This window comes from Pyrus communis, chromosome 8 (genome assembly GCF_963583255.1).
Source record: "Pyrus communis chromosome 8, drPyrComm1.1, whole genome shotgun sequence".
In the NCBI taxonomy this organism is placed as follows: Eukaryota; Viridiplantae; Streptophyta; class Magnoliopsida; order Rosales; family Rosaceae; genus Pyrus; species Pyrus communis.
Window position 1 is genome coordinate 645,709 of NC_084810.1, and position 63,202 is coordinate 708,910.

The following is a 63,202-nucleotide window of genomic DNA, read 5'->3' on the forward strand; positions in this document are numbered from 1 at the left end:
AACTGCTCTTATCTTTTGTTAAGTTTCACCATCTCTCACTAGTTGGACAAATCCGAAGAACTATAACAAAAGTGATTAAAAAAAACATTAATAAAAGAAATGAAAATTACATATGGGCTCGTGGGCTTGAAGAACAATAAAACCAAACAAAGCCCAAAAACCCTTGACAACTGAATAGGAAATGCCCCATTTATACATAAAAACCTAAACACAACACCATGTTCGGCTTTCCCTGCAAACAAACCCTACAACCCTCCGCCTCTCTGCCTCAAGAGCATCAAAGGAGCAGCCGTAATGGTAATCTCTCCCTCCAAACCTTAACGCCGCCGTCTCCATTTCCTCCTCCTCCATCCTCTCTCTCTCTCTCTCTCTAACTCTCTCTCCTCCTCATGTCTGTATTCGCAGGGTATCGATTTGGTCGCCGGTGGCAAGAGCAAGAAGACCAAACGGACAGCCCCAAAGTCCGACGATATCTACCTCAAGCTCCTCGTCAAGGTCCTCCCTCGAATCCAAATGTTTCTGGGTTTTTGTTACTGATTGCGTTCATGTTTCCGAATTGTTTTTTTTTTTTGTGGGTTTTATTTTGTCGGATCTTTGTTTTCAGCTGTATCGGTTTCTGGTGAGGAGGACCGGCAGCAAGTTCAATGCCGTGATTCTGAAGAGGTTGTTCATGAGCAAGGTGAACAAGGCCCCTCTGTCCCTTTCCCGATTGATTAAGTACATGGCCGGAAAGGAGGGTAAGATTGCTGTGGTGGTCGGGACTGTGACCGACGACATTCGGGTTTACGAAGTTCCTTGTTTGAAAGTGACCGCTCTCAGGTTCACCGAGACCGCCAGGGCTCGGATTGAGAAGGCCGGCGGCGAGTGCTTGACTTTCGACCAGCTGGCTCTCAGAGCTCCTCTTGGCCAGAACACGGTATGTTGATTTTTTAGTTGCATTTGATTTTCCATACATGTGAATTGCAATCTCTAGGAGTTTGTGTTGGTTGTTGAAATGACTTGAGAATTCGTGATTCGGTTTATCTTGGTTTCTAGTGTTTTAGTTGGAATTGAATGCTTGATTAAGCTCTTTTGCGTATAAGCGTGCACGAAAAACTTGCCTAGAAGTAGAATCTATTGGAAAGTAGCATAATCTTGTAGTCTTTTAGTCAAAAGCAATTTGAAATCGTGTTAGTGCCAGCATCGAACAATGGGTATATGTTTCAAACCTGTAGTAAATGTATGTTTCTGGGTTCAGAAATGGGTGCGTTTGTGTTTTGGGCCGTGCCCTTATTAGTAAGGGATATGTTATGATGGCAACCATATTGTGGTAGATAGTTTACCGGAGCTTTGATTAGTGGTCGTCGGTAGTGGACTGTTTCATGGTGATGAGAATCATGAAATACGTGCCCCCGTGTGTAGGAAGCATATGGTAGTGAAGTGAATAGAATGTGCAAGAGAGTGGTGTGTATAATTTTGAGCCATGAGCAGTACTTTTGGTTTAATTATATGCTTGTGGAATTTGCGAATTTGTTCCAATGTATTCTAACATTGCAAATCTGCAAGAGTATTTTGTTTTGTAAAACGAGACTCGTTCCCTTAGGCCGTTCCATGTTCTAATAGATCTGTTCCTATTGATACTTTTTGGTTCAAAGGAGTTTGTGAATAATAGAGTTACGTTGATTGATAAATGTTAATCTTTTTCGGCAGATTCTTCTTAGAGGACCTAAGAATGCTCGTGAAGCTGTGAAGCATTTTGGACCTGCTCCTGGTGTTCCACACAGCCACACCAAACCCTATGTGCGATCAAAGGGCAGGAAGTTCGAGAAGGCCAGAGGAAAAAGAAACAGCAAGGGTTTCCGTGTTTAAACATGAGTTATCTCCTTATTCTCAGTCGTGTTTTCTTCACTTTTTGTGTTTGATGAACTCTTATGCTATCGATAGCTTACCTTCATCTATATTTCGTTATGTCCACGACTTTTTTAGCTTTGAGAGGAAGATATTTAGATGTTTGAAGGAGATGTTTCGATTTTGTTGAATTCGATTTTGGTTCTCAACCGTGCTCGATTACTATTTTTCGTATGGCAACTACCATATTCGAAATTACAGATAAAACAATGCTGGAATGCAGTCTTGGTTCTTCATTGTTTCTCTTCTTAAAAAGCAGAGAACAAATGAGGAAGCAGGCTCAGATTCAGCGGGGAAATTTTTTCTGTAATCTTCTACAAATCTAACCAAAAGAAAACTAATGAAAAGAGCTTTTCGTTAGTGAACAGTATTGTGGATTTTTTGTTAAAACTCTCATTATACAATGCCTATTAAGGCCGTGTTGACATGAAAAAAATAACCTCCGGTGCGAAGTATATCCTACCTTGCCCCCTATCATCGACAATGACGATGAATTTCTTTTCATTGGATCCCTAGATTGGCTCCGTCTTGATCAGGCTGTGTTTCTGGCACATTGAAAAATCTCTTTGTAATTGCTATGAATGACGAGAGGGTAAGGTAGGTGCCCTAGCAGTCCGATTAGCGTAACAGAAAAATAAGGACAGAAGCATAATTGAATACAGACCAAGCTCTTTATTTTCATTTTTACATGATGGGGATGATTATTACAGAAACAGCAAACCCGAAGGACGAAATTATTCGAGATAAGGAGCACAACACCATAAGGTCGCACCATATTTCAGACATCATCACGCCTAACCTGTAATTGCATAGAAGTAACCGCAAAGCGAAACAAACTGCAGGAAGCCGGCTCGCTGATCTAGCTAACAGAAATCAGAACTTCTTTATGAAGTCATACACATGCTGACTGACTTCGTCGGGCTTCTCCTGGGCAATGAAGTGAGCTGCATTTTCCATCACAACCACCTCTTGCAAAAATGGCACATCCCTTTTGAAGCCACCTTTATGTATGTAGGCCTGGACGCCTGGGATATTATAGGTGATGTCCAGCTCGCCCACGATAAACTTAACCGGTACCTTGATTTGTAGCCCTGTCCATGGTCCGGTAAGCTCCCAGGTTCTGCAACAACGAAGAAAATACGAAATTATTTCCAGTCTAAGATCATGCTTTTGATAAATCAAAGAGAATTCAAAGGGGTATGTGGTATGTACATACAAGTTCAAAGCTCGATAGTAATTCAATCCTCCAGTAAATCCCGACTTGCTGAACTTGCTGACAATATAGCTAAGATCCTCTTCTGTCAGCCAAGCGGGCAAGGTTACTGGAGCAGCCCAATATTTTACTCCTTGGTCCTTAGGTATGCATGGAGGTTTTGGACTGCGGCTGGAAAGAAAACGTTTCATGACCGCTGCAGTACCAATGCTATCAAAATCTTTTTCGATCTCTCCGGGTTCCTATAACACAAACAACAAATTTTCAACAAAATCAGGAAGAAACAAACTTTGGCATGTTCAGTCCGTCACATTAACAGGGATTACAAATTAGTCCCGATGGGTCAGATTAATTGATCTGCAACTGTCTTTAGCCGACAGATTTTCAGCATTGAAAATACTCCAAAACATGAATATATGAATTGGCTATAATAATGCAATATTCTAATTTAAAGTAATCTAAACCACAGGAAAAGGGATTTAAACTCGTTTCCATTGGGAGCACATTCGCCAATGTCTGCAAACCAAGATCATATATCAAAACAATAGCAATCAGTAATTCTGATTGCCTACGCAATACTAACTACAGTAAACTGCATATAACATCAAAATTACACTATAAAGGGTGACCCCAAGTCAACGAGTCTCCCTGCCTTGCGAAGGTCAGGAGGAACGTCTATCATGCACAGCCCTACCCTTGCTTTGCACTGCAAAAAGGCTGTTTCCACGACTCGAACATGTGACCTTTATGAGCCTCCAAAAGTTATACTATACAGGAAAATGCGGGGATTTGACTATCTCCGTATGAAATCAAACAATTTTAGAACTTTACTATGTTTAAGCCCTCACATTAATGGAATATGAACATGGAAAAAGATAACCAAAAACAGCAAAACTAGCAAAACTTCATCTTTTCGTATATGAAATAAAGGCAATTGGAATGTGACCAAATAAATATTATCTGCTAAATCGCAAAAAGATTTGTTGCTTGGCATTCCGGTCGGAGGTATTCCCTCCCCTGTAAGTGACAGGTATTAGTTTTGACTTTCGTGAGCTGGATAACTGACGGATTGTGTAACTTAGTCCAAATCCTTCGCCTTGGTGTGTAAATATATAGTTGAATAAAATAATTCGCAAAAGATTTAAAAATTTCAGATCAGATCGAAGCAGAAACTAAAAATGAATGGAGTTTGATTACCTGAAACCTGCAAATGTAATAATCATCGCCAAACAATGCCCTGAGACCATCGACGGGCTTCCTCTTTGGATTCCTGGGACTGAAAGCCACGCTCATGTTGACCAAGGCTTTCACCCGGTCGGGCCGGAACAGGCAGAACCACCAGGCCATGACGGCGCCCCAGTCGTGGGCAACCAGGAATACTTGGTCAATACCCAGATGGTCAAGCAGCCCGATGAGGTCTCCGACTATGTGCATGGCCGTGTAGGACGTCGGGGACGGCGGCGCGTCGGTGTCACCAAAGCCTCGGAGGTCGGGGGCTATGCAGCGGTAGCCCAAGGAGGAGAGGGAGAGAAGCTGGTGGCGCCAGGAGTACCAGAGCTCCGGGAATCCGTGAAGGAAGAGCACCGGTGGGCCTGCTCCGATTGAAGCTACGTGCATGTTTATGCCGTTTGTGCGCACCGTCGTGTGCTCGATTTTCTCCATTGACTCTGGGTGTGTGGCGGCTCTCTGTTCTGTTGGTCTACAAAGATCTACAAATATATGCTTATATAGCAGTCGTACGACGTTTTGCTTCGTTTTATGAGAGGGACGGGTATTTACATTTTGTCACTTACCCTTCCATTTCAGAAAGCGAATCAAAACGTCGCACGTTTGTTAATAAATTGGTGTTCACACTTTTTTTAAGAAAATTAATAAAAAAGATTCGAAAACTTTAAGTTTTAAAGATAAGAACAAAATAAAGAATAAAATGAATAGCATCAGAATTGATTTTTTAATGTAAAAATATGATTTTTTTGTTAAAGTTAACAGTACTGTGAACTTTTCGTTAAAACTCTTTTCTTTTTATCTTTTATAAACATTTATTAACTTTTATTCATATTTTTTATCATTATGTCTAACAAGTTAGGAATGAGCATAATAAAGTAAGGATAGTTTTGTTCACACATCTTTTTTTTACTTTCCATACGTACTTTTTAATTTTTATTCATTGCTGCAAAGATTAAGTATGGTAATTGCACATAGAACAAACAACATCTATTTCTCGATGAAGTTCTGCACAATTTGGTTAATTTAGAAATAAGCTTGAACTTACTTTGAAGTCTTTGATTTTCTTCAAAAATAATGTTATTCTTACCATATTATTATATCATAATTTCTATACCATTTTATGTGACAACTTACTTGAACATGTTACATCTTTAGTTTTAGTTTTATTATTACTATAATTAACACACTTATTCTTTTTTTAAAAAAATAATAATTAGAACATCCTAATTAGAATTGATTAGGTCTGACCCTTCGTTTTCCACTCCATCTCCTTTCTCCCTCTCACCCCAATCTCCTCCCTCCTTCCTCTTCAGCCTCCTGCAACCTCCATTTTTTTGTCAAAATTTATTTGGTTTCTAACTGATCGTATTTGTTTTCCTTTTTATTGTCATAAAATAAGGGTTAGCTAATCGTTTTATTGAACAATGACTTTATAAGCATCTTTAAAAATTTGATGAAGGAGTCAAAAGGAACAAGTTTTCTATCAGATTTAAGGTTATGGGGTCACTGTTCTTGAAAAATACTCAAATTTATGCTGCAGTTGCTCGCCAATTATTGAAATTAATTATGCTTTTTTTTTTTTTTTAACTTTCGCAATTAGCCCTTTATTTGTTTGTTTTTTTTTTTTTTAATGTTCTTTCTATTTGTTCTGGAAAAGAGGAGGAAGGAGGATGAAGAAGCACAAGACAATTAGAGGAACTTTAAGGAGTGAGGACGAGATTGGGATGACGAAAAGAGTATTTGAGGACGACTAGATGAGGGATGCAAGAATATGAAAATTGACGTGTTTTAATTCAATCTAATATCTGTTTCCGAACAAAAACTAATTAAGATTAATAAAATTTATATGGAAATCCAAGTATTCTATAATTAAGTGAGGTGACATGTCTAACTCAGCTGCCACGTAATGTGGTATAAGATTGTGGTCTAATAATGTGGTAAGAATAGCATTATTGTTTCTTCAATCTATTATGTCCGACGGTCAGGGATGAGCACAATAAATTTGGAGAGTGCTGTTCACACACTTTGTTTACCTTCCACATATTTTTTATTTTTGTTCATTGATCTTCTTAATTCATTATATCTGACGGTCAGGAATGAGCACAATAAATGAGGGGTAGTGTTGTTCACAACATCCATTTTCACCTTCCACCTATATTTGTTAATCTTTGTTCATTGATCTTTTTCAACTCTTTATGTCCGTCAGTCAGGGATGAGCACAATAAATTGGGGTAGTGTTGTTCACAACACCCATTTTTAACCTTCCATACACATTTGTTAATTTTTGTTTATTGATCTTCTTCAATTCATTATGTGCGAAGGTTAGAAGTAAATAACGATGTGTGAAAGGTAAAAACTGGTGTATGGATAGCACTACCTTAAATTGTTTCCTTTCATCTTCTTTAATTTTAGTTTGAAAAACTTTTGGTACACTTCATAATGTGTCTTATTGTGCACTTCATTTTCAATTTTTATTTTTAATATAATCGATATTCTATACTAATTTATACTAAAACAGTAACATCCCATATCGTCCAGGGGAGTGGATCATGTAAGTCTTATATATATATTCTCATCTCTACCTAGCACGAGGCCTTTTGTGAGCTCACTGGTTTCGGGTTCCATCGGAACTCCGAAGTTAAGCGAGTTTGCGCGAGAGCAATCCCAGGATGGGTGACCCACTGAGAAGTTCTCGTGTGAGTTCCCAAAAACAAAACTGTGAGAGCGTGGTCGGGGCCCAAAGTGAACAACATAGTGCTACGATGGAGTCGAGCCCGAGTTGTGGTGGGGGCCAAGGCGGGGATGTGACAAAAACAAATTGATAAAGTTTTGTAATTAGACAATCAGGAGGTTATATTACATGTTGTTATGCGTTTTAATTTAATCACATAATATAATGAGTGGTTAGTGCTTTAACAGCTCGATTACATGTAAATTCTTCTCCAAATCAAAGGACCGTTGATTCCAAAGAAATCCATTAGCGAACATTGGTACATTGTACGCATGATTGGTTAGCTTCTTGAATTTATGTGCTAAACATGTAGTGGTTAGTTGTCTTGTGCATTTGTCCCTTCATTCATTTTCAATTGAAATGTTTGAGTTGTGGAATCAAATTTACAGTATCATGTGGTTAGTTCAGCAAACATTAACACACCCTGTTCCGGAAAGTCCACTTGGACTCCAAATCGAGTTGTGCTGGCCGACACCAAGAAGGTGACGAAGACATAAAGTATAGTGATGGGGGAAAATGTGAATAAATTTAAATCTAAAAGTGCCAAAATACGAGAGTGCACTGTGAGCGGAAATGAACACATTTCACACGTGATGTCAGAGCATAAGTAAAGTACAGTAGAGGGGATTGAGAATCATATCATCGAAGGTAATCTCCAATACCAAGATTTGCCATGAATCCTCATCGATAAGAAAGCTTAGCTAAAAAAAAAACCTGGAGGGTGGAAACAAAGCAAGGGTGAGTGGCCCTGGAAATAAAATTTTAATAAAAACCTTCTAAATTGTTATAACCCCTTGCTGTGACACTTGTTTCCAAAAAAAAAAAATCATACCACGTATCAATGTAAAATCAAAAGTATATCAACAGTAAATCCATAAATATACAACGACACAGCATCTCATGAGCAATATAAATAATCATGTGCTCAATAAATCAATGCTAGCACATAAGTCGGAGTCACCTATAGTGACTTATACGACTCATCCATATCTCATCAATCAATGCTAGCACATAAGTCGGAGTCACCTATAGTGACCTGTATGACTCATCCATATCTCATCAATCAATGCTAGCACATAAGTCGGAGTTGCCTAATGCAATCTGTACGACTTATAGGCAATCTGTACGATAGTGTTGGAGTTGTCTATCATTGCAACCTGTACAACAGTGTCGGAGTTGCCTATATAGCTCATCTACCTAATATAGTCAGTATGACAGGCTGGGTGTAAATAAATACGCTCAAGTGCTACGATCACGTGAAGGCTGTGCGAAGTATCGCAAGTCACTTACAAGTCGGAACCACCTAATGTGGTATATACGACAGGCTGACATCTACCTTAGATCCAAGGTGAGCGTGTGGTGCGGAAGGTGAACGATCACGTGAAGGCTAGGCCCTGTCCTCGGGCGAAGCACTAACACCGAGGTGCAGGATAATGAGCACTAAATGCATATAAAGATAACCATACACACTGCAATCACTATCATCAACATGTACTCACCTGAAACTTACTTGGGTGTCCGTAGCGTCATTTGGCATAACCACTTTAACGTCCCAAAAATTCTTAATCTAAACTAAACCTGGTAATAGGCCAAAATAAAATCATGGTTAATCTCTACGCTGTTAACCATCATAACTTCTTTCCTTAAAGAAATCAAGTACCATGTTAAATTTGGATTGTTTTATGGCTGCATCTAACTGTCTTGTTAGACTGCCTACGTACCCTCAAACGGGATCAAACCATTCGTAGTTCAACTTAGTACTTCAAAGCATTCACAGTAATTATATGCCGATAATATGCATATAGATATACCATAATGCAATCTAAAACTCAACCATATCATAGTATTGTAATATATATATAAAACACATGGCGTAAAATGCATAGAACAATTTAAAAGCATTTGTGGAATTATTAGTCATATCTATTTACGATAAAAGGAAAAGACCCACTCACCTAAGGTCCGCCACTTGATTATTACAGCAACTGAGGATCCGACCGTTGGATGGCCATTAAATTTTAATACATTATAGTACGTAATATTTGAGGATATTAGAAACTTACGGATTGGGAATCTGACGTACAGATCTTCCCAAATTGGATTTGTAAGTTCGTAAAATAAAACGTTGACCACCACTTGAATTGACAATTGGAGGAGATCTAACCATTGGATCGTAATGAAATTTTAGTATGATGTCTTAGAAGCACAATGTAGATCTTTAGAAGTTACAGATCAGAAATCTGAAATGCGGATCTTCCGGATTGAGTTACGTAGTGTTGTGGACCCTATCGTCGATCTTTGACCGACGATTGACTTTTGGTCAATGGGTCCCAAATCATTCTAGAACGTCCTTGGGGATATGTTTTGTGTAAGTTACGTGTTTTATCGATAAGAACTCTGAGATGTGATTTGATAATTGTTATAGGCGACGATGGTTCGTGATGTCTCGATTTTTGTGCTACGGAGTCGTAGCACCAGCCCGAGCCCCCACCACATCCTGTGCCGGGATGTGATAGACATTGGTACATTGCACGCATGATAAGTCAGCTTCCTGAATTTATGTGCTAAACATAAAGTGGTTACGCGTTTTAATTTAATCACATAATATAATATAATGTGTGGTTAGTGCTTTAACAACTTGATTACATGTAAATTATTCTCCAAATCGAAGGACCGTTGATTCCAAAGAAGTCCATCAGCAAACATTGGTACATTGTACGCATGATAAGTTAGCCTCCTGAATTTATGTGCTAAACATGTAGTGGTTAGTTGTTTTGTGCCCTTGTCCCTTCATTCATTTTCAATTGAAATGTCTGAGTTGTGGAATCAAATATAAATTTCTATATATGACAGTTTTCTTGTTAAGAAAGTTAAAGTTCACGGTAAACTAATTGGAAGTGTATGGAATAGTCTGACTTCTCACAGGAATATCCATGTGTTTATAATTTTGAGAGTTTTAACAAAACACTATCAGTACTGTTCACTTTTAAAGAAAATGACATTTTTACTCTAAAAAGTCACTCTTGGTACTATTCACTTATAACACATTTTTATCCTTTTGATTAAAACTCAAAGTTTTCAAGTCATTTTCATTAGTTTTCCTTATAATTTTTTGTGTATATAAATATAATTGTTTAAGCCTAACACGTTAATAAAAACACATTTGTTGACATGGAAACAAGTGGGATGTTAGCCACAATAAATGGAGAAACATGCTTTGATTCAGTGATACCATGACGATAGTGAAAGTTTGACCATAAGTCAATAGCCAATATCAAAGTAATCCAACTCTTCCTAATACAATATTATTTTATGTTTGTTGGTAGTTTGCATGGTAGAGAAATGTTAAGGACACTTTCTTAAAAATGAGACTTTCAATGGATTCTCTGTCACCTCATGATTTTCGTATAATGTTTTATAATACTGACACGAGAATTGACGTTAAACTGAAAGATAACAAGAAATCCATTAAAAGTCTCACTTTTGAGAGAATCCCTTTAAGCCATCTCTAATAGAAAGGAAAGTCCAAAAGCCAAAATATGGTATCAGTCCAAAAATTTATCTTCAACCGATAGTTGGACTATAATTCTATGAAGCCTACTGCCATCTTTTACGGAGAAGGCAAATGTAGCCCCCTTCTTAGCCTTTTTTTTTTTTTTTTTGGCTCAGCACCTCAATTGTAATAATTGATTCAAATTCAACAGTTAGATTTGAAAATATTTAAGGATGGTTTAACTAAATTAGCTAATAAATTTATAATATAAACTAAAAATTAATAAATTATTGAGAGGGCTATGTTTAACTCTTTTGTTTTGAGATAGCATATGACTATGGTATGATACTGTTCAACTAAAAATAAGTTTTTTTAGGCTATAATTGTGGACAGGGCTATATTAGCCATTTTAGTTGGAGATGACCTACTAGACCATTATATTAGCCCTTTCAAATTCAAAGACTAGATTTAAAAACATCTAAACGTAGTTTAATTAAATTAACCAATAACTTTAAATGATAAAGTTTAATTAAATTAACCAATAACTTTAAAGGATAAACTTAAAATTAATAAATTATTGAGAAGGTTAAGTTTAGCCTATTAAATTGAAGATTGTATAAAGTATGACATGATGCTGTTTATTTAAAAATAATTTATTACAAACTATAATTTTGAACGAGGTTATTTTTAACCCTTTCAGCTAGAAATGGCCTTAGCATTTTTCTTGCATGGCATGCATGAAGTGAAAAGGACAGCATTGACAATCGTCACCAACATTAATAAAGAGAGTGAAAACGTTGTTCATCTGGGGAAGCAGGATGACAGGGTTTGGCCAATTGTGCATGGTACGGTACCAAACACTGATTCACTGAACTGAATGCAGTCAATATTTATATTGTTAGGAGACAGTTACGAAAAATTAGTTGTAACGGAGCAAATTTAATTAACGCATTCAGATGAGTTATGCAGAAGGAAAAATTAGGTTCATGATTTATGAACATACAGTATATGGGCCCAACTCACATATTGGGCCGGTTTCAGTCTTGAAATCTTATGGGGCAATGTTGGGGGAGTGTATTTCGGCCCGAATCCATCTAACGAGCTTAGGCATCCCATCTGCACGTCTGCATTTGTCGACGCAGGCCTATTGGTTTGCTTATGTCCTTAGTTGAAGGGTTGAGGTGGTGTGACTATAAAGAACTTTTACAGTGAGTCGAAAATTTTGAGTTTGATTAGTTTGATTCTTATAAATTGGGTCATGCCTCGCCCCCAAGTATAGTGACAGGTCCCATGTTTTTCTCCGAATTTCATCACTTTGAGGCTCAAGTTCCTGCTCATCCATTTTCATTCCGAAGGCGAACATTTCCTTAAGTGATTGTAATTATTATGGTGTACATTCAATAGTTCTTAACCAACCCTTTCTCGCCGATCTGAATTATAATTTCACGGTAAGTCAGAAAAATTGACTTCCAATATAATTGAGTTTAGTTATTCAGTGTAATAGATGGGTCTCACGAGATTAAGTTGTAAAATAGTGCTCCGAAAACTACTTAACTCACGTCTCTATAACTATGCTAAATAGATCAAGGTTAGGTTGCATAATTGTTAGCATCAAACTCACTTAAATAACTGTGGAAGACATAAGTGATAAATTTTGGCCCTATGGATAGATTCTGAAAAAGCCCCACATTAAAAGCTTGACCAGACCTTGAACTCACTGGCGGAGCTAGGTTAAGGGCTGCCATGGGCTACAGCCCAGGTAGCTTCTTGAGAAAAATAAACTTTTACATGTAATTTTGATTGATTTTCGAATGTAGCCCACCATATATTTAGTTACTAATTCGAATTCTTGAGGTTTAACTATATAAAATTATATAATACAATTTACAAATCAATTTTTTTTTCTTAAATCATTTTTCTCATTGCTTATTGTACATGTACAAGTTTGGATTTGTTTAATTTTAACACATATTTGTTTAATTACAAAAATTTTTGGCTCACCTTGTGAATTTTTTTAAATCTAGCTGATATTATGAAAAATACGGTATTAAATTTCTTTATTTATAAAGATTAAAATTTTTAAACTAGCCCACCCAGTAAAAATTTTCTAGCTCCGCAATTGCTTGAACTAACAAAATAGTTTACTGTGACCACCAAATTCAAACGTAGTATTACTAATTCACTTGGTACGATGGTTAAGATTGAATAAAACTCCACGTAAAACTGTGACAGTCAGCATTAAAAACTCCTCTTGCCATTAGACAATACATATCGTATTGTAGCTAAGTTTTGGCATTGAGTATCAAAATGTAGAGCTCGTTCATCCAATCTTAGTGGCGGCATTAGAATATGCATGCCACTTGTGCCGCCCACAGCTTAAATTCAACATGGTAGCAACTAGCAAAACCAAGTGCTTAAAAGCAAATATTAACTGAATCCGCTTACTGAAAACTAATAAGTTGCACCGCGGAAGCTTCATTTGGTTGGTGGGGGCAGGAGTTGTGAAATATTATGTTCTTTGTTGCCATCATGCACAAATTTGGTTTATCTGCGGAATTCACTGTCCATATTTCAAGGATTAGAAAATTCGGACCGTTTAAGAGAGAAAAAGAGAGATTCATATCCTTAATTTGTGTTAGGTGGATCTGCGAAATGAGTTAATGGGGATTGTCAGATTCAATTTGAGTGGTATGAATTTCCTGCTCTTTGAACTTCAGGCAGTGAAATTCGAAGAGGATCTCTATCGATCATGCACGGGTCTCCTCTTTATTTCCTAGCCATGTCATCTAATTGTTTGATGATAATATATACATATGTATATATAATCTTATGGATTAGATAGAATATGATGATTCAAGTTGATGATGAAAGGCTACTATATATATATATATTATATTCCTGATCCACTACCGTACTACTGCCATATTGTAAGATAATTCCCACCCATTTACGTTGATGAAACTTTATTTTAGAAATATCTAATAGTTTAGAAAAATTTAAGTATGACAATCTAATCTGTTAAATTGTTGAGATATTTTGATCACAAAGTAACAAACATGATGTGTTCTTGAGTACCTTTAGACGCAGTATATGTGCAACTTGATTTCAGTGCACACAGTTCACCTTTTATGAGAATGACCTGACCAATTCGTTGGTGAAGTTGTCCATACGGAAGATTCTCTTTATTAAAATACCCCTATGATTTTATTGAACATATGTTTCTACTTGTTCTCATGCATGCATCTTTTATGTGATACACATGATGTGTATGATATGTTGCATGACAAATGAGTCAAGAAAACTAATCGGAATATATTGGATATTTCAAAACTTGGGAAAAGTTCATACACATCGAGACATGCATGCAAGAGAAATAACTTTACCAACGGCAGCTAGCTTTCGTCGGCTTTTTCATGTTTGGTTGATTCGTCTTTCCGTCGGCTTTTTCATGTTGTCTCGGTTTTAGCAACAGCAGCTGTATCTTTCGTCGCCGCATTGTGCTCAAGTAATACATGCAGGGGTTGATTTAACCAACTAATCACCAATTAAAAACTTGGACAATCTGCGATAGATACGTGGATCAAATAATTAAAAACATTCATTTTTCTATTTGTATTTGAGGTTTAAAGTTCAATTATCTTGCATATAAAAATCGGATGAAAACGCATATCTTAAAAGAATGATGTGATAACCATGATACTTATCAATTTGTTCTTTTTATATCAACGACAAAATAATATTTAGTTTGACACTCTTTGAGTGATAGTTAAAAAAAATGATGCATGTGGTTAAATAACATAATCTATAGAGTGTTGGGTTTCCATTCATGCATTTCGGGTTCGAAAATTTTTCTTTAAATTATTGTAATAGTTTGAAACCCTCATACTTCCTCTTAATAATAATAAATTAAAAAAAAAGTTAAAAATTGATTCTAAATATAACATTTTTACAGTAATATAAAATGTAAGTAAATCACAATTGAATGGCAAAAGTATTGTTCATCGATAACTCATCCTGCTTTGTAAGAAAATTTTTCAATGTGTCAGAAGCATAGTTCAGTATATTAAGTGTTACAATATAATTAGTTTGAATTTTTTATTCATTTTAATTTTCAACCAATTATATTACTACATTTAGTGTACAACTCGTGTTCTCGACACTTTGAAAAATCTAAGCTTGCAGAGGAATAATAAAGCACGCCATACATATATGCATGCCCAGTTGCTGAGGCTCATAAAAACAACCCGCCAAACTCAAACCTAATCAGTCATCACTACCAATTGCAGAGCAACCAACCCTTCTCCTTTAAATTCAAACAGATCTTTTGAAACTAACCCACTCCATGGATATGGACACCCACAAACCTACCCACTACGCTTTGAACGGCAAGATCATGCTCTGCTCAGTCGTCATTCTCTTCGTCGTAGTCTTCACCGTCGCTTGCTTCCACAGCTACGTCCGCTGCTTCTTCCACCGCAGTCGCCACCAACGACATCGTCGCAACCACCGCTCTCTCACCTCCCTCCTTGAGACCACTCTCTCTTCTATTACCAATCCAAAGGCCTTGGACTCCTCTGTTCTTAAAACCCTACCTACCTTTACTTACTCTGCCTCCACCGGCACCAAAAAAGCCGTCGTAACACCGCTGGAGTGCGCAGTGTGCTTATCGGAGTTCGAAGACCAAGAGCAAGGCCGTCTACTGCCCAAGTGCGACCATGCCTTCCATATCGACTGTATCGACACTTGGTTTCAGTCGCAGTCCAATTGTCCACTCTGCAGGGCGCCGGTACAACCCGATATTCCGGTTCCGAAGCGAGAGATTTCGCCAGAAATCTCGATAACAGTGAATGAACCCTCCGGTTCGGAGCAAGAGAGGAGTAAGGGTAACATGGGTTTTTCAAGATGCGCGTCGTCGACGAGTATATGGCCGGAGGAATGTGGAAGGAAGCCATTCACGGAGGTGGTGGGGGTATCTGTTCTCGTGGATGAGGTGCCTAATCGTATCTGTTTCGGTTCACCCAAAAACAATTACAGCGAGCAAAAATCTTCGGGTTCGGGCACCCAGATTCTGTCGTTAAAGAGGATTTGGAGCATATAGACACATACCAATCTGATCCATTTGGATTTTGTTAGTGCAGTGGGGAATATAATAAATTGGCGCTTTTGTTTTTCATTGGCAGCGTCTTGGTACACACCTTGTGGTTGTATTTGTATTTGTATAATATGTTTGTATAAGTATATACATTAACTCATGTAGTCATGTTCTAAAATATGTTCTCTTAGATATATATTTTTATTTATTTTATTTTGGAAGGTGTCACACAATATTCAATTTTTTTTTGCTTTGATTTTACATGTTAACGATGGGCCCATTTAGGCCCACTCAAGGACGTAAGTCCAAAGAAAGGTTTAGGAGCCCAATGCCCCAAGAGTTGATAGAGGGTCGGCCCCAGGGGGCTCAGGCCAACCAAGGCAATTGAAGGATTATCCGACCAAGAAGAGCACATGGGTATGCTAACAGTTTTACGACACAAGCCTCCAAGAACCGAAGTACTCGAGTACTACCTGGACTACTCAATGACATGCAGGCAGAGGCTTAAGATGGGACGTAAAGGAAGTCGGCACAGTGCTTGGCAAGGCAAGGCAAAGTAACCGAGGTCCAAGAAGGACGCTCAGGCCAGGCTGAGTAGGTGAAAAGCTGATAGTTAGTTAGTACAGGTAGTTGGCAAATTAAATATTGTTTTGATAGGTCTCAAGGGGGAAAGGCCAATATAAAGGGGTACAGACCTCCATTGTGGGGGTCGGACGAATCAAAGTGAATAAGGTGTATGTATTAAGCCAAGCGTTATTTAATCTAGAAATCAATATATTGAGACTAACACAGTGGATGTAACTCAGTTTTGAGAGGTGAATCACTTACATCTTTAAGTCCATTTGAATTTAGCCCATCTTATTAGCTCATCTTATGTTATTTAATTAAATTTGTCAACCTTACAATTTTGAGCGTTAATAATACAAGATATTTATCTTATAATGTTTTTGTCATTATTAACAAATGATAATGTTAGTAGACCAATTTTTAGACCAAATTGTAAATTATGTGATGCGTTATCAATATGAAATAAGTACGTTAATCAACACTTAAATAATAATCGAATAATCAACAACTACATCATATAGTTTGCAAAATACTGTTTAAATAGATGGTCTAGTTATCATTACCCTATTAACAATTACACTTGATATGTGCTTTTGGAAGAGCGTATATCAATTTGTCAGGTGTCAAGTTGTTTTATCTAAGTTTTTCTTCGACTTCTTGCAATCGAACACGCTCTAATAACATGTCAAATATTCAAAGAAACGGGCCATTGCCCCCCCTTAACCACACTAATAATATCTCAACTTAACCACCTATTTCAAGGTGTTGAACTTTATGACAAAAAAGTTTTATTTTCTCAATTTCCTAATGTGACGTGGGATTTGTATGACACAAAACGACATAGCCCAAGCATTCCTAGGGCTACAAACCACTAAGGAAATTTGTAAAGCCATCACAACTCAAGCCAAACCTTACAAACCCAATTTCTAAGTTGCCTATATGCAGCACAAGCTACGTAACCATAGAATTGAGTGTTAAATTTGAAAGAACAAAATCTACTTTAAGTCTCAGTCGTTCAAATCAACGTCCAATACGCGTTTAAAAAATTTGTGGAAATGAGTGAAGGTTCCTCATAAATCGCAGCATTGAGAGGCCCTCCTCCAAAAAAGCTGACCACCATTCCAGTTCCTCCTCATATTTATACACTCATTCTCCTCGTTTTCTAATCAGTTAATCCCCTTCCATTGATTTAACAACAAATATAAGAACAAGAACAAGAAAAGAAAAGGAAAATGAAGCCAATTGCAGCAGCATTTTTCTTCCTCTCAACATTATGTGCCGCAAGATTTCTCGTCGTCGCTGGTAACGGTCAAGCTCAAGGTGAAAGTCAAGGCAGCAACACCGCCGCTGCCGCAGGTGAGGTGAACATGAAGCTTCTTGAACAAGCGTGCCAGCATTCACCCCGTAAGGACTTATGCATCGAAACCTTGGAGAAGGACCCGAACAGCAAGGGCGCGGACCTCACCGGCCTCGCCTTCGTTGCCATCCGGCTGGCTGCCGCAATGGCCTCCGACGTGGACGAGCACATGCGGTCGTTGCTCATCCACAACGCTACCACTTTGGACCCCACGATTCAGCAGGCGTTGGCAGACTGCATTGAGCACTACTCCGATGCCAACGAGCAGCTCGACGATTGCGTCGAGGCCATCTCGACGAATAACTTAGAGGAAGTGGAACTGTGGGTCAACGTGGCGATTTCCGACGCCGATTTATGCGACAGCTCGCTCAGGGGAGAGAAATCCGTGATCCAAACCAAGAACGAAGCGTTCCGCCTGTCGTGCAATAATATTTTGTCCATCATCAAGGTCTTGCCTGCCCACAAGTGATTTTCTTGAATCCTCCATTGTACGGATTTAATTAGTGGCTAGTTAAATAGGATCTAATTTTTATGTAATTAATAAATGATAATTACTAAAATGTGCCAACTTTGTGATTGACTAACAACTTGTCGATAACAATTGTTGGTTTTATACATCAGGCTTGCGATTTTATGAACCGTAGTTGTTTGTGAGATTTGAACTCAACACCTAGTTAATTGCTATTGGATTAAATAATCATGTGCAAAATACTTAGCTATGTATTACCCTCTATTAGTTTTTGCCAAATGCCAGCCAAACCCAGAGCAATCTCTGCCGTTACAATATGGCATAGCTACATCAACAAGTTGACGTGATTACATTGATCATATAGTTATATAACACGTATGACTACGAGTATTTCAATTAGGAGATTTTCAAAGTTAAATTTTTCATGGATTCTCTACCATCTCACAGTTTAAGGTTAATTCTCGTGTTAACATTACAAAATATTTTGCCAAAAACATGAGGTGACCGAGAGACTAAAGTCCATAAATAGTTCCAATTTTGGAGAGATTTTTCAGTGTGACCGTCACACGAGATAGTACACCACGTGTCCCTATATAAATGGTGGGATATGTGTGTTAAAAGGTTAATAACTTAAAAATTAAAATTTTTCACCACTTACATAAAAACACGTAATATACTATCCGTGTTCCCGTCATAACTAAAAATTTCTTCCAATTTTGAGAGTCTCATCTCTTCAAGTAATGCATCTGTCAGAAATAATTAGAAGAGCAAACCTAATTAATTACATGTTCTTGGTTTTGTGTTTTAAGTAAAGATTAATAAGATGTATGAGAGTTCCAAGGTATAACGGAACACATGCACGTGAAAGAACGCGGTTCAAAAGGATTGCTTTTGGTAACTCCTACGTAGTTGTCTTCTATGAGTGGCAATTACATTCATTTCAGATGCGTCATAGCAAAGATAAAGACCATAAACAAAATATACTACAAGGACGCAATCAATTCTGTTGCTGATGTAACAAGAGAAGTGCTAAGAGACTCTTCCAAATGCTCTATAGATTCTGTTACCTCACAATTTGGAATGATATCTCAAAGGTCAGTGCCAAGGGCTCAATGTGGAAGCAATCCGCTGCTCACAGGGATGATGCGGGCTGACGCTCTTCTCTCTCAGGCAAAGAAATGTGATTTTAACTTTCGTTGGTTCAAGGTAGGCTGCTTAAGCAGAGGTCATTGCTGTTGTTGGCGTGAGTGAAGGCGTTCCTTCTGGTGGGCATGACGAAGCTAAGCTGGAACTAATTCATGAAAGCATAATCGTTTTCAAGGCTAGGGAAGGCTAGGGCATAAAAGGCTAGTAGGGCATAAAAGGTTAATAGCTTTTCTGAGTCAAAAGCGGCTAAAAACACTCAACCATAAGTTCTTTTAACGTTAACTTTTGTCCCGACATTCTTTGATGAAAAATTAAAAGAGTCCGACAGCCCACATTCTTTGATGAGAAATGCTAAGAGTATCTTCAAATGAGATGTCAAGTTTAAACATAAAATTTACATTTGATAGCTTATGTGGCATTTTGACATCTTTTAAAGTTTTACTCTCCACCTGATATGTCAAATAAAATTATTATTTTATTATATTACAAAATAAATGATTAAGCAAATAAAATTTTTATTAAAGATATTTAATACTTACTAAATCAGGACCGTTCATCAAATGCACCAAAGAGGCATGAATGCACGGGTCAAAACCAACATTCATTATAATAATGATTAAAACAATAAAAAATTAATAAAAAGCATTAACAATTAATTTTGAAGCTGCTGTCAAATTTGACAGCAACTCTTTCGCTACCAATCCATGTCATCGCCACATAGGATTTGACATTTCCATTGGAGAACATTAATGTGGTCTTTTTTTTTTCTAATGTTATAGCTTATGTGGACATTTTGACATCTCCTTTGGAGATGCTCTAAGATGTCAGAAATGCCACATAGACATATAACAGTACCAAATGACATACCATTTACTTCAACCGAAATGTCAAAGTTGACATGGACAAAGAGATGTCAAAATTAATGTTGCCTTCAAATATGATTTTTGCTATTTCCAAAGACATTCCACTTATTTTACCTTTAATACTAGAATATTTAAGTATTATTTTTTTTATTTTTAAACCAACAACAACCCAACTTTTATTATTTTTGTTTAAAAAAATAAATAAAGCAATAAATTCTGACATATCGGTTGAATGAAATTATTGACAATATGTTAAATTGCCAAGTCAGCTTTCAAATTGAAATATAATATTTTGAATTTGATTCTTATTTAGAGATGCTCTAAAGGGAAATTTTTTTTCAATAGTGGGACTCTTCATGAACTCTTTATCACATCACAATTTAATGTTAATTCTATAGTGACAACTTACAAAATATTGTGCAAAAAATATAAAGTGACAGAGAATACTATTGACCCTAAAAACTACCAAACCTACGGGCGTGCAGGCCGAGTCAGCTTTCAAATTGAAATATAATATTTTGAATTTGATTCTTATTTAGAGATGCTCTAAAGGGAAATTTTTTTTCAATAGTGGAACTCTTCATGAACTCTTTATCACATCACAATTTAATGTTAATTCTATAGTGACAACTTACAAAATATTGTGCAAAAAATATAAAGTGACAGAGAATACTATTGACCCTAAAAACTACCAAGCCTACGGGCGTGCAGGCCGAGTAACTAATGAGATAACTATGTCATTCAGTTGATGCGGGGCGTGCCAATTTATCTGCTGAGCTCGGCCAAGGAGTAAAATTTGTTGATGTTGCGTTGAGCGCGCTGCTGACCTTCTGATCTTGCAACTGTTACCAAGGAAGGAACACGTCTCGGTCTTTTGAATTCTCGAGCCTGAAGATAAGGCTGCTAGTTCTGCGAAGTTCACAAATCGTCAGCGTCAGGTTCGGTCACGGTGATTATATTCGTAAGAGTATAAGCACGTCGAACCAGCTCTAAACTATATAGACACAAGTACTCAAAAGAGATGTATGTCGTAATGGTAAATGTGGTTCGGCCGTCAGAATGCCAAACTTTGGAACTCACTTGTGAGTATCCATTCATAAAATCACTCGGCGTTCAATGTGCCGAATGTAGTAACTTGTAACACCTTACTTCGCCGAAAAGGCTAATAAGATAACCTCTGCCAATAAGGATTCGAAACCCTTCTTGACCAAGACTTGGATAGGTTGGTACGATATTTATACGCACACAAATTAAACCTTCTTTTCGTCAAATTGTAGTATATGTATAAGTAGGGATCGTTCTGGACCGGGGATTAGGAGGGATTGCTAATCACTTGGATTTGACTAAAAAAAAAACGTAAAAACACAAAATAAATGTATTTCTAACTAATCTAACACTTTAAAATAAATGGGGGATTTGTTTTGGACGAAATTAAACTAAAATAGAAACTTGGAAACAAAATAGATTGTACAAACGAAATTGATGGAATAGAATGAAGAAAAACTAGTTAGAGGGTTCCTTATCCACACATGAACATAAGCATATAATTTGACTCCCAGTTATGACTTCAACAAACGATGAATGACAATGCTCCAAGTTAATTAGGTCCGCTTAAATTAACCTTCAGATTTCCCTAGATTTATTGGATTGAATGAGATACGCATTACAACCAAATTATTCCTAATCAAAGTCTCTCACATGGAATACGCATGATAGAGACATTCAACAAAGATCATTAAGTTCAACGGAAATCATAAACATTGACTTGGCATTCATAACTATGGAATACGCATGTTAATCCAGCCTAGGGTTTACTAAACACAATCGTGACTAGCGATTTTTACTACTCATGAATATAAGTTCATAACGATTAGGTGAAATTCCCTTATATCCTAGCATCAAGTCTTAGGCATGCAAATTAAGTGTCGACCCTCAACCCACATACATAAACAAGTTCTTAATCAAAACAGAAAAGTAACCCACATCTAAAGTTCATGAATTCATAACTGGAGTAAATCAAATCATAACCAACATATGTCCATGGCTTCAAATTCGCCTCTAACTAAAAAGAAATTAGTTTCACATGTTTAACATAATTGAATAACAAGTTAAATTAAACATGAAAACAGAAACAAGAAAAGAAAGAACAAATGGATGGAAAGTTAGCTACGGGGTTCATCTTCACATATGTTATACTTGCATAATAAAACGATTTCCAATTGCATTTCAACAAATCATTAATTCTCAACGCCCCGGGTCAATTAGGTCCGCTTAAATTAACCGTCAAGTTTTCCTTAAGTTAATGAATTGGATGGGTTAGCGCAACGCAATTCACAACATTCTCCAAAAGTCCTTTACGTGAAAAGCACAATAAAGATACAATCAAAGATCATTAAGCATCATGAAAACTTTAAGTGTTGACGAAGCATTCGTTACTATGGACTACGCATGAAACTTATGCCAAGAATTTATTTAACGCGATTGTTTATAAGCAACCTCCACTACTTGTGAATATAAGTTCGTAACTATTAGGTGAAACTCACTTATATTCTAGCGTCATATTGATGCATGAAAATTAAGCGCGCATTCTTAATAAACATTCATAAATAAGTTATCAATCAAACGGTTAAACAAATTGAACCACAACTTATGAAACGCAATTAGAATTAATCAAATCAAAATGCAAGCATAAACATATATTTCGAATCACCCCCTAGTTAAAGGGGGTTTAGTTTATTATAACTTTGAAATCAAAGAAATACCTAAACATTCCAACAACTCAAACTTGAATTGTATGAACGTTTAGGCACTCTTCTCTTCCATTCCTCATACGTACAAACAAAGAGAATTGAATTTAAACATTGAAATCAAAGAAACACCTAAACATTCCAACAACTCAAACTTGAATTGTATGAACGTTTAGGCACTCTTCTCTTCCTCATTGTTGTAGCACAAAATCTAAGGATAGTTTGATGGTGTGAATGGTTTGGGGAGTGGTGTTTGGATTAATAGGGAAATGGAAAAATGGTGTTTGGATTACAAGGGAACTCACGGCAAAGTGAAGGAATGGAAGTGTTTGTGGTGTGTTGTGTATGAAATGAGATGATTTTTGAATGAATGAATGCAAGGGTATTTATAGGAGTAGTGGAGGGAATATATGACTATGTCATTTGTAGGTGAAGTAGGTGGATGTTTAAATGGTTGAAATGTGTAGATGATTATGAGTGATAAGTGATAAGTGTATGATATGTTAAGTGATAAGTGAATGATTATGATAAGTGATGAATGATATGTGGTGAATGATAAGTGGTAGTGTTTAAGTATTTAAAATAGGGAACAAAGCCCTTCCTTGCATGGCAAGGAAGGGAGACACAAGGAAACACACGACAATGTCCTAAGGTTGCTAGGAATGTTGTTTTTGTGTTCTAAAATGCGTAGGAGTTTTCAATGATGCTCAAACATGAGGTCTTTTTAGGATTTAACTTTCCTACTTCAAGTCTTCAATTTCGTCCATCTTTTTGGCTCCAAGCATATGATATCCATTCCAATCTCTAATTTGCTCCAAAAGGCTCCAAAAGGCATCATTTTGCATACTTTGCCCTTAGAACCTGAAAACACACAAAAGAAGCATAAAGAACTAAAATAACTAAAAAAACATAACGTAAATGTACGAGAACAAGCCATTTAAGTCACATAAATATGCTCCTATCATAGGTAACCAGTCAGCCTCGATGCAATGCTGTTTATCCAAACTGAAGGTGCTCCTCGGTCGGCTAATTCTCCTGTAACACTGTTGTTTATCCAAACTGAAGATGTTCGCCGGTTGCCTTCACAGTGTTGTTTATCCAAACTAAAGATGTGTTGGCGGAAAAAGAAAATAAAAAATCTCAAGATGTTTGAGAGGTTTGCGCAAGGCAGTTGTGTGTTGAATTGGAGGGGCTTTCCTGTTGCTATTGCATCTGTATTTATAGGACTGAAGTACTTATTTTGCACGGTCAGATAATGTTGCAGAGTTTAATTGCAACTTTAATTCTTGAAGTTCATCCGCGTCAAAAGCCAAGCATATCTTCAAATTGTAGTTCGTGACTTCTAAGAGCAAGCCCACCGTGGGCGCAAGCTCGGGGGACAAGGGACAGAACAAGGGCCCGAGGCCCGGGGGATCAGCTCCAGCGTGGGCAAGCCTGAGTGAAGGTGGAGGCCCGAGCTCCGGGCCCGTAGGGAATTGCTAACCCGAGAGCCTGAGACCATGTGACGTCAACTTGGTGTCAGACAATAATAAATTTTTTTTGTGTCAGGCGCGTGCACCCCACTCGCACGTGGGGGCACGTCGCTGACACAAAATCAGAAGAAAAAAAAAACTTTTGTCAGTTACCGTTGGGAAGCCACGTGGCTTCTCACGGTCCGTTAGATCTCAACGGTTATTTAATTTGGACCGTTCGATCTCAACGGTCAAAAAAAATAAAAAAGTCTTATTTAATATCCACCGTTCGATATGAGATCAACGGTGGATATTAATATGCTTTATAAATAAAAAAATAAAAGAAAAAATAATTTTAAAATTAAGAAGAGTTACCGTTGTGATACGTGGCACAATCTGAAGTGTTGGAATTCAAATTTTTTTATATCCAACGGCAGAGATTAATTAATTGAATAAAAATTTAAAAAAAATTGTAAAAAATTCAAAAAAATTCAAAAGAAAATCTGAAAAGTCTGAAAAAAATCTGAAAAAAAATTGTAAAAAAAAAATTGTTTTTACTTTTGTATAAATACCTTCTCATTATCATCTACCTTACACAACAATTTCATATTTTCTTAACTACTTTCAATCACATTCCTTTCTTTGTCTCAAAGTTTGAATCCATTTTTTTTCAACAAAATGACCACTGGTGCATGTACGAATTGGTCGCTTATTGAAGATGTTGCGTTGTGTACTAGCTAGGTTGAAGTTACTCATAGTTCGCTTACGGGTAATGAGATGCAGTTGCGAGAAATGTGGAGTCTTATTCATACTAATTATCTTGAGAAAATTGGTGGGAAAAGAACCAAAGAATCGATGTCCAGTCGTTGGAAATTACTTAGCCAATCGTTTAGTACGTGGAGAGACGCATTGGCACAAGTTAATAGTAATATTCGAAGTGGGGAAAATTACTCGGATCAGGTAACAATATATTATTTATTTGATACCCAAATTTACATTATAATTATTTGTTTGTATTATTTATTTGTTACTTACATAATTTATTATTTATTGTTTGTATTATTTATTTGTTACCTACTTACATTATAATTATGTTGTTTGTATTATTTATTTGTTACTTATTTTCATTATAATTATTTATTTGTATTATTTATTTGTTACTTATTTTCATTGTGTAGGAACTTTAAGCACAAACTTGGTACGCTGCCAAAACCAAAAGCAAAAATAAATCATTCAACCGGTGGGAATGTTGGAATATTGTCAAATATTGTCCTAAATTTAGAGTTGTGTCAGTCGGTCTAGAAGTGCACATGAACAGCACCCCTCTACACTCTACACCCGATCATGTCTCGCATGTTCATGAAGATGATGCAGAAGAAGTGCCCGAAACGCCCATCCCTGAACAAGCGTCGGGTTCGACCCGTTATCCAATTAGGCCTCAAGGTAAGAAGGCTTCAAAGAGAAAAGGGAGTGCTTCCAAGAACGATGATACATATTTTTGTGAATAAGGAAGCAGAAACTATGAATAATGATAGAGATCTTGAGAAAATTGGTGTGAGATTTGTGAGGATGGATGATGGATTATATAGAGGATTCAGAAAGGATTAGGTTGTACATAATGCCACGTGGCATGCCGTCATTCATTACAAATCTGATGGAAATTTATCCTTAAAGATTGTGAACAGATTATGACACGTGGCATGCCGTCATTCGTTAAAAATCTGATGGAAATCTATCCTCAAAAATTGTAAACAGATTATGACAAGTGGCGCGATGCGATTGATTAATAATCTTATCAGAAATCCATCACTAATAATTGTATTTTCAGATAATGACACGTGACATAACAAGTACGATTAAAAAATTTATCGGAAATCCATCCCCAATAATTGTCTTTTTGGATTTTATGACAAGTGGCGTAACGACAACGATTAAAAATCTTATCCGAAATTACAAATAAAATTATTTTGTATTATTTAATAATACTTCGGATAATGACACGTGGCGCAACGAGAACGATTAAAAATCTTATCCGATATTACAATTAAAATTATTTTGTATTATTTTATAAATAAATAAAAAATGCTAATATTTTATTGCCTATTGCCAGGGTTATTGAAGTGTAACGGTGGAGATGCAAATGCTATTGCCAGGTCTATTACTGTTCATTAAGGGCAGTTACTGTTCATTAGGTGGATTAAATAGTGCATTGTCTGGGGGGAGGGCTCCAATGCTGGAGTTGCTCTAAAAAAAAGCTTATCTAGGCTTCCACATCACACTTGAAACCTAGCCCACCTAGGCTTCTGATCTCATTAAAAAAAAAAAAGTTTTAACAAAGAATTTATAGTACTGTTTACTTTAACGAAAAATCATATTTTTACATTAAATGTCAATCCTGATACTATTTACTTTTCCATTTATTTTATCTTTATTCAAACCATTTTCATTAATTTTTTTTAAAAAAAAAACCTCTATCAGAGGCCTTTTTAAAACCATTCGATCACTTCCATCACCATGCAAAAATAAAAACCTAGCCTGCCTTAGGTTTCCTTTGTCATCATTACAAACCTAGCTTTTCTAGGCTTGTCTCATCACCCAAATCCATCACCTTTATTGTGGCATGCATCTGACCCTATCTGAATGCATTCCAAATTCATTTTTAGCTTCCATGTGCCGTAAGATATTCCAAATCAAGTCGAACTATGCTGCTCGCATAGGATATAATACACATCATATTTATCTGGTTGAAGAAAATGTTAAGATAATTTATATTAAAAGATAATTATTATGATAAAAACCATAACATTATCCTTTAATAATAACAAAAATTATCTCCACTTTTTCATCTAACGATTGAGAGCTATGCTCACTCAACGGTCTTGATTGCATGGGCGGATGGAACAAATTTAGATCCAAACAAATACATAGAGTTTTATTTTTGAGAATATCTCTTTAGCATTTCTCTTCTTTGATTCATGCCTTAGAAGACTATATATAAATAAATAACGTCGGAGATTTTTGAACTAAAGGTCCGTATGTCAAATAAACCGACGTGGGTATTCAAAAGAACAAAAACGCGATATGTCTCAATTTAATTTTTTGGTTTAAAATTTTGACCAAAATTTGAGTCAAATAATTGGAGCTATAAATCGCTTTCTCGACCAAATGTTAGGACTGTCTAATAAGTTGGGCATCTTTGCCTGTAATCTTTTGCCCAACACGAAACAGAGTACTCCTTCGTGTCCATAAAAAACACTAAATTCAATTGCGTGGATGGCTTGGGATGTATGCTTTAGTTATGGAAAACTGTTTGATACTAACAACCAACAAGGGCAAGGGAATCATGGTTGACTTATCACATGATGTACACCTTGCAGTTCCTGCAGCTAGTCAAATATCGAAGCCAACTTAGATCTAGATTTCTTTCTCGATCCGAGAGAGAAAATTTTGTGTATAACTATCATGCTATCATATGTCGTTACTAATTTATATATTATAATTAAGCACCGGTGAAGCTACATCCACGACTAAGGTGGGTTGTAGCCTAGGTTCATTTTGTTCGAATTTCTGCTATATTAAGTTATTAGCATATCAGTTAGGCTACTGCAACCTATTGTCACCAAATACAGCCCACCGAGTTCCACTGTTATCAATTTGTCATATGTATGTATTGCATCATAAGTAACAAATAATATTTACAACTTGATATATCTATTTTATTTTATGTTATTGCATTTTTTATAATTATCTTTTGAACAAAATTTAGTATTAGTTTTTAGATTTTGATTCAAGTGGGGTTTTGTTATCTAAACTAAAATATGTGAACAGTAGTCTTTAAACTCATCACGCCAACATCATTAAAACTTTCGTTCAAATAAGGAGTTTTCCACCTCATGTGCCAAAGTCAAGCTGTTGTTCCTCCTTCCTGCTCCCTCTTTTTCTACATATGTGGTGACGGGTTACCAGAAAAGAGGGGTCAACTTCTTTCTCCCTTGCCTTGCTCAATTTTCCTTTTCTGATTGAAAGTAGCAAGCCATTCCACTACTGGTACAGAGGCCAGGTAGAAGGTTGTTTCCTCTATATGTTCAAGCAAAAAACATATCTTTCTTTTTGTAAGCAACCATGCCTATATAATCCGCTAAAGTTGTAATAGAGTAACAAAAAAGAATACTCTACATTGTGATAAGTTTAAGGATTAATGCTAATGAATTTTTAGTTCAAGGATCAAAACTCCAATTTGATTGTATATCAGGAGTCAATAATCCAATTTTTTTACTTTTACTTTTATTTATATTTAAGCTGGTTGGAAATTAATTAATGGAAAGCTGTAGAATTGTTTGGTTTATGTTTAGGCCCAAAATAATATTTTGGGCCAAGCGTAGGTTTGGCCCAAAGTTTTTCCAAATATACTACAGGATGACTGGTGGTCGGGGGCTGTTCAGTAAAGATGGTTGAGTCCTATTGCAAGAAGGAGTAGTTTGGATGAGCGGCTGAGTCGAAGAAGTCCCAATACGATAAGGGGTTCTAGTGCAATATTGGATTTTCGATCGGCAATGAATACGACCTGAAAAGAGGGTGAGTTCAAAGTCCTGGTAAGAGTAGGATTGGTCGAGATAAAGTTGGATCAAAATAAGAAGTCCTAATCCGAATGTGGTTTCAACTTGATCTTGAGGAGGATTTGTTGCTATAAATAGAGGGAAGAGTGCATCATTCAAGCCCCCTCCAATTCAACATACAATTGCCCTGCGCAAACCTCTCAAACATCTTGAGAATTTTTATTTTCATTTTCCGCCAACACATCTTCAGTTTGGATAAACAGCACTGTGAAGGCAACTGGCGAACATCTTCAGTTTGGATAAACAACATTGTTGCCATAGAATCAGTCGACCGAGGAGCACCTTTAGTTTGGATAAACAGCACTGCGTCGAGGCCGACTGGTTATCTATCCAAGCCTCGGTCGAGAAGGGTTTCCGAATCCTTATTGGCAGAGGTCATCTTATTAGTCTTCTCAGCAAAGTAAGGTGTTACAAGTTACGACATTCAGCATATTGAACACCGAGTGATTTTATGATCGGATACTCACAAGTGAGTTTCAAAGTTCGGCATTCTGACGACCGAACCACATTTACCATCAAGATATACATCTCCTTTGAGTATTTGTGTACATATAGTCTGGTGTCGATTCGACGTGCTTATACTCTCACGAACATAATCACTGTGACTGAATTCGGCGCCGACGATTTGTGAACTTCGCAGAACTAGCAGCCTTATCTTCAGGCTCGAGAATCCAAAGGCTGAGACTTGTTCCTTCCTCGGCCACAATTGCAAGATCAAGAAGTCAGCAACGCGCTCAACGCAACATCATTAACAAATTTTACTCATCGGCCGACGAGTTGGCATGCCCCGCATCAACCGAAGGACGTAGTTAGCTCATTAGTTACTCGGCCTGCGTGCCACGCAAGCTTTGTAATTTTTAGGGTCAACAGTTTATTACTTAAATTTTTTTATTTCAAGTTGATTATAATGTAACTTTTTGTAGACAAAAAAAAATGGATCAAATCATATTATGGTTATATTTTTTGCTAGCCCACCAGTTTAAGAAATCCTATCTCCGCCTTCAATTATAAAATAAGTGAACGACATGATTGATATGTCTAAACACTACACCATAGCGTTTAAACTCATGCGTTTTCTTAGCGTTTTCAGAATGTTATAATGACAAACACACTAATAAAACTTTATTAGCAATGACCAAGGTAAGGTGCAAACTAATATTTAGATGTATTGCTTCATATGTGACAGATTGAATTAAGATGCATCACGAAAGTTTCTTCCAACACGATTGTTATAAAGTCAATCAGTTAACAAAACAAAAAATAAAACCGTTTACGATTTAAAACCCAAGTTGTAAATTGAGAATTCCTAATTGGGCATTACATGTTTATCACTTCACTATAAAAAATGACAAGGAGAAAAAAATTGTAAAAGAGAAGAAAAAATGGGTTGCAGTCCAAGAAATGTCTCAAATTAATCCGCCGGTGTAAGGCACTCCGGTTTGGGGCAACCAGTTATCTCCCAGCAAGAAATTAGTCACCGTGAAATTAGCGGCGTCGGTAGAATTAATCACATGATAACCGGGCCACGTAACTCTGTTTGTAGTGTTGGATCCGGGTCCGGTGTTGTTGTACTCAGCGTAATACAACGTGCTCAGTGCAAAATCTCCATTCCACTCTTGCCAACCAACAGGATCCACCACGCTATCAATATAAGACTGCATGTAAACTGTCCTAGAATACTCCTTCCATGGCCTGCCCAAATAAGTCCGTGTACTGCTGTTGCTGGAGGCTAAATCGTCAGCAGCACGAATGGTGCAATTGTGAATTGAAGTGCCCGTGTTTTGGTTCGGGTCGGTTCTACCCTGAGCCGTGATGGCGTTGAACTGGCCGCTCATTGGAAGGCGGGGATATATGTTGCAGTTTTGGAACACAACAGCAGCATTTCCAAATATGAAGTCTACGGTGCCGTAGATGTCACATTCTCTGTAGAACTGCCGAAGAGAGTGTGTGTATAATGTGTCTTGGTAGGCTTCAAAGCTACAACTGTAGAATGTGGACAGATCCGCCCCATTTCGGACTGCGACTGCTTGGTGCTTGATTGCTCCCGCGGTGTTGCGGAACGTTATGTTCACCGCTATAAATCCAGGTGCAACCACAGCTGCAATATTTATCATATTCAATTACTTGTAAGATACTAATTCAGAATTATGTTGATTTTATAAAATATGCACATAAAAAAATTTGACCGTTGTGTATGGTCAAATAGTAAACTTGATTACGATCCTAATTCACGGTTTGAAAATATAACAAAGCAGCTTGCATTTTTCATTTCTTGTTTAAAAATATAAGTTACCCAATGTTGCAGAGTTGAAAGTTGTCCATCCATCTACGACGCTTCGGTTGCCGGTGATAATCGTTTGGTTAATGCCGTCTCCGACCATCATCAAGTACCTCTTATTTTTAGCCACTGAGACGTACTCTTCATAAACACCGGCGGTGACATAGATCAAGAAGTACCCATCAGTTGGTGCAGAGTTGTTTGGAGCTGCGGCAATGGCGTCATTGATGGTGGAGTAGTTGCCGGTTCCATCCTGACTCACCGTCACGATATCACTCACCAACACCTGATCGTCCGCCGTCTCCGTTTGCAGCATTTTCCGCTTGCTCACGCTCTCGTAAACGGCACGCGTTTTGCTCGACATCTTCAGCGGCAAGCGTCCGTTCTTGAAGCCGCGCTGCATCCTACTGGGGCGCCACGCGGCTTGTTTCTTCTTTTTGGGAACCCACCCTTTGGTAAAAAGTGCTAGCGAAACGCTGTAGAATTTCGTGTCGTTTTTTAGCGGGATGGAGAGGCCGTTTTTCAGACTCCACGCCGATGCGGCGGACTGAATGCCGTCGAAACACGTTTGCTGGTTGGTGAGAATGGCGCTTAGGAGGGTTTGGACGTCGTCGGCTTTGAGTGCGGGAAGGGTATTGCTATTGTTATTGACGGTTTCAAAACTGTTCAGCAAAAAGTCCATGTTGAGGCCGGCAAGCAGTAGGCAGTCCTCGAGGGCTCGGACGGCGGTAAGAGACAAAGTGGAACTCCGTTTGAGATACTTGTCGACTAAATTTAAGAACTTTCGCGATTGAGACAAGGACTTTCGGACTGAGAACCGGCCGTAGTAGTAGACATTTTCGGCGGTGTTGTTGCTGGGGAGGACGGATTTGCAAAAGGAAGGGTCGGGGGTGGATTTGCAAATGGTTCCGGTGGAGACTGGGGTTGAAGAGTTATCTGCAGCTAAAGATATCGAGGCAAAGAGTGGAACAAGAAGGATGAAAAATGAAGCGAAAATATGGAGGGATGAGATGAGCTTAGAATTATAAGCCATTTGGATTGGAATTTGAATTAGTATTGTATACTACTTAATGGAGTTGATGATGGATGATGGATGATGGGTGATGGGCTTGATCCATATGTATATATATAGGAGGCGAGAGGGAGAGGGAGGTGAATTACTTTTTGTGGATATTTGTATTTTAATTTTTGAGGTCAACTGAATTGTAATACTGTGTGCAAACAAATGCGCGTTTGATCTGGGACTTGATGTTATTGTGTGAGTTTGCGAGCAACACCCATGAATCAAGCAGTTAGGCAAATTTGAATTTTCTAGTTCTACTACGAAGTGTCCAACTTACTACTTAGCAGTTCGAATTTTATGCAAGATTTAATTGTTACAAAGATATATTAGATCTCTATATGCAAAAATCTAACAGTAGCACGTACAATAAAAGAAAATTTCCATGACAAGTGTATGTACTTGAGAAAATTAAGTGGTCATCCTAGCCTGCACTCATCCAGTAGAATGTTGTGGTCTCGTTGTGTTAGCGAGGGAATATTTGGGAGCACAGGTGCTAGCTTGCTAGGTTTGTTGCCTTTGTGGCAGATTTATACCAACTTTTCTTAATTCTTGTGGTGATCATGTAAGAGTTTTAATTTTTTTTCTTATTGCGTGAATTTATCTCCACAAAAAAAAAAAAAAAAAAAAGTATGATTTTGACAAGATATTACCCTTTAGTAAGTACTCTTTAATTTGTCTTTGTATGCTTCTCACAGTAAAGTCACTCTATCATTTTTGTAAAAGAAAATAACATAAAAGGTTGAGGATTAGTTGAGTGAGTAAGGATTGTTCTCTTCGCTAAACTAAAGCTCAGATTCGACCCGCTATTGGCATCTATTTTGGTAAGCAATCTACAAAAAAAAACAAAAAAAGGCCTAAGGTAAGTCCTAAAAAAGGTTCGAATATATCCTAGCCTTGAGATGGGTTAGCCTCTTCCCTAAACTTTATTTGACCAAAAATAAAATTTACGTAAAAGATATACGATTCCTGGAGTGTGATTGTCCAATTACAGTTCCTAAATTAACCTTAAGCTTTCACTGTATTTTGTTATTTACTTAGAGGTTAGATGCATTGTGGCATTTGTCAACGGTGGGGAAGGTGCCAAGGGGATTGGTGACATATATCGAATAGGTCAGATATCAATCTCAAGGCATGATTTGTATAATCATTTGATGAGGTATATATGCATGTAGGAACAACTTTCCTCCGAACAATTTGTCGCATTTACTACTTCAAGAATTTTTAATTCGATATTCTTCTGATAGCTAGTGGCGTTGTTTTAAATTGGATGTGAAATTATTGTCAACTTCCCTGAAGATATACCATTATATCCTGCTAGCTGATTAGTAAAAACTAAAAGAAGAGTTCATTGCAGTTCCATTGGTGACGGTGGATTTTGTCTATATTTGCTTTTGCCACGTTGCATTGACGAGCGACGGCAATGTGAACCCTACGTGTCACTTATGCTTTGGTTTAAACTTTGAACAATCATAATAAAAATCATAGGATAATGTTAAGTTGTTAGGGTTGGCAAATTTGGGATTTACATCTTTAAACAAGCGTTAATGAGAGGATCTAAGTTTGGAAGGATATACTTTCACGCAAGTAATAGTTAGTTCTAATGACATTACCATTCAAAATACGTCTTTAAAAAATGCACACATTATTCACTAACAGACAATTATAACACGTGACATATTTGATGAACATGAGGGAATCTCTCATTTGAGAGTGAGAGGTGATTAATCTTTGTTTCCTCTTGATCTTAAGTTAAGTCCCTATCTATATTGACTTGCTAAGCTAATGAAGTGTATGAACATAAGCTATATATATTCCAAGTCAATTGACCAGAAACGTATGCAATCTGTAACCGCGTTGAAAACTTAACCATTTGGAATTTGACAAATTCAAGATCTTTCGAAGACGGTGGAATTAGACACCATACCCTGTGCACAAGCCCTTAGCCATTTGGGGATATAAATATAAGTGAAGTGACCAAGTCAATGTGTCTAAGTTGGCACTCCCAAGTTAAAACCTTCCTCTTGATGCGGAAACATGTGCTACCTAATTAAGCTTATTGCAAATGGAATGAAGCTTCCCGCAGCTTCCTCCAAATCTAGAATTCCAACTTTTTTATGTTTAACTTTAATCCCACTTGGTTGATACTTGTCATAAAAATATAATGATGATTAACAAGTTTGCCACCCAAATTACGAGAAATTTTTATTGTACCAAGTAGTTAAAAATACAAACAACGTGGTGTATTATTTCGCATGTTATAATAAAAGGAAACAATATAGTTGATATGTATTACTTTTTGAATATATTATACTTTAGATGAAATAGCACAATTATGCGGTCACAATCCAAATACACCTAAAATTTTTTTAGGGGCTAATTAATTAAGGTCAGGAACACCTTTCATTCCCAAATTAATCTTAAAATCTACTATATTAATAAATAATGCTTGAGAAGAAATCTAGTCGTTAGGAGTAGATTAAATTAACAGGTATAACTAAAGTCAAACCCTTTGGCCAAATTGATCAAAGTTTATTGCATGAAATATAAGTTTGAATTCAAACGTTAGACTTCAAGGTACGCACCATCTATCACTTCAATTAATTTGTGAGAAATATCAAATCGTTTGTCTCCATAAGTCATTTGATACATATTTTTTTGTTTTTTAAGAAATAGTGCGATATTCATTAAAGATTAAAGAATACGTACAAACAAGTAGGATAAGGTGCTAACAATGGACCTTAATAAAAACTTTGCACGGGATCTCAACTCGGTCAAAGAGAAAAAGAGCGTCCCGCACCAAAATTAATGTTGAATACTATCCTTGAAAAGAATATCAGAGATTACATTTGGTGGTTCTTCAAACCAAGAAATTTGACTATCTAATGTTGATCGGAGTGTTGTGATTCGTTTTTCTTTTTTTTTGTTTTTTTCCTCTCGTCCCTTTGATTCGGTAACAAGTTCTCATTTTAAAAATAGACAAATAATGTACATTCAACCTCTTTGTTTGCCTCCTTCAAATACGGGGCAGAACACCACATGTCATTATACAATTAGAGGGAACTTTTTTTTTTCAAATGTTCCTCCAATTGCATAATGACATGTACTATTTTGCTCCATGTCTTGAACACACTGAAAAATCTCTCAGAAATGCACACACTAAAACCAAGAACAAAAAAAAAAAAAAAAATTTGAAGTATATTTGAAGTTGTTTTCACCATATAACCTTTCTTCATCCCACATTTCTTCTATGTAATTTGTCTATATCTTAAAAATAAAAAGTAACCAACCCATACAGTATGGGTACTGCTATTAACACACGTCTTTTTTCCCACCTTCTGTTAATTTATGTTATTTAATATTCTTCAATTCATTTGTTTCAATGGCCGAAAATTAAAAAGTGTGTTAAAAAAAAGGATAAATTGCGGTTTGACCCCCTGAACTATCACCCCAATTGAAATTGACCCCCCAAACTATTTTTTTGGTAAATTAACCCCTTGAACTATTTAAAATCAGTCAATTAACCCCTTGCCGTTAGATTGCCGAATCAATTCCCTCAAATTCAAAGGCAAATTAGTCATTTCATCATTAATTGTTACTTGTCAGATATAACCACCAATAAAATTTTGATACATGGACATAGTAAAAAAACATATAGCATAATGAGAAAACATAAAAGAAACCAAACGTTTACATAACATACTATATCACATTGTCATTACACATTATTTTGCTTTCAAATGTTATAAGTTCATTGATGGTTATAGTTGACAAGTAAGAATTGATGAAGGAAAGACTAATTTTCCTTTGATTTTGATAAAATAGTGGATGGAATCTACCAACAAGAGGTCAATTGGCTGATTTCAAATAGTTTAGTGGGTAAATTTACCAAAAAAAAAAAAAGTTCATGGGATCAATTTCAACTGGAATAATAGTTTAAGGGGTCAAATGGTAGTTTATCAAAAAAAAAAATTAAATGTATGGATATTGTGACAACCTGACACACCCCGACCGAGATCGGAGCATGCTGGCCGTCACACGAGGGTGACGTAGCCATGTGCACGTGCGGAAGCCAATAAAGTAATAATAATAATAGTACGAATAATTAAAAACTAGCATACAAAGTACTAAACAAGTGCTAGCGTAAGTGAAAGACAATTTCAGAGCAGGTCTACAGCAGTCCAAAAGAAAAGTTGCGACATAAGTACACCCGAAGGTGACCCTACGCTGGTGAGTATCTGTCAGAAAAGCCGGGAGAATCCTCTGGGAATACCACCGAAACTGCTAATCAACTAGAACCTGGAGGGGCTCAAAACAAAAGCGTGAGTGGGCAAAACAAAGCTCTTTGAAAACCATTTAGCAAAATACATTCTAACCCCTTGCCGTAAAATCTGTATACTTCCCAGAAAATAAACATATATACGTATGTATAAATATGCCAAACATGCTCAAGGGTATGCCAATCATGCTCAAGAATATGCCATGACAAAGCCTCATAATGAAATGCAAGTGCTCAGGTATAAATCACATCAATAGCATAACATCTGGCAGCCGGAGTCACCTAACGTGACCTGTACGGCTGCATATAGAGCTCAAATCTCAAACTCAACAACTGAACCTGCCCACGAGTCGGAACCACCTAAAGTGGTATGTACGACAGGCCTAGGTGTAATATATATGTACGCTCTAGTGCTACGATCACGTGAAGGCTGTGCGAATAATCGCGGGTCACCTACGAGTCGGAACCACCTAATGTGGTCTGTACGAAAAGACTGTGCACCTAACTTGGATCCAAGCTGAGCGTGTGGTGCGGGAGGTGAACATCACGTGAAGGACTGTGCCCTACTCTGGGTGGGAGCACTAACACCGGGGGTGCAGGTTATGAGCTCTCTAATCATCTCAAACCACTACTGAAATGTAAACATGAATACCACTTACCTGGCACTTACCTGTGCGTCCACAGCACCCAATATGCATATGTTTATGCATGCCACTACTAATGCATGCAATTATGCATAAACGATAATAATAAAGTGCATGGCATAACATAACTAACCCTTATTTAAACAATTTCTGGGAATATAAATGTATATAGGTATATACGGAAAACAAAAGCCCACTCACTGGTATGTGGAAGGGTCGTAGCCCCCCTGCCTCGAGTGCGAACGCTCGTCCTCGGGGTACGTGTCACCTATATGCGAAATAACTATAAAAACGTTAACTTTAAAGCACATAACCAACTTCTCATACATTGCTCAAAATGGACAAATGAATATACCAACGTGCTCTACACAACCTCAGGATCACAACCATATTTTTAGAAAAATTTTCCTCCGCCGCACGCGCAGGCACGTGCGGCGCACACTGACGGCGTCAACTGACGCCGTTAGGAATATTCCGTCAGTTTTGACAGATTCCGTCAACGGCGTCAGGAATATTCCGTCAACTCTGACGGAATATTCCGTCACCTTCTCCGTTCAGTCTCCGGTGCCGTCGCCGGCGCCGGAAAACTGGAAAAAGTTCAAACCTTGTTTTCTCGTTCGTTTCTCAACCATTTTTCATGATTCTTGAACCAAATTAAAGCCCTAGACTAGTAGAATCACGTTATACAACTTTTAAAAGCTAAAAACCACGCGATCATACCTGTCTCAAAACTCAAAACTCGGCTAACTTCGACCACGGTGATCCCGACGTCCAAAATCGTCCAACGAAGCACTCCTAGGCTCCTCGTGACACCACCAAGCTACCTACGAGCTTAGAAATCCCAAAAACTCAATGAATAATCTTTGCATGAACAGTACACGAATCGGCCATTGTCAAATCTACGTGAAAACGAATGATTTCTCACCTGAAAATGGTATGGCTGTGCTCGCCTCGACCTCACGAGTTCAATGGTGTAGTTGGTTCCCTCGATCTGTGATGATTTGAGGGTTCTTGGTGTGTGTTCGTACGTTTGAAGGAAGAAGAAGAAGAAATGGGAGTACGGGAGAGAGAGAGAGACAGGGAGAAGACAGAGGGTGAGGGAGAGTGAGATAGTGTGTGTGTGTGTGGCCCTACACTTGCCAACACCACACAAAACAACCAAAAACATAACGAGACGAACTAGGGGTAGAAAAGTCATTTCACTAGTACGTTTTAATAATCCCGGGACGGGATGTCACACAACCCGTTCCAAATTTTACGTTTTTATTTTATTTTAAAAGCGTGAATTTACGAAATTGCCCCAGAGGCAAGGACTTTGACTTCCGTTGACCATTGACCTGAGAGATGTGGGACTTATTCTTTAAGCATATCCTCATAGTACTCTTTGGTACGAACGTATAGGCGAAAGCCGTTTGCGAGTCCGGATTATAACGGTATAGTTACAGACGTTCGAAGTTGGTTATTCAAGGTTTAGTGTTTATTTAAATTAAATCCCCACTTTGTGGGGGAAGCCCAAAATCAGAAATGGAGGGAGGAAAGAGAAAAAAAAAAAAAAAAAAAAAAAAAAGAAGAAGAAAAGGAGGTGGTTTTCGTCCACCCGCACCCACCGCGGGTCCATCTTCCAAGGCCGATTCCAGCCAACTCCGGTGGATTTTTTGGATGCCACCACCACCATCTTGAAGCTCTCATTCCCCTCTACAAAACCCACCCAAGAACCACCTTGATTAACCATGGTATGGGGCGGTTTGAGGCCACGAAAGTTGACGAAAATCAATGGTGTTCCGGCCACCCTTTTCGATTTTCCGGCAAATCGGCAAAGCGATGGCCGATGCCACCACTTGGGCTTTGTATCCCATCATCCCAGGAGCAAAACCCAACCAACCTTGACCCCGTTGGACCACCGTAGACGACGAATCGACGTCGGGAAGTTTTAGGCACCCGCCGGCTTTGTGGGAAAAATTGATCATCTTCCATCCACTTTTGTACTTCGTGGCAGGTATGAAAGTTGCTCCACTCACTGAGATCTTCATTTCTGTGAAGTTTGAGAATTTTTGGAAATAGTTGGATTTTCCGGCGAGTCGGGGCGGCCGACCGCCACTCGCGGCGGCGCGTGGCCAGTGGGTCGCCAATGCTAGTTTTAGGCTATGTCAAATGTCTTGAATTCAGTTTTGTCATTTGAATGACGTAGGTTGGTAATTGGAACCTAAATTCGTTACGATACGTTACTTGATAGAAATGTGAATCGATGATCCGACCGTTGGATCGTCACCAAAATTGGATACATTATAATACGTAATATTTAAAGATCATAGGAATTTATGGATCGGGAATCCGACTTACGGATCTTCCTGAATTGGATTTGTAAGTTAGTAAAATAAATGTTCACGGCCACTTGTTTTATGCAATTGGCGGAGATCTGACCGTTGGATCGTAATGAAATTTTAATATGTTATTCTAGAAACATATTGTGGATCGTTGGGAGTTGCGGATTGGAAATCTTATATGCGGATCATCTGGGTCAAGTTATACAGGGTTGTAAACCCTACCGTCGATCTTTGATCGACAGTTGACTTGTGGTTAATGGGTCTCAAACTATTTTAGAACGTCGTTGAGGTTGTGTTTTATGTGAATTACCTATTCTTCGGATAAGAGTTATGAGATGTCATTTGATAATTGGTCACAGGGACCAATCATTCAGGACGCCTCGATGTGTGTGCTAGAGAATAATAGCGTGGACTCCAGGTGAGTGGATATTTTCCTTTTTATCGTACATATTGTTGAGAGTTCTATCGACACTTTTAAATTGATTAGGTATATTACCTTCGTATAATTATTGTGAATGCTTGAAGTACCTATATGAACTACGAATGGCTTGATCCCTGTCTAGGGTACGTAGGCAGTCTAACGAGACGTTAGATGCAGCCATAAAATATTTGAGACAAAAGCCTTGCTTGGGAAATTGAGTAATGCGAAGGAAATTGGTAAATGCAAGTTTTAGTTTTATGAATTAGTTTGTTAAATTAGTGTTAATTGGGTTGTCATGGATAATTATCCCTGAAAATAAGTAGTTTGGGTGTAGGGCGTTATTAATTGTACACTTCTCACTGTATTGTTTATAATTGAAAATGCTACGACATGGTTGAGTATTAGATTGCATCATGGTATATCCATATGTATATTACTTGCATATAATTATTGGGAATGCTTTCAAGTGCAAAGATGAACTTAGGACACCCAGGTAAGTTCATGTAAGTTTATGGTATTAGTTGAATCGATTGAGTTATAGCATGACTACAGTTATGAATTAGGCAACTTCGTTACTGTCGTACTGGTTGCCATGAATTCCACATGTCATATTGAGATGCATTGAGAGCTTATAAACCTGCACCCCGGTGTTAGTGCTCCCGCCCGTGGCCAGGGCACAGTCCTTCACGTGATGTTCACCTCCCGCACCTTACGCTCACCTTGGATTCAAGGTAGGTGCACAGTCCTGTCGTACAGACCACTTTAGGTGGTTCCGACTCGTAGGTGACCCGCGATTATTCGCCCAATCTTCACGTGATCGTAGCACTTGAGCGTATTTATTTACACTCAGTCCTGTCGTACAGACCACTTTAGGTGGTTCCGACTCGTGTGCAGGTATACTTATTGAGCTATTGGCTAGCCAGGATTGATGGGATATGGATAAGTCGTGCATGTCACTATAGGTGACTCCGACTTATATGCTAGCTATGATTGATGAGATATGGATAAGTCGTACAGGTCACTATAGGTGACTCCGACTTATATGCTAGCCATGATTGATGAGATTGAGATATGAATAAGTCGTACAGGTCACTATAGGTGACTCCGACTTATATGCTAGCCATGATTGATGAGATTGAGATATGGATAAGTCGTACAGGTCACTATAGGTGACTCCGACTTATATGCTAGCTAGGATTGATGAGATATGGATAAGTCGTACAGGTCACTATAGGTGACTCCGACTTATATGCTAGCCATGATTGATGAGATATAGATAAGTTGTACATGTCATTTTAGATGACTCTGACTGATATATCACTTTGTATTGATTTAGTTCATTTGGCCTACTTATTAATGTATGGTGGAGTTGATGGCAAACCGTGGTTTCGGTCATTTCTGAGTATGGTTTGGATATATGTATATATGTTGTACTGTCTTATGGAAAATGATACGGGTTTTACATTTAGGGGCATTACTTTTAGAGAGGTAATAACTTTAGGAAGCTTGGTTTTATTGCTTACTCACACCTTATGTTTGGTGCCCTCCAGGTTTTAGTTGCTGAGTTTGTATCGACATGAATTTGTGGCGAATCTTAGTATTGATGGATATTTTTTAGGGTATGATTCTTACCCATACTACTGTACCTTACTTATGCTCTGACATCGCGTGTGAGATGGGTTCGCTCCCACTCGTAGCGCACTCTGGTACTTAGACACTTTTAGATTCAAATTTATTCACTTTTTATACACTATCACATTTTATGGCTTCGTCACCTTCCAGGTGTCGGCCAGCACAGCTCGATTCAGGGTCTAAGTGGACTTTCTGGGTCGGGGTGTGTCAGATATCACCATCACAACCTTTCTCGAACATTTTTGCTTTGAATTTTCTTTTTTTTTAGCCGGTTTCACTCATTTAAAGGTAGATCTCGGAAATCCAATAGTTTTTTAGATTTAGGATTTTTGTTGTTGTCGACTTGCTCTTTTTGAGTATCTGTGTTGTATTTTCTTTTGAACTATACTTATATTGGGATTGTCTTTGGACTTTCTATTTCATGTAATAGTTTTTTTAATTAATGAAAGTTTCTACAAAAAAAAAAAAAACAAAAAAAAACAAAAAAAGAAAGAAGAAGACAAAGGCTCGTTCACTCACATGGTGTATTGGTACATTTTGTTAAAGCCGACAACGTTTCAGGGATATTTGGTTAGCGACAGAATTTCCTTCCCTGACAGCAGGCCATCAGTTTCCTTGTTCAAATAATAGGACTCTCTCTCGGTTTGCTTACAGGAAAATCAAATTAATAGGAACTAATAAGAGAAAATTAATCTTCGAGCTAACTACAACTACAAATTTAGGGATTTGGATCCTTGCTGGATCCCCTCCTTGAGGATTCTAGAGATCAACGTACGTGGACCGTTGATCAAAAATCGTGTAGTTACAAATTTTTTCATTTTTATATTTTTTACGTAAAACGAGATTACTTTACTTTTAAAAATATAAAAAGTATTTAATTGTGACTGCATGATTTTTTATCAATGATCCACATGCGTGATCCTTAGGATCCTCAGGGAGGGGATCCGGTGAGGATCCAAATCCCAAATTTAGGATAGTGCTATTCACACATATTTTTACTTTCTGCAGATCCTTACTAATTTTGCGTCATTAATTTTCTTTAATTCATTCGATTCGACGGTAAAAAAATAAAAATAAGTATGTAAATAATATTATTTCAAATTTATTATACGGTCGGAATAATTGCACTTTGAGTCTTCCAGTCCACCATGTGGAAATGTACTAATTAGAGGTCTAAATCACAATGTACTAATGATTGTAAAAACAATGAACGTGAACACCATCAACTTGTAATCTCCTATATATACACCAACAGATTCAATCACATCAGACCAATACCGTCGTAGGTGAGACTAAACAACATAAAGTTTTATTGTTTTATGAGTTGTACGTGTTGAACGGATGACGTGATTCATCGTTCGGATGTAAGAATTTTCTCCCTACTTACAAAAAAAAATTAAAAGTTTAATCTTATTTCAAACACTACTGAAAAGAAAAACATTTTAATATGGAGTGGTGTTATTTACAAACATTTTTTTTTCTTTTTAACGCCATATTTTTTAATGTATCGGGCACATAACCCAGTACATAAAGTGTAATAATACAATTAGTTGGAAATTTGAAAAAGAAAATTTCAACTAATTGTATTATGACACTTAATGTATCGGGTTGTGTTCCGGGCACATTGATAAATTTTTTCTCCCACACACCTACCATTAGTTTCTGTCGTTTAATCATCTTCAATTATTTGATTCGAAAAAAAAAAAAAAAGAGTATTTGGAATATAAAAAGAGATGTGTAGATGTCACTATTTTTAATCATTAAAAAACAACAATCTATTTTTTGTTCGGAACACTGATCGTCAACACAGTTGAGGACAAAGCTTGTACTGCATATCGTGCTCCAAACGTCAGTCGCCAAGCATGATTCATCGTGATGATGGGAATTTCACCATTACAGCCCTTGTCCAGGGGTAACCATCTTTAACCTGCACATTCTCTTTCAAATTTTCAACGGCTTCCTCGCTGGTCCTTCTCATGCATGTGCTCAAAGTGAAAGGAAAGTGAAATTGAGGGTCAGTCTGAAACGTAATTGCTTAAAACGTAAGTGTTCTTCTACGAAGTGTTTGTTTAAAAGTGTTTTTAAAATGATTAGAAAGTTTTTTGGTGAAAATATTCTTATAAAAACGTAAGTGAATTTAAAAAAAAAACACTTGAAGTGTTTATTGGAACAAACACATAAATAATGCTTGTTTAGGGAGCACTTTAATTGTTTTTGGAATCCAAAAATATTTTCTCTATAAAAGTTTTTAGTTATTTTAAAAACACTTCCAAATGAGAATGAAATATATCATAGTTTTAATTAAAAATACAAGTGTTTTCTAAAAAAAAAAAAAAAAAAAGGACAACATTTTACATATATGTGCTTCTTTCAAAAAAAAAAAACTTCAAGTGCGTTATTTTTCTTTTTATTGAACATACTTCATGTGAGATATTTTATCAAGCAGTTATAATAAATACTAGCATATGGGCACACACAAAGTGTGTGAAATTTTTTTTTATTTTTGTTTTTGAAATAGAAGGAGAGAGGAAGAGAGTGATAGAGAATGTGGGAGTGGGAAGTTTTGTTTTTTTTTTTTTTTAATTAGACATATGTTAGGATTATATGTAGGTGAGGCTTTGAAAAACAAAAACAACAAAATTTTGTTGTGTAAAATTACATTTATGCCCTAATTTCTTATTCATGTTCTTTTTTAATTAGAGAGTTAAACTGATAATTTCATAGGATTTTGGTTGACAATGAGTATTTTATTAATTAGTAGAGATTTTCAAATTTTATAATAAATATTTTCAAAGTCGTCTTTGGTGATTTTAAAGTGTTTTCAATTATTTTGAAATTACTTTCAAACAAATCATGACTAAATATATTGTTTGTTTTTATTTATCCTTCTTTATTTCGTCATCTCCCTCTAATACCTTTCTTCATTCATCCATTGTCAAATTAGCTGTAAGCAAATAAACAAGAGGCTTCTAAAAAAATCCATAAAAAAGGAGAGTAGAAGTCAAAAGTGTCGGTTAATTTTGGTAAAGATGATAACACTCTGCGTTTTCACTATTATAAGAGCGTTACAAACATTTTTCTATTAATGCACGGTGATCCACAAATAAGCACACATTTATTACCAATCATTTTCTTTTATAAGGAAGATATTCAAAATTAATTTAATTGTTTTAATTTGCTGAAAAGAAATTTTGATATAGGTTCCAAATTACTGTAATTATTTTAATTCATGAAAATATCTTTAGATTTTTTAGTCAAAATGATCCTTATGATTGGCATAATTCTTCACTTTGGTATCTGAGATTTGAAACAAATAGAAGTGGTTCATAAGTTTGTCCATCATCAATCATTTTGGTATTTCGTGAAAACTCTGTTAAATAAGGATCAAAATAACAAAATGACCTCAATGGGCCAAAATGATGTGACAAAAATTGAGGATATTTTATTATTATTTTCTTATTTAATAAAGATTTTTCATCGAATAATCAAAATGATTGATGGTAGACAATATCAAAGGGGAAATTTTTCAATGTGATCGGTACATGGAGATGGGATGATACATTACGTGTCACTGTACAAATTGTGGGATATGTGTGTTAAAAAGTTAAGAATTTTAAAAAATAAATTTCTCACCATTTATATAAAAACACGGATGTACCACTCGTGTTCCAATCACAGTAAAAAATTTCTCATATCTGAAACTAATTATATTGGTTTCAAATATCAATGACCAAAGTGAAATGTTATATACTTTTATTATGCAATAAAGATGTCACCGTACTTATGGCTAAAAAAGTCATATTTTTATTATGCAATAAAGATGTCACCGTAATAATATTCTGATTATGTGACAAGATAAAATCCATGACAATATTCTGATTAGCTGATGATAATACCGTCATAATGACATTAGTTGTCTCTTTGTTTTAACATTCATCCTCCAGCCGCCTATATTAATCCTTCCTCCCCCCCTGCATCTGTCTCCCATTCTGTTTCTCACAAACACAAGTACACAGCCATGTCCAATCTAAGAAGAACAAAAATCTTGCTCTCAACATTGTTTCCAACTTCAATCCTCTTCCTAATCCTACTCTTTTCAAAACCACATTTCAAAAACTCAAAGTCAAAAAGCCCAAAAATCCATTTCCAAAACCACATTCAAAAACAGGTTCTAGAAACAGCCCATTGGGCATGCCAAGACACACTCCACAAATCCCTCTGCCTCTCCACCCTCGCCACCTTCCCCAATCTTGCCTCCAAAACCCTCCCGCAAATCATCTCCTCCACCGTCTCCCACACCGTGACTGAAGTCAAAGCCTCCTCCTCTAACTGCACCAGCATCAAAAAGCAGTTCAACAAAATGCTCAGCTCGCTTCAGCAGTGGCCTCTCGACGACTGCCTTGAGCTCCTCGACAACACAATCGACGAGCTCAAGTCAGCCATCTCCGACCTCTCCCCCAACAAAAAACTCAACTCCAACCTCTACTACCACTTGAAAGCCCTACTCAGTGCTGCCATGACCAACCAGTACACGTGTCTTGATGGTTTTAGTGCTAACGGGACTGCTCCTCGGAGTAGCAATATGGGAATTGTGAAGGGCGAAATTGAAGGTAGAATAAATACAATCTCACAGCACGTTAGCAATGCGCTCGTTATGCTTAAGAAGATTCCGGGAGCTCAGAAGTACGAGTACTCTGAGACGATGAAGTCGGAGATGTTCCCCGACTTCGGACCTGCAAAAAAGGGGTTCCCGAATTGGGTTTCACCGAAAGATCGAAGGTTGTTGCAGTCCTCGACGAATGAGACAAAGTACGATTTGGTGGTGGCCAAGGACGGCACTGGAAACTTCACTACCATCAGCGAGGCCGTCGCTGTGGCTCCTAATTCAAGCGCAACCAGGTAATATTTTACATAATTAATTTTGGGCTGAGTGCGACTAGGTTATAGACAACGATATTTTGTATTGATTTTCGCACACTCGCTTTATTTTTCTCATCATTAATTTTCTCACCGCGTGCGATAATTATGACTTTTTTTTTTTATGCAAATGATAGTCTTGTTTGAACTACTTTAGTACATAGAAGAAGTACATACGCTCTAAACAATGTAACCACACTGATGTATATAATCGCTATCTTTGTATCCGTAGGTTTGTGATATACATAAAGGCCGGGGCATATTTTGAGAATGTGGAGGTTGTGAAGAAGAAGACAAATCTGATGTTTTTGGGAGATGGGATTGGAAACACGATTGTGAAAGCCAGCCGGAATGTAGTGGATGGGTGGACTACTTTCCGATCAGCCACCGTCGGTGAGTATTTCTTTTTCTCTTCTTCTCAACTAGCTAGCTAGTGCTTCAAATTATTAGGTTGCAAACTTTTGAAATCAATACCAAAATAGAAAAAAAAAACAAAAAAAACTTTGAATTAATTGTCCTAATTTGAAATAGATTGGCAGGCTGGTGAGGGTTGTCCCACGGTGCATGTGATGTTATATAATCGAGCATTGTCTTAAGTCAGATCTTTTAATGTGTCCAAAACATGAGTCAATAAATCATGTATTGCTATAAAAGTGTTAAGATATTTATGTTAAAAAATTATCAACTTAAAACATAAAATTCCTCTTCACTTATATAATGACACAAAGTGTACCATCTGTGTTCCGAGCACAGCAAAAAGTCTCTCCTTAAGTCAATTGTACGTAGGACTCGTATTATAATTGTAGGACCATATGCATCTGTACATATATATTCACAGCCACAAAAGAGCCAAAAACAAATTCCTTAAAAAACAAATTCCTTAAATCCCATATGCGTACATTCTAATAAACAAGAGCATAGTACATTCCACACCATCGAGATTTGGAGTTGGTTTCAACTTGTGCTGAGAGGTTTTGAATTTCAAATATTGCAACTTAAAGTTCTGAAATTTGACAAATTTATGCATTTTGTTAAGTTGACGGTCTGGTTAATTATTTGAAGTAATAGCGTTGGATCTACTCTTAATATGCCATCAATGTGTTCAATATATGTAGCATGCATGGTTAGTGTGGTTCCCGCATTGTCACTTTAACAATTAACAGTTGGCCGTACACACTCACCTAATATAAGGCGTAAATTGGTGAAATGTTAAAACATTAAGGTGTAACGTGAAAAATTGAAATAGTGTAATCAGTTATGAAATTGACTCGAAATTTTGATAACGTAAAATGTACTTGGCTCAATAAAGAATTAGATTAAATTACTTCTTAAATATGTAACAGTAACTTGCTATAAAGGAGCTTAATTAAGGGTGTAATCATTGAGATTAAACTTGATTAAACTTTTGAATTAAAGGACGATGGATAACTGAGTGGACTTTAGCCAGATTATTAAGTGTCGGTGGCTCCGGTCAGGACCCTACTTTTGTCATTATCTTGCCCGTGTTGCGTGGTTGGTAGCATTAGAAGCGCGTAGCAACATCAATTTGTCGGACAAAATATTATCATCTTTTTACTCTTTTAAAATCAATAATACAAGAACTAAAGATCCAGCTGATATATATATATATATATATATATATATATATCTCTCTCTCTCTCTCTCTCTCTCTCTCTCTCTCTCTCTCTCTCTCTCTCTCTCTCTCTCTCTATATATATATATATATATACATACATATTATATATATATATATATATATATATGTCTCTCTCTCTCTTCATCAATAATACAAGAACTAAAGATCCAGCTGATATATATATATATGTCTCTCTCTCTCTCGATATATATATATATATATACACACATATATTATATATATATATATATCTCTCTCTCTCGATATATATATATATACATACATATATTATATATATATATATATATGTCTCTTTCTCTCTCTTCATGAAAGTAGTATTTTTACTTTAAACTATATTAACAAGAAATTATATCCGTAACACAGTGATTTGAAGGAAAATGACATCACTACAGCAATGCAGTCAGAATTTTAACTTAAAACGAGCCCAAAAATCTCAACATGAAATGCTCTTATGATCTTACAAAAAATGTCGTGGGATAAGCAACTAACCACCGTTGTTTTAAGTCTAGTATGGTCATCCTCATCACCCTTTTCCTGAAACCTAAACTCCAAACCTCTCTAACTTTCTTCCTCTCTCCCTTTTTCCCTCTCTCCTTCCACCGATTCTCATACCAAAGTCCTCTTCAAAGCTCACAAGCAGCAAATTGTCTGAACTTCATAAGAACCACAAACCTCATACCAAAGTATTATGGCTCCTGAGGACATGCTTATTCATTGCCCATCTTAGGGCTCCGACCAACGTTTTTACTTTAATTTCTTTTATTGTGTTTGATTTGAGGTTTGATGAACGGTTCTTGTGCCTTGATCCCCGGGATCCCAGGGACGGGATCTGGAGGATCCAAATCCTTTAATTGGGCCATGGACCGTGTATGATTTTCTCTAAACCTACTAAGATGGGCAATGAATAAGCATGTCCTCAGGAGCCATAATACTTTCTTTGTTTTTTTTTCTCCAATTTAATTCAACTATGCGTTCTCTGATCCGTTTCTGAAATGGGGTTTTTTTTTTTTTTTTTTTCAGCTGTGGTAGGAGACGGATTCATCGCCAAAGGAATCACATTCGAAAACGGAGCCGGCCCAAGTAAACACCAAGCAGTCGCCTTAAGAAGCGGCGCCGACTTTTCCGCATTCTACAAGTGCAGCTTCGTCGGCTACCAGGACACTCTCTACGTCCACTCCCTCCGCCAGTTCTACCGCGAATGCGACGTCTACGGCACCGTCGACTTTATCTTCGGCAACGCTGCCGTCGTCCTCGAGAACTGCAACCTCTACGCCCGCAAGCCGAACGAAAAGCAGAAAAACATCTTCACCGCCCAGGGAAGAGAGGACCCGAACCAGAACACCGGGATTTCCATCCTGAATTGCAAGGTCACGGCCGGGTCGGATTTGATTCCGGTGAAATCGAATTTTACAACGTATCTGGGCCGTCCGTGGAAGGAGTACTCGAGGACCGTTTATCTGAAATCGTACATTGATGATTTGGTGGACCCCGCTGGATGGTTGGAGTGGAACGGGTCCTTTGCGTTGAGTACGTTGTATTATGGGGAATATTTGAACCGTGGACCCGGTTCGAATACGAGTGCGAGGGTGACGTGGCCGGGTTATCGGGTCATTAATAGTTCGGTTGAGGCAAGTCAGTTCACTGTTGGAGAATTTATACAGGGAGGTAGTTGGCTCAAGTCTACCAATATTCCTTATTTTCTTGGTTTGACTAGTTGAGACATTGAGAAAACAGACTAGCGTGCTCTACTCTTTTTAGAATGTCACGACATCATCTCGAGCTAGGAGGTAGATTGCCTGCCTTCTGTTTGAGTGCCATTCTCATCTCCTTCTATTTTGTGCGGTCACAGTTAAATTACGTCAATATTTTATATTGAGTTTTTTTATAGAGATAATAAGACAAAAAACAATAGGAATATAAAATGTTGACGTGGTTTAACCGTGACCGCACAAATAGGAGGAGATGAGAATGATGCCCAAACAAGAGGGTAGACAATCTGCCTCCCTTGAGCTAATAGTGTGATCTACAATGTTGTTATGCGTGTTCTACTTTCATATATCAATGTTGTTGAGTAGGGGCCCAAATTCATAATTATTAGCATTTTTATGACTTAATTCTAAAACATGAATGCATATAAGATTGGCATGATCTTTGACGTAAGTACATCGACTTCGAATTTGTAGAGTCTTCAAATGTTTTACGTAACTCCAAATTAAAATGTGCATGCAATATTCAAAGTAAGCAGATCGGTTTTATTGAAAGGGTTTTAGTTTGAGGTCGAAGCGATGCTACTGTCGAGGAAAAAACCTCGCATGCTCGGTTGCATGTAACGGATGTCTTACATTTACAATATCATATAAACAGTAAATATAAAGTGTATGTGAGATCGTGTGAGTTTTTTTCTATAGTATCTGCATTTGTCAGTTCATAAAAGAATTATAGCACGATTCAAGCAAGAAAACCGTGAAAGGTGGGATCCCAAATGGGAATTTAGGTCTTTTCCGGACTTTAGTGTTTCGAGCCTAAGAATTAGGAAACTTGAGCTCTTAATTTGTGAAAAAAGAAATCCGAACCTTGAATTGTCCAAATTACTTAATCTTAAGACTCCAAACAATGAGATCCGGAGTTAATCTCTAACCCCAGTTGGAGAATGATGAAAGGTGAGCTGAGAAATACTATTTGGAAGAGGAGAGGGCCGCAATGATGAAAGTGGTTGCACCACATGCCTGCATGCTCTGGTTAGACCTGCTTTTCCCACTAAATTACAATCTTAGTGTCTATATTTATTTAGGGTTTCTAGAAAAGACTTGACAAGCCATAGTACATGACAAGATTTGGAGAAGAAAAGTAAGTTCTATGCCACGACAAGAGTAGCCTCTTTTATTTATTTTGGTGGCGAAGTCTTCTTTTTCCCCTTTAAGGTTTATTGCTCAATATTAACACTTTCCAAACCCAGAAAAAAAAAAAAAAAAAAAAACTTTGTTCAACATAGAGGTGCATGCAACGACTTGAAACTTCTACTTACTAGATGTCACATTGTTGGTATGTTAAGCTAATCACAATACCAATTCCACATGCGTAGTAATGATCGACTTTCAATGTCGTCAGCAGCATTAGGTGTACGAAAAATTTCTCGTAGAATATAAAGACTCAAAGAATTAATTAACCTGCTATGACCAAATATCATTACTGCAGAAGCTGGAAGATTAGCTCCAAGACATTTATTAAGGATTAGAAACTTATTGAAGAGGGCACGTTGAAATCGACTGGAGGATTAGAAACTTATTGATGAGGGCATGTTGAAATCGACTGGAGAGCCCTACACATCCGATTTCGTTTTCATGAAACTTCATTAACCCTAATCTACAAGGACGGAGCTAGTATAAACCTAAGGGGAGCGGATGCCCCACTAATTTAAAAATAATGTATGGTTGCATTCCAATTCTCATTAACTAGCCATAATTAAACTACAATTAAAAAAAATTGGTAGGCAACTAAACTAGTCTACTGTTTTTGGATCCCAAATGCCCTACCTAATGACAATTTAATTAACAATTAATTTAATTGTGCCTCCCCGTTTTTCTAACCCTAGGTCGTTAATCCACACAAAACTCATCTCACCACGTATGGCAAAGCAATTCCAGTCCTCAACTTCTCCAGATTTTTCCTCCCCTTTCATTCAACCAAAACTCAATTGAATTTGGAGTGTTATAGACAGTTGGAGTTCAAGTAATCAATTATCAAAATTCAACACAAGAATTTTACTTCACAAGGTATTTTATACGACTTTACTTCATTAATTTGTTTTTGGCATTTCAATTTAGAATTTAGTTTTCTAATTTAGAGATCAATGGATGAATGATAACATGATTATTTTTATATAAAAAGATATTTAATGGTATTGGTAATGATATTGTTATGCAACGCTTTCAAAACATGAAAACGATTCGATAAATATTGTAATATGTTGTATGAAAAACTTTATGGATTAATATATTAGTATTTTGGTCAATAAATTCTTGAGATTTTTAAATGTCACTTTGTTGTTTGAGGATACCCCTGCTCATACAAATCTCTAACTTCTTCCCTGCTAATCTAACTGATTAAATACTTTGAATTTTAAAAGACAAAGGAATTAAAAATATATAAATGAAGGATTTGATTGCATATGCATGCATCATACAAGATGATCAAGCAAATGTGTATGTTGAATAAAGTAAAAAGTTCTATATTAGTATATAAATTCTATACTAATCAATGATTAAGTATGAACAATATCAATACTATTAGTAGTGGACCGCGTCCCGTTTCTCTGAAACTTCAAAAGTGTGTGTGTATGTTTTGGTGTCAGATTTTTCGGTCATCGTTTATTCAAACTTTGTGTTTTACAGAGAGGCGATGCATGAGTGATGAGGAAGGTGATAAAGATGAACATGCATGAATGCATGCTTTAGTTTAGCATGTGGGGAGGGGCACCACCACGCGATGATACAAATAGGGGCACCACCACGCGATGATACAAATAAGCCCATTTATAAGAAACATGCTCTCTCGCACTCACCCGTCAAATCTGGGCCATCGGTTTCTGACCTGGAAGAAAAACTGAACAAGGTCCATTATTGGATAGATAGATAGATCAACATCTATTCTTTCCCGTGATTGTTAATTCCCTTTCATCCAACCTCTTCACTCTTACACATTATGTTCGACTACATAAAACTTGTAACTTAATAAAGATTCATTTAATTTAGATTTTTGTGCATGTCACGCCATGTTTTTAACTTAAAAGAAAGATATGGCGTGCTGAGAAAATTCTAATTATACTTAACTTTCTTCACTTGATCTTGTTGGAAAATATTAGTATTTAAGTTTACTTTAATGTTTGGTTTTCTAGGCTTAGCCCGTTAGCATTAGGGTTTCGGTTTCTTACCTTTTAGGGTTAGGGTTAGTTTAATATAAATAGCATGTTTGTTATTCATTTGAAAATAAGTTAGTCACGGTGTAGCCTCTTGAGATTTTGTAGCCGTTTCGGCATTCTTGTTTGTTTAATAATATTCCTATTATTTTGTAGCCTTGGTTATCGCGCACTCTGATATTCAACTTTGCTCTTATTTATTAATATGATTGATTATTTAACATATTTAATGTATAAAAAAGTCATTAAGGTTTCAGATAATTTAATACTTAAAATCCAAATTATTGAAGTGATTAACCAATACTCAACTATACTCCTAAATTTTCTAAGGTCTCTTTGTGTTGAAATATCGCACAACGGCAAGATGAAGGAGAAAAGAAGAGTTAAAGTATTCCAAAACTCTACTGCAATTACTACTGAAATCTTTTGTTATAAAACCCCACATTTGTCGAACTGTGCAAGTGGCAATTAACAAGTTATGAATAATATCAATTGTTGTCGAAAGTGAGCATTTACCCCTCTCTCTAATAATTTGACACATTGTACATCCTAAAAATAACTAATCTTTTCATAAACACGAGATCAAAGTTGAAGAAAGAACATCAGACCTCAAGTTTTTCTTTAATTAAAAAACCATATTCCTTTATGACTACACATATGCTCTAGAATACGTAGGCTTCATCATATTATCTTTTGCTTTTGTTTGATTCTTGACAAGAGTTGGATGCTGTTTATATAGTTTCTAAAGTTGCTTCTAAACTTTTGGCTTTGAGTTTTCAGTGGCACACTCTAAAGAGATATACACTTGGTTGCACTTGAGTTCTCTATCGTTAAAAGCAACACTCTTCTAAACTCTTTGCACTACTCCAAATTTCTCCAACTATATATTTCAGCTCCAACAATATCAATGACATTGCAGTAAGCCGGCTTTGAACTAGGGTTCAGTTACAATACAAACATTTGAAAATACCGTTATACACATTGTATTTACATTGACACATTTATGATTTGTCGAATACACAAAATAATTAGTCATTTGTAGATATTTGTATCTAGTACGTGATTGTATCCTAAAAAATCGATGAAACTAAGCAAAATCCGTCGGTGCATGTCAGCGGTAGTAGTACTAGATGATAGAAATGATACTTCCTTCTATGTGTGAACTCGATTTGGATTGATGGGCTGCTATTGGTATTATGTGAATTAGGGATCAGAATTTAGAAGAAGTCATCGTATTTCTCAATAAAAGTGTGTTCCATCCCAAAAACTAGAACTAGTACATATATATGGAAAGGGATCTTCCTTCCACCAAATTCACTAAATCCATCAATCCGGATTCTTGAAATTTGATCCAACGACTAATAACATAAGTCCTTTTTAAAAGTTATAATAACTTTAGTAGTTGTGTCACATCCCGACTCGGGGTGGGTCACTTCCCGAACCCGCTCCACCACCGTAACACGATATTGTCCGCTTTGGGCTTACCATTCCCTCACGGTTTTGTTTCTGAGAACTCAGAGCAACTTCCCAGTGGGTCACCCATCCTGGGAATGCTCTAGCCCCCTTCTCGCTTAACTTCGGAGTTCCTATGGAACCCGAAGCCAGTGAGCTCCCAAAATGCCTCGTGTTAGATAAGGATGGGAATATACTTTTAAGGATCACTCCCCTGGGTGATGTGGGATGTCACAATCCACCCCCCTTAGGGGCCCGATGTCCTCGTCGGCACACCACGACCAGGGTTAGGCTCTGATACCAAATTGTCAAATCCTAGCCTGGGGCAGAACCCTTCCCGGGCCCGCTCCACCACTGTAGCACGATATTGTCCGCTTTGGGCTTACCATTCCCTAACGGTTTTGTTTTTGGGAACTCACGAGCAACTTCCCAGTGGGTCACCCATCATGGGATTGCTCTAGCCCTCTTCTCGCTTAACTTCGGAGTTCCGATCGAACCCGAAGCCAGTGAGCTCCCAAAAGACCTCATGTTAGGTAGGGATGGGAAAATACTTTTAAGGATCACTCCCCTGAGTGATGTGGGATGTCACAGTTGCATCAAATTTCAAGAGCTCAAATTAATGAATTTGATGGATTTGGTGAAAAAGATATTCAGATCCCTTTCCCATATATGTATTTATGCATGGGACGGATGGGGCTTTGTTGACAACTTTTCTCCGACAGCATATTTCATTTAAATATCCATTCCGAAGAACCCAACTTTTATAGGTTCATCAACTTTTCTGAATCTCTGGTCTGACTGTAAATTTAGATTCTAACAGTATGGGCAACTGGAGCATAGTTCAATTGTAACTTGTATGGTATTGGCAACTAGAGCATAGTTCAATTGTAACTTGTATCGTAAGGGCAACTGGAGCATGGTTCAATTGTAACTTGTATCGTAACCATAGGAATTGAAACAAAGTTCAATATCACTTTATCGTATAATAATATTTCACTTATTCCTCATTTCACTGTACAATAAGAATAATTCATACTATTCGTTCTCATTATCATCGTTTAAAGATATTTTCTTTAAAAGATTCTCTCGATTTGAAGATTGTTTTGTCATCTATATTGTTCGAAGAAATTGACGGTTCATCATGAAATTACTACTTATTATCATAAGTGTAAATTTGTTCGGCACATATAGGTGACAAAATAGTCTCAAAATTGAACAAATCATTCTAGCGATAATTTTCAAGGAATGATAACGGGAATGACGATTATGATTATCCTTACAATCTAGTGAAATGATGTTAGTGTCCTCCTCTCCGGAAATGAAAAGTATTGTCCTTTATTATTTTTTGAAACAAAAAAGCAGTTATCAAGTACTCTCTTAATTAATTAAGTATATATAAACATATCCAAGCTAACTAGAGTAAAGTACTCACCATATGTACTCAAATCCGAAACTCATTATTTATAAATTAGATTAGGTTAGGTTAGAATATGATTCTTATGATCAATATCTCCAAGGTAGTAAATTTTGTTTCTTAAACTAGCTGCATAGCTACCTTGGTGTAGCTTCAATGATATTTGTCTGTTTGGATGGAGATCCATTTCGGATCTCTTTGTTCATAGCTCGCAGACCGAGAGATCTAGTCACTCAATTTTAATCTTACGGTTATGGCCTCCATTAGTCCATCACACTGACCTACTTCAAAAAAATCTAAAAATTTGAACGATCTGAATCTTTTTTTTTTGAACAGTCTGGATCTCTCGGTACGCGGCCTCTAAACACAAAGGTTCACAGTGGAACTCAATCCAATGTGTTTTAGCTTTGGTAACGACATGGTCATAAATTGCAAGTACTTCCCCCAAAAAAATTACTTCATAAGGTATTCTTGATGTGAGAAAATCAAAGTAGGAGTCTTTTAGTATCCAAAGCCCAAAGAATTTGAGAGCATTTCTGGTACATTTTGCATCTGATGCCTATTGCAAACAATGGGTGATAGGCTTTGAGATTAAGGTTAAAGGAAAGGTACTTGTCATAAGTTCAAAAAACAAAACGACTCAATGAACTTGTACTGTAATTTCTTGATAAGTAAGTAAACACCCAAAAAGAGGTTATTTCAGCATCACTGCAAATATAGAGGAAATCCAGAAAAAAAGAGATAAACTTACATATATTCAAATTTTGTTGTGTTAGATATCTCAAAGACTCAAACGATTAGGCACCGTTGTGCATTTTAAATTTATTGGTTTGTGTATGTCATTGAGATCTTATTTCAAACCAATAATGCAATGTTGTGGAGGAAAGTCAAACCGCATGTCATTGCATTATTTATTTAAGATACATACACAGTGGCGTACCTGGTGTAGATAAGTCATTCTTCATGTGACAAATCTCGTTCATAAATATAGAGGGAAACTACAGAAGAGTAGAGAAAAACTTATGTGAATGACAGTATCTCAAGTCAATTATATTGTGCCAAACATTTTAACCTTTTTAACATGATAATGTATTATTAGTTTGAATACAGCTACAATGACATTTCGTTGTAAAGGGAAAGGGCATGCACGTTGCAGTGATTGCACAATGAACCAATACAAAGGCAAAAGTGCCTTACAAGATAATCCAATTTTAATTGACACAAAGCAAAAGCCGTTATTGGAGGATGTGGAGAGTTAACTAAGATTAAGACCTAGCATGGTTAAACAGAGGAGGCCAGCAGCTTGCAGCCTTTGCAGTTTATAAATACAGAGGGAGGAGAGAAGGAAGAGGTGTCTGCTTCTTCTCACTGCGGCCTTGCAGGTTGGCCGTTGGCTTGTTAGTTGGCCTGCATTGTTTTTTCTTCTACTTTTACTTCCCAAAAAATGGCTTTCTCTTCCACACTTGGATTCCTCCTCCTCTCTTGCTCCACCACTCTCCTCCTCCTCTGCAATGCCAACCCCATTCCTGGCTACCACCGCAACCCAATCTACCACCACCATCTCTCCGCCAGCCACGACTACAGAGATGCCCTCACCAAGTCCATCCTCTTCTTCGAAGGCCAGAGGTCCGGAAAGCTCCCTCCTAACCAGAGGGTTTCTTGGAGGAGAGACTCTGGCCTCTCCGACGGCGCCGCCGCACGCGTATGCTGAAACCCACATTTTCTTTCCATTTTCCCGGCCTTTTCTCTTCTTGGTTTCGATATGTACCTCAAAATATGAAGTGGGCTTTTACCATTTTACTGATTTCTGTGAGATTTTTTTAAATGCAGGTTGATTTGGTTGGAGGATACTACGATGCTGGGGACAATGTGAAGTTTGGGTTTCCCATGGCTTTCACCACCACCATGCTCTCATGGAGTGTGATCGAGTTCGGCGGGTTGATGAAGGGAGAGCTTCAGAATGCTAGGCAGGCTATCCGGTGGGCCACCGACTACCTCCTCAAAGCTACCGCGCACCCAGGCACCATCTATGTTCAGGTATTTTATTCCCCCACCCAAGCCATTGTTTCACATTTCTCTGCTTTTTTCCCCCATTTTTTTTCTCAGAAATTACTAATTTCCTGAGGCGTTTTGTGGTAATTTTTGCAGGTTGGTGATGCGACCAAGGACCATGCTTGTTGGGAGAGACCAGAAGACATGGACACCCCAAGAACCGTGTTGAAGATTGACCAAAACACCCCTGGTTCTGAAGTTGCAGCTGAAACTGCTGCTGCTCTCGCTTCTGCCTCATTGGTCTTCAGAAGATGTGACCCATCTTACTCCAAGCTTCTGCTCAGGAGGGCCATGAGCGTAAGTTCAAAAAACCCAACTTTAAACTCCAACCAAAGAAAACAAAAAACCAAAATACCGAGATCACGTTTCGCTTCTGGTTCTAGGTGTTTGCGTTTGCCGATAGGCACAGAGGCCCTTACAGCATCGGATTGAAGAAGTTTGTGTGCCCCTACTACTGTGATTACTCTGGCTATCAGGATGAGCTTTTGTGGGGTGCTGCTTGGCTGCACAAGGCCACCAAAAATCCCATGTATCTCAGCTACATTCAGCTTAACGGTCAGATCCTCGGCGCGGCGGAGTTCGATAACACGTTCGGATGGGATAACAAGCACGTCGGAGCACGAATCCTTCTTTCCAAGGTCCCATTTTTCTCAAAAATTCCTTTTCGATATCAAATTTTCGTGCTCTCGGGGCTTCGATATTATAGTAAGTTAGAAAAAAACACTCCGACAACTATAACATGGGGGTTTTGCTTTCACAGGCATTCCTCGTTCAAAAGGTGAGGTCACTCCATGACTACAAAGGGCATGCAGATAGTTTCATCTGTTCAATCATTCCCGGAGCCTCTTACTCGGCCCAATACACTCCAGGTACTCTCTCTCTCTCTCTCCCTCTCTCTCTCTCTCTCTCTCTCTAAAAATCAAAGGCAGAGTGGTCCTGTTTATAACGGCTGGTTTTGGTGTTTTTGGATGCAGGTGGTCTTCTGTTCAAGATGAATGACAGCAACATGCAGTATGTGACATCCACCTCGTTTCTGATCTTGAGCTACGCCAAGTACTTAACCCATTCCCGCCAGGTGGTTTACTGCGGCGGCACCGCCATCACCCCAACGCGGCTCCGAGCAATTGCCAAGAGACAGGTATGTCGTGATCGAGTTCGGATTGGACAATGTTACTCGTAAATGTCATGTTAAAGACATTAATTTCTCTTGTTATACAAATTAATGTGAAAGTTAGAACATTGGTCCTAAATTTTGGTCTGATGGGAGCTTTGTTTGTAGTGAGTAGTGGTCCTGAACTTGTCACAACGTGAAACAATGACTATTCTGAGAAATTCGGTTACAACTTTCGCCTTTTGATTGTTCACATTGTAACGGGTTCGAAGAATACTTACGAATTTTCAATTTAAAAATTAAAGCTCGTTCAAAGACTAATATTCTAATTTTCTTTAAATTAATCAACTAAAGAATGATACTTACACAGAGTTTAAAGTTTAACTTTCAAGCAAGTGGACTTTGTCTTAATTAATCTCTTTTTAATCATGTTTATGTTAATGATTTTTATCAGGTGGATTATTTGCTAGGAGACAACCCAATGAAGATGTCCTACATGGTGGGGTACGGCCCAAGGTACCCACAGAGGATCCACCACAGGGGCTCATCCCTGCCGTCCGTCGCCGCACACCCGGCCAAGATCCAATGCTCGTCTGGCTTCAGCGTGATGAGCTCCCAATCCCCTAACCCCAACATCCTGGTGGGGGCAGTGATCGGTGGGCCCGACCAGAACGACAAGTTCCCAGATCAACGGTCAGATTACCAGCAGTCCGAGCCAGCCACTTACATCAACGCACCCCTCGTAGGAACGCTGGCTTATCTTGCCCACTCATTTGGCCAGCTCTAAGCTAAAAGCTAAAAGCTAAAAGCTGAAAGCTGCTTCTGAGATTCTCCTCCAAGTTGTTAGGTGTTCAAGTTCTTAGTTTAAATTAATTAATATTAAGCACTGCTTTTTAGTAGTAATTGGATGGAAAGTGCACGCGGTGATAGGGTCGAGAGGCAAAGAGCCCCAAACTACGAAGCACAAACGGTCAAGGTCTAGCTGGTTCCATATGTTAGGGTTCATGATTGTATTATTGATGTTGTAACTTCGTGACAGAAACGGAGTTTATATGTGAAAGTTTTATGGGCTCTAAGATTTGCCATTGGGGTTACCTTTTGTCTCTTAGTACTATTCTAATTTGATAGCTTTGTTTGAGTGCTTTGTCCCCTAGTAAACAACAATTACTTAGCATGACTTGGAATGAAACTTATTATGGGTTAACCCGTTAACAAGTGAGGTCGTTATTTGGTCATTCGTTAAGAACTCGATAAGATATTGTTTACTAGATCTATACATTTGACATGAAATTTTTTTGCATGACCCGTTAATCCTACATGAAATGACATGACTTGTCAACCAATTTGGTCGTTATTGGGTTACCTAATACGAACCCGTTAAGATAATGAGTTTAGCATAACACGATCCATTAAGAAAACAAATATAATACAAAAACAACACGAATGCGACAAACATGGCCCATTTACTAAGCGCTACTTAGAGATATGATCAGAAGCCCAAGTACTTTACTGATGTGGTCGGACATTGAAGTTTTTTTTCTTTGATTCGAATAAACCGAAGTTGAATATGAATTCATAACTATTAGTACTATTATTATAGTCTACTATCATTCCCGTTACTAGATGTTTAGTCGTGTCATTTTATTAAAAATACATATAGGTATATAGGTCTATCAAATGGTTTTTCTTTTTTTAAATATAGTTGGATGGGATGTTGTCCCCAAGGAGCTAAATAAAAGTAAGAATCCAAAGACAAACATTTGGAGTTAGATAATTACAAATTATTTATCAACGATGGTCCCAAAAACAACCCGACAAGAAGGCTTGTTTAGATTCAAAGCACATGACTTAATAATTATACTTTATAGTTTAATAAGAAAAAACACAATCAAGAACAATGAGAAATGGTGGCAGTGGATAATGTAATGCCTAACTGATAAGTGATTAAATATTTTACTGTGGGTAACTACTTTAGTGGTAAACGAGTAAATATTTGACCATTAAAAAAAAAAAAAAAACTTTTAGTCAACATGGTATTTGAGATTGACCATTAAATATTTGAGATAAAAACATCCTGAATTTAATATAAATTATTCACAGAATAACGAAAATGATTGAAAACGGCCAAACTCAAAAATTATTTATATTGATTTTCAATATTAGCATCGAAAGTAAAAAGTTATACATATCCGATGACTATTCTACCTAAAAAAACATTAAAAAAAAATGAACGGGGAAAAAGAAAGACATGGAAGGAAGATCAAGAAACAAGATCGTTTGGTCAAAAAAGCTGTTTGCATAAGTATGCAGCGTGTCAGATATGGTCCGGTGTCAGAAATGCGAGAAAGTGGTCATTCTGAGTCCTAACAAAGAGTACATGAGATGTCACATGCTCTGCTATGCTGAGCTTCTGCGGCTAGGGTCGAGGTCCAGAACGACCGTCTGTTACGACGTTTTGAGACAATAATATAATATTTTTCGTAAATTTCTATTCACATTATGAAAGCGGTGTACTTATTTTATGCAAGTTGTCAATTTGTTGTTGTGAAGGTGAGGATACCAGTCAGCAAGTTTGTTGAAACTCAAAAGGAAATCCCAAGGAACCAAAAAAATTCCCAAATGAGGCATCGGATTGGGTCAGTTGAACTGCATGGAGAAAGGATATAGGCTACATACGATAAACGTTCTCCCGACCCTTGCAAAGCAAGGAGCCTTGTTCGTTTGGGGGTCACCCTTAGTCCATAACAATACAAGAGCTAGAGCTTTATTACAATCATACATACGCAACCGTAACTTTTATTTCATCTGTACAACCATATTACCTTGCGAGTCGATTGTTGCGGGCTCAAGGCCTCAGCAGCTCAGCAGTTGAACTTAACGTGCATCATCAATGGCTTCAGGAACAGATTTTGCCTGAAACAATGCAAGCATAGAGAGGTTTACGAAGGAATTTATCAGGATCTCAAGCAAAGTGTGACATTAACTCTATCAAGATCGTCGATGGTTGTGGTTTAAAAGGCAAGAATCGGATAGAAAGCTACTAACTACTCACCAAATCACGGAACTTCAGAATGTAGAACATCTCCAGATAACGTCGGGTCTCGCGCCTTTCAAGCTTCGACACATACTTCCAGAAACCATAAACGCCCGCCAATGTCATTAGCCTTTCAGAATAGATCTTCCATGTGTACCTGCAATATTACAAAAACCCGTCTGACTTCAATAACGCAGCAGCTAATACGAAGTATTAATTATACTAGTGTAAAAAGATACTAACTTTTCATAAATTCTTTGGAGGCCTGCATCTGAGATTGTATTCCAATAGCTAGGATCCTCCTTGCAACGTTGAAAGAAATCGGCCATAAGTGCAGCAGCCTTCTCAGGATGATAAGGATCGATATGAAACCCTGATACACCATGCTCAATAATCTCCGCAGGGCCACCATGGACTGTGGCGAATGTTGGAAGGCCGCAACTCATAGCCTCCACAACTGTGAGTCCAAAAGCTTCATAAAATGCAGGCTGCAATTACAAAACTAAACAACGTAAATTAAAGTAACCTGGGAGTTGTATTTGAAACAAAACGCAGAGACCCCTACGTACCTGAGCAAAAGCACCTCTTGTATCTGCTATGTAACGATAAAGCTCACCGTTACTAACTCGATTAGTTTGAGATGAAATCCATCGAAATTGACCATCTAATTTGTACTCAATCATAAGATTATGCATCTTCTCAATCTCTGCAATTTCTTCTCTATCTCGTGATTTCTTTGCGTCAATGTAACCAGCAACTATGACAAGGTTTGCCAGATCCCTCAGTTTGGAACATTTAGCATAGCACTCAACCAACCCAGTCATATTTTTCACCTGGTCGAGCCTTGCCATTGAGAATATTATGGGCTTTGATCGATCGCTTAGGGTGCCACTGAGCCAATAAAGAAGAAATATCACTGTGTCAAGTGACTGCCACAAAATAATTGCATGTCATATTTGGTTATACTATGAAGGAACTTACATATGAACATCATTCTGGTCAGGATTATATAGCAACTCTTCTAGGGAACCATGGAGGCTGGTAAGTCTCTTTTGCTTTTCAGAGTAAGGGAAATAAATGGTCATATCTGCTCCGGGAGACACGATATTGAACTTTGGATCAAAGACATTAATTCCATGAACCACTCGGTACT

At 37.4% G+C, this 63,202-nt stretch overlaps 7 protein-coding genes and 1 pseudogene across 7 annotated transcripts in view; 5 read left to right on the forward strand and 3 right to left on the reverse strand.

Annotated features, from left to right (window-relative positions):
- The first annotated feature begins 194 nt into the window (after positions 1 to 194).
- On the forward strand, positions 195 to 2,036 carry LOC137743646 (large ribosomal subunit protein eL18y-like). The gene is made up of 4 exons (XM_068483578.1): positions 195 to 297; positions 406 to 495; positions 605 to 916; positions 1,690 to 2,036. Exons 1-4 carry the CDS (start codon positions 295 to 297, stop codon positions 1,846 to 1,848), a joined length of 564 nt encoding a protein of 187 aa, XP_068339679.1. The 5' UTR covers positions 195 to 294; the 3' UTR covers positions 1,849 to 2,036.
- A 500-nt stretch (positions 2,037 to 2,536) lies between these two features.
- Positions 2,537 to 4,830, reverse strand: LOC137743645 (uncharacterized). The gene is made up of 3 exons (XM_068483577.1): positions 4,298 to 4,830; positions 3,104 to 3,342; positions 2,537 to 3,007 (listed from the first exon to the last, which is right to left on the reverse strand). Exons 1-3 carry the CDS (start codon positions 4,760 to 4,762, stop codon positions 2,761 to 2,763), a joined length of 951 nt encoding a protein of 316 aa, XP_068339678.1. The 5' UTR covers positions 4,763 to 4,830; the 3' UTR covers positions 2,537 to 2,760.
- A 9,907-nt stretch (positions 4,831 to 14,737) lies between these two features.
- On the forward strand, positions 14,738 to 16,321 carry LOC137741312 (RING-H2 finger protein ATL64-like; annotated as a pseudogene).
- Positions 16,322 to 17,275: 954 nt separating this feature from the next.
- Positions 17,276 to 18,229, forward strand: LOC137741371 (pectinesterase inhibitor-like). The gene has a single exon (XM_068481091.1). It carries the CDS (start codon positions 17,443 to 17,445, stop codon positions 18,034 to 18,036), a length of 594 nt encoding a protein of 197 aa, XP_068337192.1. The 5' UTR covers positions 17,276 to 17,442; the 3' UTR covers positions 18,037 to 18,229.
- Positions 18,230 to 30,077: 11,848 nt separating this feature from the next.
- LOC137743474 (probable pectinesterase/pectinesterase inhibitor 7) lies at positions 30,078 to 32,206 on the reverse strand. Its single transcript, XM_068483373.1, has 2 exons — positions 31,153 to 32,206; positions 30,078 to 30,957 (listed from the first exon to the last, which is right to left on the reverse strand). Exons 1-2 carry the CDS (start codon positions 32,168 to 32,170, stop codon positions 30,266 to 30,268), a joined length of 1,710 nt encoding a protein of 569 aa, XP_068339474.1. The 5' UTR covers positions 32,171 to 32,206; the 3' UTR covers positions 30,078 to 30,265.
- Positions 32,207 to 45,436: 13,230 nt separating this feature from the next.
- On the forward strand, positions 45,437 to 50,171 carry LOC137741567 (pectinesterase). Its single transcript, XM_068481262.1, has 3 exons — positions 45,437 to 46,396; positions 46,647 to 46,807; positions 49,092 to 50,171. Exons 1-3 carry the CDS (start codon positions 45,516 to 45,518, stop codon positions 49,787 to 49,789), a joined length of 1,740 nt encoding a protein of 579 aa, XP_068337363.1. The 5' UTR covers positions 45,437 to 45,515; the 3' UTR covers positions 49,790 to 50,171.
- Positions 50,172 to 57,083: 6,912 nt separating this feature from the next.
- On the forward strand, positions 57,084 to 60,085 carry LOC137741568 (endoglucanase 17-like). Its single transcript, XM_068481263.1, has 7 exons — positions 57,084 to 57,554; positions 57,683 to 57,889; positions 58,001 to 58,201; positions 58,288 to 58,542; positions 58,665 to 58,773; positions 58,879 to 59,042; positions 59,470 to 60,085. The coding sequence occupies exons 1-7, from the start codon at positions 57,297 to 57,299 to the stop codon at positions 59,800 to 59,802; spliced, it is 1,527 nt and encodes a 508-aa protein (XP_068337364.1). The 5' UTR covers positions 57,084 to 57,296; the 3' UTR covers positions 59,803 to 60,085.
- Positions 60,086 to 61,662: 1,577 nt separating this feature from the next.
- The window catches only part of LOC137743622 (sucrose synthase 2), a 5,415-nt gene continuing 3,875 nt past the window's right edge, over positions 61,663 to 63,202 (reverse strand). The window contains exons 11-15 of the mRNA XM_068483547.1: positions 63,031 to 63,202; positions 62,619 to 62,940; positions 62,293 to 62,537; positions 62,068 to 62,206; positions 61,663 to 61,928 (exon numbers count right to left, since the gene is read on the reverse strand). The exon at positions 63,031 to 63,202 is cut by the window's right edge and continues 53 nt beyond it. Of these exons, the coding sequence (XP_068339648.1) occupies positions 61,890 to 61,928; positions 62,068 to 62,206; positions 62,293 to 62,537; positions 62,619 to 62,940; positions 63,031 to 63,202 (917 nt within the window). The 3' untranslated portion in view covers positions 61,663 to 61,889. The remainder of the gene's footprint in view (positions 61,929 to 62,067; positions 62,207 to 62,292; positions 62,538 to 62,618; positions 62,941 to 63,030) is intronic.

Coding starts and splice junctions, on each gene's coding strand:
- LOC137741371 (XM_068481091.1), top strand. CDS start 17,443: ATGAAGCCAATTGCAGCAGCATTTTTCTTCCTCTCAACATTATGTGCC.
- LOC137741567 (XM_068481262.1), top strand. CDS start 45,516: ATGTCCAATCTAAGAAGAACAAAAATCTTGCTCTCAACATTGTTTCCA. Junction 46,397..46,646: donor CCTAATTCAAGCGCAACCAG/GTAATATTTTAC, acceptor TTGTATCCGTAG/GTTTGTGATATACATAAAGG. Junction 46,808..49,091: donor TTTCCGATCAGCCACCGTCG/GTGAGTATTTCT, acceptor TTTTTTTTTCAG/CTGTGGTAGGAGACGGATTC.
- LOC137741568 (XM_068481263.1), top strand. CDS start 57,297: ATGGCTTTCTCTTCCACACTTGGATTCCTCCTCCTCTCTTGCTCCACC. Junction 57,890..58,000: donor CAGGCACCATCTATGTTCAG/GTATTTTATTCC, acceptor TAATTTTTGCAG/GTTGGTGATGCGACCAAGGA. Junction 58,202..58,287: donor TGCTCAGGAGGGCCATGAGC/GTAAGTTCAAAA, acceptor TTCTGGTTCTAG/GTGTTTGCGTTTGCCGATAG.
- LOC137743646 (XM_068483578.1), top strand. Junction 496..604: donor ACCTCAAGCTCCTCGTCAAG/GTCCTCCCTCGA, acceptor CTTTGTTTTCAG/CTGTATCGGTTTCTGGTGAG. Junction 917..1,689: donor CTCCTCTTGGCCAGAACACG/GTATGTTGATTT, acceptor CTTTTTCGGCAG/ATTCTTCTTAGAGGACCTAA.
- LOC137743474 (XM_068483373.1), bottom strand. CDS start 32,170: ATGGCTTATAATTCTAAGCTCATCTCATCCCTCCATATTTTCGCTTCA. Junction 30,958..31,152: donor TTTCAACTCTGCAACATTGG/GTAACTTATATT, acceptor TAAATATTGCAG/CTGTGGTTGCACCTGGATTT.
- LOC137743645 (XM_068483577.1), bottom strand. CDS start 4,762: ATGGAGAAAATCGAGCACACGACGGTGCGCACAAACGGCATAAACATG. Junction 3,343..4,297: donor ATTACATTTGCAGGTTTCAG/GTAATCAAACTC, acceptor TTTGTGTTATAG/GAACCCGGAGAGATCGAAAA. Junction 3,008..3,103: donor TACTATCGAGCTTTGAACTT/GTATGTACATAC, acceptor TCGTTGTTGCAG/AACCTGGGAGCTTACCGGAC.